Genomic DNA, 72,089 nt, shown 5'->3' on the forward strand with positions numbered 1-72,089 from the left:
AATATCCGTATACTACCCTTCGAATTAAGGATTATAACGTAAAATTTCATATGCAATTTATAGTCATAAAACGAAAATAACAAGGAAACGATAAAGATTAGAAATCAACCTCGGGTCCTTCAAATGCGGCGTAAAGAACAGAAATCTAAGCAGATTTCCTCCTAATCGTTGCACCCAAGACTTTGTCCGAGATATGCCCTTGTGCTAGAACAGTGTTCTCCGATTGCCTTGCAATATAGGGAGAACTGATGTGAGTTTGCTTGAGATGTGAGATCTCGGTTTCTACAGAGAAGAATGCTCTTCGAAACCCTAAATTTTTAGCAAGAATGAATTAGGTTAGACAAGAGGAGAAAGCTCTCCTTTTGTCTTGGTGATTCTCGGCCAAACCGAGTGAGAGGAGCCCGTATGGGCTTTTCATTTTCTCTTCACTTAAACTCGCGGTCCGGTCCATCACTCGCTAAGTGTATATGACGGGTTTGTATTATAAACTGTTATCGGTTATCGGAAATTAAGGCATCAGCTAATAATACGGGTTATTGAATTATTAATACGTGTCCACGAAAAAAGTATTGTATAATTATTTTTAATATACATTTAATTAAATATAAATCACGTATATTTAATTTTACGAATTAAATGGTTAATTCGCCTTAGCCCATGATATTTAATCCGTATTAAATATAATATCTCAACATCACATATTTGACTAATTACTAGTCAAATAACTCGGACTAATTGGTTAGTCAATTTTGGCATCTACATGACAAGTATTTTCATCTTGTCACATCTCTCGAACGTATCCTATAGGTGTGACTTTTAGGGACCAGTTGATCACCGCCATCCGTATGACAATAACGTCAAACTTATCTAGCAAGCCAACCGTTATTGATAAACGTGGATCAAGTGATAATAATACCAAAATATGCCCTTTGATCCTTTTAGAGGTTTATAAGTCCTTGCACTAATCGTTAAGGACGCCAACCCCAACAAGCTCCCACTTGTCCGTACAAGTGTATGTGCAATGACGTTATCCGCACTAATTGGAGGACACAAGCTCCAACAAACTCCCACTTGTCCGAACAAGTGTAGGTGCGATAACCGATTCTCATATTCATTTAAAATCTCTCCCACTCAATGTAAAACAATTTGCAGATCTGGATCCACAAAGGTCGTATTTTACAATCGATCCGTATCTAGAGTGGTTTCCCCGACTAGAGAGTAACTTAACCGATAAAACGAATCCGTATCCGAGCATGGCCATGCATTTCGATTCTGACTCCTCGAGTGGCCCCGAGAAATATCGAGTACGATAAAGGCTGAATATTTCCTTCAACTCGACTCCTTCCGATCTAAGCACAAAGCATGAAATGACCGAGAAAAAATCTACTTGGCCCCTGTTACGGATGACCGTGAGAAAGAAACCAAAGTCACCCAAAATCTGCCGTAGTCTCAAGAGACAGTCGATAGTCTAAGAATCGACTCTTAGGATCACCATGGAAGTCTTATCCACGACCGGGCAACGAATGTTATAAAACATTTAGGACTCCACGTCGATGTCACAATTGTGTCCTACGAAATATCCGTATAAATCGCCTCGTGATTGGTCGGTCAACCTGTTGACTTATGGTTCGTTGAACCCACCATCAACCAACGTCACAGAATAATTGCCGAGTTTATCGGCTCATGTGGGCAATTAAGGACTAACAAGATATGATGTTTGTTCAGATCACTTTGTGGTGTTCAAAATTGTCGTACAATTCCACATGAAAAACAAAATATATATATAAAATATCAAAACGATGATGTCGTATAGAGTACAAAGGAGAATGAATCTGATCCATAAAAGAGTACTACAACTCAGGAACACGTTTGATTCCCATGGAATTTACGTGCCCTTCATGCTTATCTTGTCGTAATGCTTTAGTGAGAGGATCTGCTATGTTATCATCTGTAGCAATCTTTTCTATCACTACTGTCTTTTGCTCCACGTAATCCCGGATTAGATGAGCTTTCCGTTGTACATGTCTAGACTTGTTGCTAGACTTTGGCTCCTTAGCTTGGAAGATGGCACCACTATTGTCGCAATAGATGGTGATCGGGTCATTCGAACTAGGCACTACAGAGAGCCCATGTAAGAATTGACGCATCCATATCGCTTCCTTTGTTGCTTCGGACGCGGCATAGTACTCGGACTCGATCGTAGAATCTCTTTGTAACAGTTTGTTTGAACTCTTCCGGTGACTGCAGCGCCATTAAGAGTAAAAACGAATCCTGACTGAGATTTCGAGTCATCACGATCCGTTTGGAAGCTAGCATCTGCGTAACCGGTTGCGCATAGCTTTTGTTCGCCTCCATAAGTCAAAGCCCAATCTTTAGTCCTCCGTAGGTACTTAAGAATGTTCTTGACAGCCAACCAATGTGGTTCACCTGGTTGCTGTTGGAATCGACTTGTCATACTCAATGCATATGCCACGTCCGGACGTGTGCATATCATGGCATACATGATTGATCCTATAGCCGAAGCATAAGGAATCCGTGTCATGCGCTCTTTCTCTTCCGGTGTCTCTGGTGCCTGAGACTTGCTCAAATGCACCCCTGGGGACATGGGAAGGAACCCCTTCTTGGAGTTAGTCATGCTGAATCTCTCTAGGACTTTGTCTATGTAAGACTCCTGACTGAGAGATAACATCCGTCGTGATCTATCTCGATAGATACGGATGCCTAGAATTCTCTGTGCCTCTCCCAGATCTTTCATCTGGAAATGGTTCTTCAACCATACTTTCACCAAAGTTAAGAGAGGTATGTCATTCCTAATCAGGAGTATGTCGTCAACATACAATATTAGGAAGACAATCTTGCTCCCACTCGACTTGATATATAAACATGGTTCCTCGACTGATCGAGTAAATCCATTTTCTTTTATCACTTGGTCGAAACGATGATTCCAACTCCTTGATGCTTGCTTAAGTCCATAAATGGAACGCTTAAGCTTGCACACTTTCTTAGGATGTACTGGATCGATGAAACCTTCGGGTTGTACCATGTACAACTCTTCCTCCAAAAAGCCGTTTAAGAAGGCGGTTTTCACATCCATTTGCCAAATTTCATAGTCATGAAAAGCGGCGATCGCTAAGATAATCCGAATGGAACGCAAAGATAACTACGGGTGCAAAAATCTCATCGTAGTGCAAACCTGGCACTTGGGTGAAACCTTTAGCAACTAGTCGTGCTTTGTAGATATCTTGTTGACCTTCCACGGAATGCTTTATCTTGTAAAGCCATTTGCATTGAAGGGGACGAACCTTAGTAGGTAAGTCAACAAGATCCCACACGTTGTTCTCATACATGGAGTCCATCTCGGATTGCATGGCCTCAAGCCATAGCTTTGAGTCGAATCTGGTCATGGCACCTTTATAGGTTGCGGGTTCACTACTCGTTAAGAGTAGAACGTCATCTATGTCATGTTCCTCGACCATACCGATGTATCTGTCCCGAGGAATAGAGACTCTTCCCGACCTCCTAGGTTCCTCGGGAATATTCACCGCAGCCGGGATTGAAGGAATTGGTTCCTCCAATGGTTGCTCGGTGTTTGGTTCTGGAATCTCCGACAGTTCGAAGGTTCTATCACTCTTTGCATTCTCGAGAAATTCCTTCTCTAAGAATGTCGCACTAGCCGCAACAAAAACTCGTTGTTCGGTTGGCGAATAGAAGTAATGACCACGCGTTCCTTTAGGATAACCTATAAAGTATGTCTTGACCGATCGCGGGCCGAGCTTATCCTCGTGTCTCCACTTGACATAAGCCTCGCAGCCCCAAACCCGTATAAAGGACAAGTTAGGGACCGTTCCCTTCCATAGTTCATATGGAGTCTTGTCAACAGCTTTAGACGGACTTCGGTTAAGTATTAGAGCGGCTGACATAAGAGCATAACCCCACAATGAATCAGGTAAAACCGTGTGACTCATCATGGATCGAACCATATCAAGTAGTGTTCGATTTCTCCGTTCGGACACACCGTTCATTTGAGGTGTTCCGGTGGAGTTAGCGTAGGGCAATCCACAGTCCTTTAGGTGTTGATCAAACTCGTGAGAAAGATACTCGCCACCACGATCCCAACGCAGTGTTATTATCTTTCTACCCAACAGGTTCTGTACCCTATTTTGGTATTCCTTGAATTTCTCAAAGGATTCACTTTTGTGCTTCATTAAGTAGACATAGCCATATCTACTCAAATCGTCCGTGAAAGTGATGAAATACCTATAGCCTTCTCGTGCGGTGATTGACATAGGACCACATACATCCGTGTGTATGAGCCCTAATAGGTCGGCAGCGCGCATTCCAACACCTTTGAAGGAAATCCGAGTCATCTTACCGATGAGACATGATTCACACGTGCCAAATGATTGAAAATCAAAGGCCGAGATAGCTCCATGTTTGATAAGTTTTTTACGCGTTTCTCATTAATGTGTCTCATACGGCGAGTGCCATAGATATGTTTGATCTTTGTCACCAACCTTTAACCTTTTATTCATTACGTGTAATATTTCGAGGTCCGATCTAAAACATAAATTCCGTTCATGGAAAGCGCCTTGCCATAAATCATATTGTGTAATGAGAAAATGCAAGAATTATTCTCTATTACAAATGAAAAACCAAGTTTATCAAAGCGAGAAACAGAAATAATGTTTTTAGAAAGACTGGGTACATAATAGCAATCATATAATGATAACTCAAATCCGCTAGGAAGCTGGATCACATATGTCCCCTTGGAGATGGCAGCTACTCTTGCTCCATTCCCAACACGCAGGTCCACCTCACCCTTTACGAGGGGTTCGATGTTTCGGAGCCCCTGCACATGATTACACAGATGAGAACCACAACCAGTATCAAGTACCCAAGTTCCGTAACTTGCGTGGTTAATCTCAATCATATGAATAAAAGAAGAAGAAGACATACCAACGGGTTTAACACGACCGCCTTTAAGTCCTCATGATAAACAGGACATGTGCGTCTCCAATGCCCAGTCTTGTGGCAATGATGGCATTCCATGTTTTCACTCTTGCTCTTTGTCATGCCACGATGAGTTACTCGACTCACCAGGACCACTCTTACCCGAACCCGACTTCTTGAACTTCGCCTTACCTCTTTGTTAGGTTTGCCGGAGATTTGCCCTTACCTTTCCCTTTGTTTGACACAACGAGAATATCTTGTTTCGAGCCCCCTTTGCACTTCATGTCCTTCTCGGTGCGTACGAGGAGGGAGTGCGATTCATGGGGAGTTTTCTTCAAATCATTCATATAGTAATTCGCTCGAAATTGCGAATAACCATCGTGGAGTGAGTGAAGAATACGGTCGATAACAATATTCTCGCTGATGTTACAATTAAAGGTCTCCGACTTTTCGACATTCTCAATCATCTTTGAGAATGTGTGGGCTAACCGGTTGGCCCTTCGGAGTCTCGCATCAAAGAAGCGAGTGGTATGCTCATAGGTCACGATTCTCGGTGCTTTCGAGAATTCCTTAGTGAGCGTGGTGAAAATCTTGTTTGCACCTTGGGCTATGAAGCGTTTCGGCAAATTGGGTTCCATTGCAAAAATAAGTACGTTCTTTACCGCACCCGCTTCTAAAGCGAAATCGTTATACTTGTTGATTTCGTTAATTCCCGGCCGTGGGACCTGGGTTTAACGGCATGGGCTCAGCGAGATATCCGAGCTTTCCGTCGCGGCGGCAGCATTCCGTAATCCGCCTCCCGGTCCATGAAGTTGGATCCGTCATTCTTGATCGAGTGGTGATTCATCCGACTCATGAAGATCCTAAGCCAGGACTCACGGTCTAATGTGGCACTTGGCATTGGGTTATCACTTGAACCAGCCATTTGTTGTTTAGCGATTTAAAACGTGATCTACACTTTGAAAAAGAAAGAAAAACAAAACGAAATAAGCAACTCATCGAGGTGATTTAAGTCTATTTTAAAATTCATTTTAAACATGTAGACTCTCGCACTTGCATAATTGATCTCCCTCAAGAATGATACAAGTGATCCCAAGACTCAATTTCAGTAAATTGATAAGCCAACTGTTTAGCTAATTCTTCCGGAAGAACTCTTGGTCGATAGATTTCCGTAAATCCTATCTATAGTCCACCATAGTCACAGGATCGTACGAGTGACCACAGTGTTGAGATAAAATAGGTCAATCGGTTCCAACTTACCCGACGTAGAAGGGGTCATAGTATGCCTACCGACGAAGAGGGGACTCATTGGAGTTTGACCTATAAAGACCGTTCTCAATTTTGGTTTATACGAGGAAGATCCCATCAACAAAATTATAATTCATTTTAAGTGAACGAATAACTAGCGTCTGTTGTGAATGAATTTATTTGGATGATGGCTTAAAACGTGTGACATGAGAATGTCAATGAAAACTAACTCGTGACCTCTATATGTGTCAGTTTTCATGCAATAGTTAGGTGGTTTGGTTTTTAGGCGGAAAATGATGCATTTAATCGTTGCGGAAAAATAAATAAGGGAATGCAATACGTAAATAAAAATTTCCTAGTGTGGCCTATCCTAGTATAAGAACATAATACAACTTTGGAATCCACCGTTGGACCCGAAAAGCTTGTCTTGATGTTCCATCTTGATCCAAGTAGCGGGAGTGAGCATCCGGTCTCCATCTTTAGTCTTCTCAAAAATTACAATTTAAAATTACAAATATAAACCTATTTACATTCTAATTAAAACTGTAATTACAAGTGAAAAAAAAAAACAAAACGGAGATACAAGATCTCAAAATACAACCAAGACCGTGTTCCATCATTACGGTAACACGTTCTACTAAGGCCACACTAAGTTACAATCGCTTGTAAAATTAAATACGTAATTAAAAGGCATTCACGGCATTCATAAATTAACGATAAATAAAAATGCATCAACTAAAAACAAATTCATTCGTGACATAATTCCGTAATTATGTTAAATTTATCCAAACCACCTTTTAATGATTAAAATTCGTGTGATAAAACCGCTTCTATCATTTAATTTTAATCTATTATAATCCGTTACTTTAAATATAATTTAAAATAACTTAATGGTACGTGTGTGAACCGTTTCACAATCATAGCGAGTGTACTATATCCGGATAAAGTACATATTGAAGCCAAAAGAAAATTTAAATCAAAAGAAACAAATTTTCAATCTTTGTTAAAGACGAAATCCCTCGATCCAGGGACATAAGTGCTCGATCGAGGAACTAAAGGCTCGATCGATCAACGCAAGTCGATCGAGGGGTATGCTAATCGGGAGTACTCGATCGACTAACTGGAGGTCGATCGAGTACCTTTATCAACAAATCTGCTTTCGATCGAGTACGAGGACAACTCGATCGAGCAAGTAGGGTTTAGAAAGGGGTCGATCGAGTACAACGGGGACTCGATCGAGCAAAAGGTTTTTGAGATGGGGTCGATCGAGTACAACAGGGACTCGATCGATCAAAAACAAGACAAACAAAGACTCGATCGAGTAGAAATACGCTCGATCGAATGCAAAAGATTTGAAAACTTCAAAACCCTCGTGAAAACAAATTTCTAGACAAGATCAATTGTAATTTTGATCAAAAACGCATCAAAACAAATTTAACAATTGACAAAAACTTGACATGTTGCTATAATCTCTGTATAAAATAACAACATGTAAAAACAACATGAAATTTGAAGCAAAACAGCCGTGTAAAACATGGCACGGTTTGGTTTTCGAGACAAAACAACAACAAGAGCAACCGTGTAAACAAGACACGGTTCCCAAAGCAACCAAAAAACGCAGCAAATTAAAAAATTTCTGCCGAGTAAAAAATTGGCTGCCGAGACAAATTTTTAACCAAAAAATCATCGTTTCAACAATCGTTTGATGAAAAACACATATAAAAATTTACGTGGCCTCGCTCTGATACCACTTGTGGGTTAATATCCGTATACTACCCTTCGAATTAAGGATTATAACGTAAAATTTCATATGCAATTTATAGTCATAAAACGAAAATAACAAGGAAACGATAAAGATTAGAAATCAACCTCGGGTCCTTCAAATGCGGCGTAAAGAACAGAAATCTAAGCAGATTTCCTCCTAATCGTTGCACCCAAGACTTTGTCCGAGATATGCCCTTGTGCTAGAACAGTGTTCTCCGATTGCCTTGCAATATAGGGAGAAGCGATGTGAGTTTGCTTGAGATGTGAGATCTCGGTTTCTACAGAGAAGAATGCTCTTTGAAACCCTAAATTTTTGGCAAGAATGAATTAGGTTAGACAAGAGGAGAAAGCTCTCCTTTTGTCTTGGTGATTCTCGGCCAAACCGAGTGAGAGGAGCCCGTATGGGCTTTTCATTTTCTCTTCACTTAAACTCGCGGTCCGGTCCATCACTCGCTAAGTGTATATGACGGGTTTGTATTATAAATCGTTATCGGTTATCGGAAATTAAGGCATCGCTAATAATACGGGTTAGTTGAATTATTAATACGTGTCAAATGAACAGTATTGTATAATTATTTTTAATATACATTTAATTAAATATAAATCACGTATATTTAATTTTACGAATTAACTGGTTAATTCGCCTTAGCCCATGATATTTAATCCGTATTAAATATAATATCTCAACATCACATATTTGACTAATTACTAGTCAAATAACTCGGACTAACTGGTTAGTCAATTTTTTGCATCTACATGACAAGTATTTTCATCTTGTCACATCTCTCGAACGTATCCTATAGGTGTGACTTTTAGGGACCAGTTGATCACCGCCATCTGTATGACAATAACGTCAAACTTATCTAGCAAGCCAACCGTTATTGATAAACGTGGATCAACTGATAATAATACCAAAGTATGCCCTTTGATCCTTTTAGAGGTTTATAAGTCCTTGCACTAACTGTTAAGGACACCAACCCCAACAGTCACCACGTGTCAGAATCGTAGTCTTCCGTTGTTTTGTCATAACACTTTTTACTTTAGTTGGATTTTGGTTTTGAGACATTGTATTTTACATTTCTGTTGGTTTTGATGTACACGCATTTAAACTTAATTACTTAAATACGTTTCTTGATGGTCACTTTTGATTACTATGCCTCGGGTAACCGAGATAGTAGCATTCTCATGTGCTAGGTGGTCTTGGTAAGGCACCTTGGTGTATGGGGTATTACACTACCATTTTAGTTTGATCTCTTATGTAGAGACTAAATATATTTTTTGTCTCAAATTAGTCGCTAAATTATATATTTAGCAACCGAGTTTTGATCAGTTGCTAAATTAATAGATAAATCATCATTCTCTTATAGTGTAAGATAGGAAGGTCACTCGTTATACAAATAGATAAAGAAATACAAGTAACTTTTTTTTAGTCAGTTAAGGCTGTAGTAGTTCTTATTTAAAGATAGTTATGAACATAATATTTTATCAAATTCATTCTCTTGCAATAAATTAATAAGCTCACTATAGAGTGCGTTAAATTGAAAGGTATACGGAGTAAACCTTAGAAGTTAGTTAATAAATTAAAATGGATGAATGACTGAATGAGTATGATAAAGACAAAATATATACTCCCTCCATTATTTTATATATGTCATTCTCACATTTCGAGACAGTCACTTCTCTCTTCAATATCTCTCAAAACATATGGGTTAATAATATGAAATGTATACTCTTATGAAAGCAAATTTCATGACGAATCTAACGATATGATTTTTATAATTTTTTCAAGAGTATTTTTTCATAAAAATCAAAGTCAAAGGCTTACCTCGTAAAATAAAAAACGTCATATATAAAATAATGGAGGGAGTATTAATTAAGTGGATTTCATGTGATGGTTTTTTTTTTTTCAACTCATTTCTTAATTATGTGATCAGGGATTAGGGTTTGATCTTTATGAGGTGGTGATTGGTAGGTAGATGGAGGAAGTTTAAAGGGAGCAAATAAAATGAGTACCAAATTGAGTAAAAAATTTGATCAATATTTTAAGCTACTTTGTATTTCGACTATAAACCACTCTAATATTGAGTTATGACACATATGCTCTGTTCTTTTATACTTAATTTTGTTGAATTTAACTTATTTTAATTTATAGGAACTTAACTTTTCTGAATTGAAACTTATTATAGGAGTTTAACCGAACTTAACTTTGCTTAACATTTCTGAACATAATTTTGAAGAACTTAACAAAACTTCTAGGAGCTTAACCTTTCTAAACTTAATTTTGATGAACTGAACGTACTTTAACTTTGTTGAACTTAACTTATAGGAGTTTAACTTTTTTTTTCAACTTAATTTATAGGAGCTTAACTTTTCTAAGCTTAACTTATATGGACTTAACTTTTTTTATCTGAACTTATTTGAGCTTAACTTAATTCAAACTAAATTATGATACCTTACCAACCAGCGAAAGGTTCGACGAAAGTCATTTTTTTCTTATCAACTTGGAGTATAACCTCTTCTTGGACCAATTCAAAACTCTCAGGCTTGTAATCAGGATTCTTATTTAGATTGCTCCTCGAACAGAGGAATAGAAAAGGGAACTACTATTCTTATGAACTTTCATCGTTATTTGAGTACTCATCTCACTTTCTTTTCACCCGGCCAATTATTTTTACCTTTTCTTCTATAGTTGATTTTAAAATATTTTTTGGATAATAATTTTTTCTTGGCCAATAATTAAAAAATTTAATACGGAGTAACATTGTTTATTATTTTATTTCATTTACTGGTTTAAACCTCATGCAATACCTGCACCGTGCACGATATATATTATATTTTTTTTGTTATAAAACTACTTATATAAAATTGCTACATCATTAATTGTTCACATTTCTAATCATTTTATTTTGTTTTGATTAAAGAAAGTTAGAACTGAAAATTAATTAGGAGAAAAGAATAATGAGTTGAAATGTATCTTAATGAAAATAATTTTATACCATAAAGCTAATAATTTCAAATAAATATTTTCAATTTTTTGTCATTAAACTAATAAAAACAATTTACATATTTTTTTTATATACGGAGTATGAGTCAAGTCGTTATCTAATATGGAGTAATAACACCAATAAAAGATTTATTTACAGTTTTATATCAATTTTATTTTATTTTAATTAAAATATTATAGTTTCGAGTTTAGTGAAAATAATATAATTTGATGACAAGATTTATTTTATTGAAAAGATAATAATTTAATAAAATAAATTGTAATTATTAGTTTCCTTATTTAGTAAATGGACTTAATTATCATCAATTTCCTTATTTTAGAATATGTATTAAGGAGGAAAAATGTTTGAGATCAGGTTTCTTTTAGTATATAAAATGGGATGTTTTGTATGAAACAAATATTTTATGTTCATATCATTAAAATAAAGGATATTGTATTCAGTAAATTTTATTTATAAAAACATAATGATGAAGATGCATGGGTTTAGGGCTGTAAATGATCCGAGCCGGCTCGACAAGCCCTCGGAATCGGCTCGGTCAAAGCTCGGCTCGAGCTCGGTCAAAACGAGCTCGAACTCGAACTCGAGCCGAGCTTGGCTAAATACGAGCCGAGCCCGAGCTCAGCAAGGCTCGGCTCGGAAGCTCGTTTAGGCTCGTTTATAGTTTTTTTTGTACAATATTTATATTTGTAATATTAATTTTATTATAAATTATATGTTATTTAGTAATGTATAATTATATTATATTATAATAATTTTTAGAATTTTATAATCTTATTTATTATTTAAAAATATTTATATTTAGTTAGATTAAAAAAAGTTAGAAAGTGAAAATAATATAAAGACAAAACAAGCTCGATTCGAACTCGAGCCGATCTCGAGCTTTTTCCGAGCCGAGCTCGAGCTTCAATTTTTTAAGCTCGACGAGTTTCGAGCCGAGTTCGAGCTCGAGCTAAAAAATTTGAGCCGAGCCCGAGCCCACCCGAGCTCGAGCTCAAATCGGCTCGTTTACACTAGAGACCTAGCAAATTAAACAGATCGGGTCGTGTCGTGTTCGTGTCCATATCAACTATAAACGGGTCACAACTACCCCAACCCTAACCCGACCCAATTACATAAACGGGTCATTTGTCTCAACCCTAACCCAACTCATTTAATTTTTCTATAACCCAACCCGACCTGTTTAACTCATTTATCTTTAAGCAGGTCATTTTTAACCCGTTTATCTTTTAGCAGGTCATTTTTAACCCACTTAATCCGTTTAACCCAATAAACTAATAAAATAAACTAAGCTTTATAGCGCTATTATCCAAAAATGATGAATGAAAATGCTTATATTTAAGTTATTTGGTTGGGTTATTGATTCAACCCAAATATATTATGCCACTTTTAAATAAATGGGTTAGTCGTGTCGTTTTCGTGTCAAAAGAGCTTAACCCTAATCCGACCCATTTAAGTTTTGTGTCGTGTCCGTGTCAACCCAATTACTTAAATGGGTCAGAACGTCTTAACCCTAACCCACTAACTTCGTGTCAGGTTTGTGTCTTATTTTCGGGTCGTGTCAATGATTGTCACCTCTAGTTTACACCCATTAGGGGTAGATGAAATTAAATATTGTAAAAGAAGTAAGAGGCAAAAAAAAATTAGAAAATTATCTTCTTCTTAGCTTCAGCCAACTGAGGAAATGTAAAGCGACAATTAACTATCTATGATGTAAAATATGGTAATTTTTGAGTTACTTCGCAGCAACTTTTATATTTTATTTCTTTTTTCCAAAGTAACTTTATTTATCTAAATTGGACCATAATAGACTCTGTTTGGCAAAGAGTAGATTGGCCAATTTCTATTAGATTTAAAGTGATTAGTATATTAGTAGTATACTAGTTTGAATATCCGTGCGTTGCAACGGGGTAATTAACTTATTTATAATGCAAAAAAAAACATAAGGGTTTAATGTTTACATTCTATGTCTAATAATTTGTTTACATATTATTAAAATATTTCTTTCAAAAAAAAAATGATTAATAAATACGTGGGTTAACTCTTATTTATAATCATATAATCACCCCACATTATACTAATCTTTCGATGTGGGACAATTCTACTATTTTTTTTTGGGAAAGGTTAAGTATATACAATTCTACTATTTATAAGTAATATATTCACCAAACTTGGATTATGTTTATGATGTGGGACAATTCTACTATTTATACGTAGTATATCATCAAACCTGCATTGTTTTACAATGTGGGACAAATAACATACTCAAAATTACACCATCTTTTTTGCACTTAGTTCGACATTCAACCAGATCCCGAATACCGAATACGGTTAATTGTTACTCATTATATCTAATATTTATATTTAAGTTTAATAATATGATCAAGTACTCTCAATTAATATTTGTCGTTGTTTTTCTTCATTTTTTTTATCATAATTGAGATACGAAAATTTTCCGTGGTACCCCTTAATTTTGTCAGATTTTTCATGTTACCCCTACTTTTAAGAATCTGCTTATGGTATCCTTGAAGTTCCATTTTTTTTCCCATGGTACCCCCTAATATAAAGGTTGTTAAATAAACGTTAAGTTTGATGGCGTGACAATAAAATAACAATTAATAAATAATACTCCCTTTATTGTTTTATTGGTACGGATATCTCTCTCTTTTAAATGAAAATTTAATTAAATATATCATTATAATATTGGAAATTTCTCATGGTAACCTTGAACTTTGATAGATTACACATGGTACCCCTAATTTAAAGTTTCTACAAATGGTACCCCTGTGTTCACCTTTTTCTTTCCCATATTAGCATTTGACAACTTCCTTCATAATGTCATTGCTCCTATGACTTTTGACGCCTTTTTCTTTTGTTATCTATTACACAAACACTTCATCATCTAATTCTTAAATCCATATTTTATTTAATAAACTAACATTTAATACCTAAATAACAAAACACAAATAGCATGGCATGCTCAATTACTCATCTAGTTACTCATAGGAGTAACGACGTTATGAAAAAAGTAAACACAAAGGATATTATATGTACAAACTTAAAATTAGGGGTATTATGTGTAATCTAACAAAATTCGAAGGTACCATGAAAATTTTCCGTTATAATATTGACCATTTTATCGATCTTTTTCCTACCTAAAAAAATATTACAACTTTAAAAATTTAACATTTAATTCAAGATTATGTTTAAAGTCTCTTATATTAAGTATACTTTGAGAGATTCAATATATTTGGGATGATACCTAAGTTTCAAGGATAAATCATATTTGTAATCACGGGATCACCCTACCTTATGATAATCTTATGATGTGGGACAATTCAACTACTCCGTATTTATATGTAGTATATATTTATCACATCTACATTATTTTTCAATGTGAGACGATTAACATATTTAAAAGTACACCATATTTTTTTGAACCTAATTCGACATCCAACCCGATTTAATAATAAGCAAATACTATATTATCTATTAATATTCATACGTTTATTTTTTTTATTTTTTTATTATAATTAAAATATGTGCAAATAATATGAACCTATACTCTAATGATAGATTTTTTTTAACAAAATTCTAATTATATTATTTAAACGTAGTATATTTACCACACCTACCTTATTTTCAATGTGGGACATACAAAATCTATAGGTAGAAAATATAATGATATAAACTTTTAAGAGCTCTCCAAGACAATACTTAAGAAACTCAAAAGATTTTGGGTTGATGCCTAAGTTCTAAGTATGCCTCCTATTTATAATTATAGAATCACCCACCTTATACTAATCTTTCGATGTGGGACAATTCTACTATTTATATGTAGTCTGTTCACCACACTACTTTTTTTTCAATGTGGGACAAAACATACTAAAAAGTACACAATTTTTCATATTAAGAAGTACACCATCTTTAATATGAGCAAATAATATGAAATCTATATATATATATAAAAGAGAGTTTTTTCGAGCGATTTGAGAGCGTCCACATCATCAAAAATCAATTTAGGAAAGTATAATTTTTGATGTAAAAAATAAAGTAGAAAATCTTTTAATTATTATAATATGTATATTTCCTAAATTATATTCAAGTGATATTTCCAATTTTTATATCAAACTTTTACATTTCATTTGGCAAAAAAATATCGTTAAAAAAATTATGAAAATAATATAATTAGCTTTGTGTTAAAAAATGCTATCATTAGAGTATAAATTTCATATTATTTGCACATATTAAAGATGGTGTACTTCTTAATACGTAAAATTGTGTACTTTTTAGTATGTTTTGTCCCACATTGGAAAATAAGTAGGTGTGGTGAATATACTACATATAAATAGTAGAATTGTCCCACACCGAAAGATTAGTATAAGGTGATGTGATCCTATGATTATAAATAGGATGCATATTTGGAACTTATGCATCCACCCAAAATTTTTTGAGTCTCATAAATATTGTTTTAAAGAGCTCTTAAGATTTTTTATCATTATCTACGATATGATATAAAAAATAAAGTGGAAATCGTTGGGAACTACCCGGGAAAGAGTTAAGAACATGAACAAGAAAATAAAAAAATAACTAAAGGTTTTACTAATGGTAATCTCCTGACACAATACAAAACTAAAGATTTTACTAATGGTTGTCTTCTGAATGCAGTAATAGAGCGTTAAAGAGTTTGTATTACTGTCTCTACAATAATGGTTTATAACCTAAGTTAATGTTTGGAAAATCTTTTAGTTATTATAATATATACTATGTATTTCTTATTTTATATTCAAGTAATGTTTCTAATTTTTATATAAAAACTTTTAAATTTCATTTGATAAAATAATATAGGTAAAAAAATTATGAAAATAATATTATTAGATTCATGGTAAGAAATGCTATCATTAGAGTATATATAGATTTCATATAATTTGCACATATTAAAGATGGTGTATTTCATAGTATGTTATCTCCCACGTTGAAAAATAATATAGGTGTGATAAATATACTACATATAAAAAATAGAATTTTTCCATATCGAAATATAGCATAAGGTGGGCGATTCTATGAGCATCCTTGGAACTTAGGCATCAACCCAAAATTTTTTGAGTCGCTTAAGTATTGTCTTGGAGAGCTCTTAAAAGTAGGTGTGGTAAATATACTATGTTTAAATAATATAATTAGAATTGTGTTAAAAAATATTCTATCATTAGAGTATAGGTTCTTATAATTTGCACATATTTTAATTATGATAAAAAAAAAATAGAAAACAAACGTCCATGGTAGCATGTGTAATCTATCAAAGTTCAAGGTTACCATGAGAAATTTCCAATATTATAATGATATAGTAAATAAAATTTGCATTTAAAAGAGAGATATCCGTACCAATAAAACAATAAAGGGGGTATTATTTTTTAATTGTTATTTTATTGTCACGCCATCAAACTTAACGTCCATTTAACAGCCTTTACATTAGGGGGTACCATGGACAAAAAAATTGAACCTCAAGGGTACTATAGGCAGATTTTTAAAAGTAGGGGTAACATGGAAAATCTAACAAAATTAAGGGGTACCACGGGAAATTTCCGTATCTCAATTATGTTAATTTTTTTTTGAAGAAAAACAACGTACAAATATTAATGGAGAGTACTTGATCATATTATTAAATTTAAATATAACAATTAGATATAATGAGCAGCAATTATCTGTATTCGGTATTCGAGATCTGGTTGGATGTCGAACTAAGTACAAAAAAGATGGAGTAATTCTGAATATGTTATTTGTCCCACATTGAAAATAATGTAGGTTTGGTAAATATATATTACGTATAAATATTAGAATTGTCCCACATCAGAAAAAAAATCCAATTTTTGTGAATATATTACTTATAAATAGTAGAATTGTCCCACATCGAAAGATTAGTATAAGGTGGGGTGATTATATGATTATAAATAAGAGTTAACCCACATATAATGTAAACATTAAACGCTTATAACGTTTTTTTTTTTTGCATTATAAATAAGTTAATTACCCCGTTGCAACGCACGGGCATTCAAACTAGTTTATACTCTAATGATAGCATTTTTTACCATAAAGCTAATTATATTATTTTCATAATTTTTTTAACGATTTTTTTTTTGACAAATGAAATGTAAAAGTTTGATATTAAAATTGGAAATATCACTTGAATATAATTTAGGAAATATACATATTATAATAATTAAAAGATTCTCCACTTTATTTTTTACATCAAAAATTATACTTTCCTAAATTTATTTTTGATGATGTGGACGATTTCTCGATCATTTCGAAAAAACTCTCTTTTATATATATATATATATATATATATATATATATATATATATATATATATATTTTACTAGGTAATCTATTATTTTAGTTTTATGTTTGATGAACTGCATAATGAAAGAGTAGAATGATTCTCGGCCTATTTGGTAGGTAACATATTGAAAACTGTAGAATGAAAAAAAGTTTCAAATTAAAGGGATGGCAATATTGGCTTCTAACAAAAGTATATTTCCAAATAAATTGTAACATATTAGTATGTCCACATTAACAATTTTACTCATTCTTAAAACAATTCGCCAACATTTTAATTTATTGATTATCAAACAAGCATGATGTATGGAGATTTAGAGAAAAAGGTCGCAAAAAAGTTATGAAGACGTCTTTCTTTCATGGACCACGAGTTTAAGTATATTGTTTTTTTCCCCCTAAAACATCAATTCAAGCATAAACAGTGTTTCGTTTCTGGTAGACGATATAACCTAGTTCTAGGAAGATCTAGTTTTTGGTTCGCTACTAAAAAATATTCCTAATTTTAAAAATTTCTTGCAAAGTCACAATATATAAATAACATTTTGAAGTAAATAAATACTAGTAATAAAAACTTTTACTTTAACAAATTATGAGTCATAATTCTTTTCAAAGTACACAAACATCTATCTTAAACAAACATACGTCATATAATTATATCAAACGAAAAGAGAGTTAAGTATATTTGCAACTTTATTACTAGATCTTGTCTTTTACCACATTCCAGTAGTTTATTCGCTTAAACCTTCTTTATCTTACCTATTTGTGGCATTACGCTCTTAATTTAATAATCCCCATAATCTAACCAAACAATGCTTAAACATTAATTGTACTCATAGCTGCGCTTGAATGCTTGATGTCCAAAATAATGACTAATTGTTTGCCACGTGTCAACATGGTGACTCACCTAACTAGCCCTCTTATTATAGGCATTAATAAATCAAAAGAGGAAACCCATTATGCTAGAAGCTTCACTATACCATTAGTCGTACTTGTTAAGGGATTATTTAATTGAAAAGCTTGTTATTTAGGGTAATATATCTACCAAATGTAACCAATCTATTGGGTATTTAACCTTTGTTCTAAGGGAGCACAACAACCCCACTACTTTAATTACAAAATTCCCAATAATTAATTAATGACAACAGTTGGTTAATGTGAGTGATAAGAATTTTTATACTTTAAATAAGTATTATGAAATTTAATTTTTAACTTTTCTAAAATACTGGAGTTGTGTTCTTTCGTTATTATTCTATTACATGTTCACTAGTCTTGCTTTATCCGCTTCTGGATGGGTGTAGAACTGTAGGTGATGATCATTGCCTCCCCGGAAGTTATTGGACCTCTAGTTTAAGATTTGTGCCTTGTTTTTTGTGTTGGGACTAAGCAGAAGTCCGTGATCGGATCTGAATCCCAAGAGTCTGGTGACTAGTGTCAAGTTTAGACTAAAATTGTACATGATCGCGTTCAACTAGAAGGATTGCATTATATTAAAAGACGGGCTTATAAGCGTTCTATCTATTTATTAACTTACTTACATAAGATATTATTTACAAAAGACAATCCCTTGTGCATGGAAATACTTCTAAGTTCTAAACTTATACGACTACACGGAGTACAAAGAAATACTTGTATGGTTTTGGATATATAGATAACCAGAATTCATACAAACTGTGTGCGTATATTATTATACTTCTTCGTATACATTAAGAGATACACACGTCATCAACTGTCACTATCTAATGGTAAATAAGAAAGAGCATGATTCACTATGAATGTAATGAATCAAGTAATTAAGATATCATCCAATTAATCCGTGTTACTTAGACCTCATGTAAGAACACAAATTGTAAATAAAAAAATAGGCTCTATAATCAAGTAAAGTACGGCAGCATAGATTTGTCGCACCTACTTGTCCAGTTCCTATAGGCTAATGTATCACCACATACAGATGTATTTCACTTGAACCTCAAAGTTTACTCTTAACAAATCAAATAACATTGTAAAGTTTTCCACTTTTAATTGTTGAACTACTTTTTTTACCCTTAAAATTTAGGATAGTGATAGGGCGCCACCGGGTGACGTCCAAATTGGGTGTCACCCTCTCACAACCCTTTTTAATTGAAGGGGTCCCCACTCACCCCATGTGAGAGGGTGGCGCCCAAATTGGGTGTCACCGGGTGACGCCCTTTCATTTTCCTAAAATTTATAGGACATTTTTATTTTATAATACTGTTAGGAAACCATTTCAATCAAAAGTTTAAGCTAACGATTGAAGTTTTATATTCTAAATAACACGCACATCACACGAATCCCCATTGAACTTAGAAAGGAGAGGTGGTGAGATTCGAACACGTGACCTCGTGGTCACACTGACTCCGATATCATATCAATAAACCATAGCACGCTCGACGTTTAAGCTAATGGCTGTAGTCTCTTGATCAATTTTATATTGATGTTAATAACTACTTCGAGTCTAACATATATATTGTTCGCCTAGATAAATTTACATTTAAAATCCAGAAAAAATTTTAACACACCATAAAATATGGAGCTTAATTACTATCGCTTAAGGAGTTTCTAGTTATGGTGTTCAGGTAGTGTGGCTTATGGACTTGTAGGAGCTTAAAATCTATCTTTTTAGTAGGAAATTATGTATGGATTTCAAGAGTGAGTAACATCCGGGTATATTAATTGACAAATTTAGAGTGAAGTAAACAGTTTAAAAAATGTCTAAGAATCTAAGGGCATCAACAATAGAGGTTTGTCAACAAAGATTTGTGTACTTTTTAGAGATTTGTTGACAAACCTCTCTATTGTTGGGAATGAGGGTTGAGGTTCATATATGAGAATGGTTACAATTTTGTATACAGATTTGTATTTTTGGTTGTGAATGATAGTGGAACCCATGTAGTATATTTTTATGAGGTTTGTTTACATTTAAAAGGTTTGTCTATTGTTATATTGGGGTTTGTTGCTAGAGAGGTTTGTATGTTGAGTGATGTGGCATTAGACAAACCTCATTTGGGGTTTATCTATTACTAATGCCCTAAGTTCATCTTTCTGTAATATCATATTTCAATCCATTCCATTCCTAATTGGAGAATCAATTATAGGGCCTAAATTAAAACTCACACTACCATCAGAAAAGCAAAAAACAAAGGAAGCACAATATAGTAAGCACAAAAGGTGATGAGATCAGCATAATAAAAGAATATTAAGTTCCACCTAAGCATGTTTTAGTTGAAATGACTAGCAAGAGTAGTAGTATATATACAAGGTTGTAAGTCATAGGTAAGAAGCAAGAAAACTTAAGTGTATTATCTATCTGTCACAAAGTCAGGAGACAACAACAACAACATAAGACTAATAGAGTGAGTGAGTCAAAGTGTAAAGATGGTAGGTTTGATGGGTTGGGTAGTAGGAGAACAAGGGTGGAGGAAGGGTCCTTGGACCCCTGAAGAAGACAAGCTTCTTTCTCAATATGTCACCTTGCATGGTGAAGGAAGATGGAGCTCTGTGTCTCGTTGCGCAGGTACAAATTTCCTCGGAATTATGTACATAGTTTCAGTATTACTATACTCATATGTAAATTTATTTATTGTCGTTATATATTATTGTTATATTATATAAGAGGCCAAGGTTTTAAAACAATTTAATTATGAGTATTATGGTATCGACCTCTGTTTATTGGTACTGGTGATGTAAACGTATTTTTCATTAATAATGTATGTTATGTTATTGCATGCACATGCATGGGTTTTGTTAGCAACTTTTATTAGTTGAACTGAACTAAATTTATCTATCAATCTTACAATTTATATATTTCTGTTAATATTTTCTCAACAAGTTTAAAGTTGCTAGAGTATAATGCTCACTTCCACTATACTCTTCAACTCTATAATGTAGAAATAGAACTAGAAGTTTTAATCTAAAGAAGTCAAAAGTAGAAGGAAAATTTGCTATTTATTTGATGATCAGTGAGTTTATTATTTTTGTTTACGATAATTATTGATCATTGATTTAATTTCTCTTGTTATATTTTTATAGGATTGAATAGGAGTGGTAAGAGTTGTAGGCTAAGGTGGGTGAATTATCTAAGGCCAGGACTAAAAAGAGGTCAAATTACACCTCAAGAAGAAGGCATTATCATTGAGTTGCATGCCCTTTGGGGTAACAAGTAAGTCACTTCTTAAATACAATCAAAATATGGTCATTTTCATTGAGGTCTTGCATTCCATATTAATGAATATATATTTTACAATGTAAAGATGGTCAACAATTGCGAGATACCTACCAGGAAGAACTGATAACGAGATCAAAAACTATTGGCGAACCCATTTCAAGAAGAAGGAAAGATCAACTCGGAAATCATCAGAAAGACGAAGAACCCAAAACGCGAAAATAAAACCAAAACAACAACAACATGATAATGAAGAAGTAGGATCACAAATCAATCAAGTCATGATTCCTACAACTCAAGGCAATAACAATGATAAGCAAGAGCTAACATTCATGGATCATCCAATAAGCTCCACCATGGTTGATCAAAATTTAGCAATTTCGGCAGCGCCGCCAACATTATCATCTTGGATGGATGATAATTTATTTTGGGGTGGTGTATGGAATTATGGAGATCAACTAGCACCACAACAAGAACAAATATGTAGCAAGATGGCACTATCATTCCAAAACCAAGCTACTACTAATAATAACATAATTAGTGCTAATAATAATAATGGATTCTCTTGGGGAGAGGATTTAAACAATATATATAGTGATCATCACGGTTTCATTTTCTAGAAAACAACTATTTTTGCATTGGGACATTGCAATTAACTATTTGATCGATGTATGTTTTGGTGTAAGCTACGTACAATTTGAATAATATTATAATTAGTTTAGTTTAATTAGCTAGCTAGGGTTGATGATGTGTGTTTTGTATGCTTTGTTTTTTAGTGTATCCAAATTAGCACGTATATGATCTTTATTGGTTAACATTGATTAATAGGCCAAGAGTGTGCTTTGTGCTACATAATGTATGCAGGGAATGGCTCCTGTTATTATTTGTAATGCTAAGCAAATATTAATATAAATTTCAACATTATCGTCTCATCATCAAATCTTTTACACACTTCACAGAATTGTTATTGATTACTATATGTTTTCTTTCTTATTTTGTTTCTTTCTTTGTAATTAGCCATTGAATGTCTAAGCTACCTTCCTTAGCATGATCGTTTGCTTATCATTTCATATACGGAGTACCAAAGATGTCTTAACCTAGTGGTTAAGAAGGAGATATTGAGGACAATAGGTCCCAGGTTCGAATCCCCCCACACCCGATATTGTACTGCCCATGTCCCATGTGGATCCTATGACATCAAAAAAAAAAAAAAAAAAAAAAAAAAAATCATAAACGGAGTATGTATATATATACTCATTATTTTCTGAGGAGTATTGTGATCAAGTGTATTAGTGCTGCCATCAAATCACTTCCCGGCCGGTTTTGGTCATGCGAGGAAATCACAAGATCGGATTTTATGTTGATGAGATTTAGACCTAAATCACGACTCGTTAGTACCACTTATGATCATGACTTACTCCATAGCTAGTTTAACTAGCGGATACATCTGCATAAAAAGGGTAAAGATATATAAAGTGTTATATGTTCGTGTGTTGCTTCAATTGAAATTGTTTTAAAATGGAACTTAATGCGTAAAGTTGTGTCATAAATAAAGTTTTATAAACTTATTGAAAATAAATTCATCACATACATCATCTAGTATTCAACTCGATCAATAAAAACGTATTGCAACATATATAGAAAACTACATTGATGTATGATGTATATTTCACTCACATTATAGGACATTATACATATACATACGTATAATACAATATTTTATGTGACTATATTATGTTGATACTAACCTGTGAATTATCAGGAATAGATGTCAACTAGTTTAGTTGGTAAAATCATGAGAGGTGGTGCTCATGACCTGGGTTAGTTCGGTGTACTACATCAAACGTAATAATGCCAAACAGCTAACAAAATAAGAAAGCTAGTCGTATTAATTAACCAATGCAAAGGGATGATGGTGATTTCCCAAAGGCGACAAAACATCAAGAATATATATAATATGATATTAATAATACAAAGTATAAAGTTATTGAGGATTTTGAAGATCAAGAAGATCGATCTTAGCAGGAGGTTTAAGCTAATGAGAGGTAATTAGGTGTAATTCAAAGAGGAAAGGGGGACCATTTTTCCATAACCAAATGTGCTTAAGTGCTTAACTAAGCATATACTACTTTTAATTTCTTATACGTTTCTTCATAATTAATTTAATATAATATACTATCATTTCTTCATTACCATAAACTAAACTATATGGTCTAATAGGCCAGATATTTTGGAAGCCTGTGTAAATAGTGTACTGTCTTTCTAAAAGATTCAAACGACAAACCAGAGTTCCATTCTCCAAAAATACCCATATAGAACCTCATATGATGCGTGCATGTGTGAAAGCGGTTTTAACATAAATTTATTATGGTAGTATCGGCCGCGTTATCCAGACATATATTACTAGATCACCTGATATCTGATAGGCTCCCGGCCTCTGTTACTTAGACTCGTTTAACTAGGCTACTGTTTTTTTTATGAAGAAATCCGATTATTTTGGCTTAAAATGGGACATGCAAGTGTTATATGATGTTGAAGAATCAAGTATCAGACACGGATATGCAAAGGAAATACAAGAGTCGGACTAACATAACTCTCGTCCCGGTTAGGGAAAGAGAGTTTATTTCAGGTGGGCCAAAATAAAAGGATGTATCTAGAGTTTTATGACATCCAAAACCGAAAGCTAATATTGTTGGGCTAAAGAATCATGAGTACCTAGCTAATTCCATAGGAGCTAAATCTAGGGCACTGCTAATATTAGAAGTGGTTACTGTGTTGCAATAATTCAAATTATGAAAAAAAGAATATGGCCCATGCAGGTCTCGAACCTGCGACCTTGGCGTTATTAGCACCACGCTCTAACCAACTGAGCTAATGGGCCACGCTTCATAATAAATCACCTTAAGTTTAATATACCTTACTGCTATTGTGAGGCTTATCTGGAAGCATTATGGATAAGGCTGGTTAGTAACAAAATCAAAGATAACATAAGCCAAATAAAATCGAAAGAAAAAAAAGAGAAAAAAAAAGGAAGAAGAAGAAGAAGAAGTTGAGGAAAATGGAGAACATAACAGCAAGTGAAATAGCAGGATTTGCGGTTGGAACCCTGCTTTTATGTGCCACTATTGCTGCACCTAGGGTCGATGCCTTTATCTCCTCTGCCCAAAGAAGGTATTTTCACGTTAACTTCTACTATCCAATTTTCTGATTTTTACATCATTTGGTTTAGTTCGGATTTGAGCGGGTTAAGATAACCATCTAATAGAAAGTCTTAATTAAAACTGTTTTATGCTATTGAATTTTGAGCCTAGATCATGAGTATCACATTTCGATGATTTTGTCAGTTAAGCTTTTGAATTGGTCACAAAATTAAGCAAATTAGGTGCATGCTTTTATGTCAAATTTTAATATTTTGCCTCCAATTTGGTGGGATAATTGTTGTGATTGCAGGTCATTAGGAATGTGCAACCGATGTGGGGGCGTGAAGCTAGTGGCTTGCCCAAAATGTAAAGGGTCAGGCTCCGTCAAGTCGGGTGTGTTATTTGGAATCAATAATCCGATTGATGACCTATTTCCGGGGCGGTTCGAGTCAGATGATGAAAAACCCATTTCGTGTGGAAATTGTGGAGCTAAGGGTCATTTCCCCTGCCCTCAATGCTCCTCAGCTGCTTCATCTAGTAGTACAACACAATAACGGTTGTTCAAATTGTTGATGTAACGTTAGCTAGTTTAGTTGATAAAGAGCACTCCAAATGTTGTTTCCCAACAAGTTATTTTGTCATACACGGGGTGGGAATGAAATTGCGACGAATTCATCGTGAATGGAAATAATGTGACTTCAGTTTGATAAAAATGGCGCTCCATTGGTTTAGTTCCTTTCATTATTGTTTTTGTACTACGTATTTTTTCTGTTTCTATATATACACCATTTGGAAGTGCTATCTAATTTTCTTCTTCCGTAACGCACCTTATACATAATGTTTTTAAATAAATATATCTATAGATGGCTTTCAAAAAAATAATCTATAGCACCTCAAAAAAAAAAAAATTATATCTATAGATTAAAAAGGGAATAAACACTACAACATTGGTCAATGATGTTATTGGAGCTGTTAAGGATTTCCTTACTAGTGGAAAAATGTTGAAGCAAATAAATACTACTACGTTGACCCTCATTCCCAAAGTTAAAAATCCTACCTCTGTCCTTGAATATAGACCTATTGCTTGCTGCAATACCTTATATAAATGCATTGTCAAAATTATTTGTGCTAGATTAAGTGAGGTTTTGCCTACTATTGTTAATAGGAGTCAAGGAGGGTTCATAAGGGGAAGGAATATTGTTGAGAATGTACTCATTTGTCAGGACCTTATCAGACTGTATAATAGGAAAGCTGCATCCCCTAGGTGTCTTATCAAAATTGATCTTAGAAAAGCTTAATGTCACTGTAAAGTGGGATTTTTTACATCAAATGCTCATGGCCTTGAAATTCCCTCCTGTTTTCATTCATTTCATAATAACTTGTGTTTCAACTCCTTCTTATACCCTTAATGTCAATGGAAACTTGTTTGGTTTTTTTCAGGGTAAAAGAGGCTTAAGACAGGGAGACCCTTTGTCCCCTTTACTTTTTACTCTTTGTATGGAGTATTTATCCAAAATTCTCTCTGTTGTGGCACATCAAGCTTCTTTCAGATTTCATCCTATGTGTGGTAGCCTGAAGCTTAATCACCTCTTATTTGCGGATGACCTCCTTTTGTTTTGCAAAGGAACAGCTCCTTCTATAATGTGGTTACTTAGGGGGTTCTCTACTTTCTCCTCTGCTTCTGGATTGTGCTTGAATCGAGATAAGACTAATATTTATTTTAATGGGGTTAAGAGAGATCTTATTGATGAGATTGTTGCTATTTCTGGTTTCAAAGTTGGCTCTCTACCATTTAAGTATTTGGGTATTCCTATCTCATCTAAGAAGATTTCTAAATATGATGCTCACATTCTCATTGAGAGGATTGTTAGTAGGGTTAGGTCCTTAGGAGCTAGACAGCTCTCTTATGCTGGTAGAATGGTTCTTGTCCAGTCAGTTTTAGCCACTATGCATTCCTATTGGGCATCAATTTTTCTTCTTCCTTCTGATGTCATGAGCAAGGTTGAAGCTATTTGTAGGAACTTTCTTTGGGGAGGAAAGGATGCTTACCTCAGAGCTCCTAATATAGCCTGGGCTAAATATTGTACTCCAAAAGAGGAAGGTGGTTTGGGCCTTAAAAATGCTAAGATTTGGAATAGAGCTGTTCTTGAAAAATATACTAGTTGGTTGGCTACTAAGAAGGACCACCTTTGGGTAAAATGGGTTAATCATGTCTATATGAAAGGGTGTGCGTGGACTGACTATTCTGCTCCTTTAGACTGCAGTTGGACTTGGAAGAAGATTGTTCAGGTTAAGGATATCTTCAAGGCTGGTTACCATAACAACAGTTGGATCAACAATGCCTCTGGTTACTATATTGCTGCTGGTTACAATTGGTTAAGAACTTCACATCCTAAGGTCCCTTGGCGTTTTATTTGTTGGAACTCCCTAAATGCTCCTAGAACTACTTTTATCTTTTGGGCTTCCCTCCATAAAAAGCTTCTTACTCGTGATAGACTGGTCCATATTGGTATATGCAGTGACATCACTTGCTGTTTATGTGCTACTGTCCCTGAAACTCATGAGCATATTTTCCAAGACTGTGACTTTACCAGGAGATGTATGACACTGCTGCAGTAGAAGATCCAGGCTTCTTTCCCTACAGATGATATTATCAGATGGTTTTCTGCTGGGAGGTGTAAGAGCTCTTTACAAAAATTATTTGCAGGAGCCTGTTATGTTGGTACCATTTATGCAATTTGGATGGCTAGGAACCGTGCTAGGATTCATCAATCAGTTATTCATCCCAAAGCTCTGGTTCATCAAGTATGGAAAGAGGTGCTCGAGAGATGGAAGAGAAGAAATAGAACTCCCTTGAGACCACTGGATACTCAATGGGTGACCAACATGACGATGTAACTTTCATTATGTTTCTCCTTGGTCTTTGAGTTGAGCTTGTACTTGGAACATTGTATACCTATTTTTTTATTAATATATACTTACCCTTCACAAAAAAATAAATAAAATAAATAAACACTACAACATACAAGGACCCAAACTATCACATAATATATATATAGTTTTAAGGATCCGAAATTTCATTTCATGACTTTGAAGAGCATCCGCATATGGCTAACCTCACTAATGCACTAACCTTCCCATAATTTGAGGCTCCGCCATTTTTAGAGGAGCTTCCTAACAAAAAGTAAGGGTAAATTGTGTTCCATTTGGGGAGGTTCCCAAAATTTTATGTGTAAATGGGGAACCTCATTATTGCATAAATGTAGTTATAAATTGGGGAGAGTAGATGTGAAAATTAGCGAAAAATGAGGTGGGTGAATAAGAAAAGAGAGATAAAATATGGGGAACCCCATTGTTGCGGATGCTCTTACCCCAAATATTATTTTTGACCAAAATAACCTTTCCATGAGCTTTATTTTTAAGGAATGAACATATATTTTAATTTTAATTTGGACTCAAAATAGGCAATTAAAACAAGATAAATATCATCCCACTTGAGAAATAAGATTTTTTCCCCCTTATGCGTCATGCTTTTAAACAAGAATTTCTAAAAAAAAAAAGAATTCCACTACTTGTTAAGTTTAAGACGCATACCATGTATAAAACATAATTGTAAATCGCTTTTATTACTTTCGTGAGAAAAAGAATTTGAGACAATTTATAAATTGGAATCATTGTCTTTGTGTTGTAAAATTTTTTTTCCTGTAAAATACATTTAAGTACATTATTTAGTTCTCTTGATAGATTTTTCGTTTCAATTTTTTTTTCCTCAAAGCAAAATACAATGACGTGAAAATGAACAATTAATGACATATCACTATTATATAAGTAATTTATTAAAAATAAAAAAAACTTTATATACCGTGTATTTATTGCACGGAGTCTAAACTCTAAACTAGTATGTTAAATATTTGATTTGACAAATAAAAAAAAAACAAAAACATAATTGGATTTGTTCATTAAAAATTAGTCTAAATACATTGTTTTATTAGTCTAAACTCAATTTGATCGAAATTAAGTGATCATTCAATTGGGTTGTACGTAAATAAAGTTTTCCACTACACCGCTATGTATTACTCATGAATGGTCTCTCGTCGATCCTAAGGGTCATCTCACGCATCCCAAGATTCCTTTATCGGTCTCTAATTATTCGAGTATTACAATATATCTCTGTCATAAGGGAGATTAATTACTTATTTTAAGTTCAAATTAAAATATATGTTCATCCTTTAAAAATAAAGTTCGTGGAAAGGTTATTATAGTCAAAAACAATGATTGGGGTTCTTAGAGCCACAAAATAAAACTTCGGATCCTTAAACTATATTATGTGATATTTCAGATCCTTATTATAGTGTCTATAAAAAATAATTAAAAGGTTACCCTAAAATGACAAATAAACACCACCTAGACAAAGCCATGTAGGATCCAAAAAGCCACCAAAATTTAATGTGACGTGGCATATTTAAATGCGATGTTGCATATTTTTAATGTGACATAGCGAACTAATGTGACATGAATTATCAATTTATTATTACATGACATTAACTTAAATCATTTATCTATAAATTAATTTAATTCACTTTTATCTATTATATTAAAGGATATTATCATTATCTTAAATTAATTTTGTATATTAAATATATTGTCTTTCAAAATTTATATAACCCTTATAAATTTACATCAAATTTCATAATTTATAATTAATATTGATATTTTATTTGAAATTTTTGTAATAAAACATGTTAATAAATTTCATAATTTATAATTAAAAGTGAAATTTTAATTGAAAATTTTGTAATAAAACATGTTAAGGAATTAATTAAACCTCTTCATATTACTAAACACTCACCATTATTAACATTTTCCTATTTAATTCATTATTTTTAAAATTTTTGTAATAAAACCTATTAATAAATTAATTAAACCTTTTCATATTACTGAACACCCACCATTATTAAAATTTTCCTATTTATTTTTTTTTTAATTAAACATGGTAATACATTGATTAAAACTCTTCATAATACTTAACATACACCAAATTAATTAAAAGTTTTTCCTATTTAATTAATTTTTGTAATATAATATGTTAATAATTTTATTAAAACTCCTTATATTACTCAACACCCATAATTTTCATTAATATTTTGTCCTATTTAATTCATCTCTTGAGATCCTCGGCAATCAATTATCTAATTTAATAATACCACAAAATAAATTAAAAATTATATTAAAATATGGGAATTTATGGTTGTGTAATGACTATAAAACCTACAATACCTATAATAGTTTCTACTCACTTTATTTATTTAAAATGTGCCCACTTGTCATGAGTTTCTAAGTTGTGGATTGTTGGTTTTGATTGTATTGAGTATTATTGTTGAGTATTGTTGTTGTTATTGTTGTTGTTGTTGTTGTTGTTGTTGTTGTTGTTGTTGTTGTTGTTGTTGTTGTTGGTGGTGGTGGTGGTGGTGGTGGTGGTTGTTTTATGAATCGTTTGCTTTTATATTCGAATTCATGTTTTCCAGTTGGTTTAATTTAAGTGACTTACACGTGACAATATTTTGATTCCTTTGTCAAGTTTTTACCAGGTTGATATTTTATCTTTTGGTCAATGTATTTTTTATATAATTTTAAAGCACCATGAAACGTATGTGAATGTAAATAAGGCAAACCATCACGTGGGTAATCTTAAAAGGGAAGAAATACAAAATGCACGAAACTGAGGTAAAATTAAAGGTAAAAAAACGTAAGGTAGAGACTAATAAGTAATGGATGATTGTTGATGTCAAAATAGAAGTATTATAATATTTCTTTTAATTTGTTATTAAACGTATATTGTGGTGTAATTTTACTATTATACTTTCCCGATCAACCTATTTGAATTTGTATTTTTGTATTCACGAGTATAATCATCTCTAACATATACTTTTCGTTTTCATTTTATATGAACTATTATCAAGGCATGTAATAAAAGGAAGTGAAAGTGAACCTTCGTGTAAATATTAAATAGTATGATTTCTAAATTCTACTTTATATGTTTTTAAGTTTATGTGTTTTTTTTTTCCAAAACAGGAATAATACATAAAACTTACTCTCATAATTTCCTTAAAAAAAAAATACTCTCGTAATTAATGGTAAATAAATAAGTACAAATAATTGAATGAAAATTCTTTAAAATTTCACAATTTACTTTTTGAACCATCATGACAATAATTAATCATTTTAATTATGTCATTTCCTCTATCAATTTAAATTTTCTCCAACTCTCACCTTTTGATAGTTTTTCTATGAAACTTACTTTATTTTTTTAAGTGGTTTATGCTTTTTTAACAATTATAAGATGATCGTTGATCTCAAAATGGAGATCTTATAATATTTCTTTAAATTTGTTATTAAGCGTATATTGATGTGTAATTTTAGTATTATGCTTTCCCGATCAACCTATTTGAATTTGTATTTTTGTATTCATGAGTATAATCATCTCTAACATATATTTTCTTTTTCATTTCATATGAACTATTATCAAGGCTTGTACTAAAAGGAAGCATACTAAAAGGAAATGAAAGTGAACCTTCAGATAAATATGAAATAGTATGGTTTCTAAATTCTAATCCGTATATTTTTAAGTTTATTTGCTTTTTTTTCCAAAACCGGAATAGATTATTTTATTGTCTTTAATACTATTTTTATTTTTATATAGGATCGTGGACATAAGTATAACAAGAGAAGAATCAAATTCTTGAAATAGTAATAAGAAACTTAAAAAAAATTTATGAACCTTTTGGAATTCGGATTTAGGGAATATAGTTTTTTAGATTACTGAGCAATTGAAATAAAAATTTAGTTCGTAATACATGGAGTAGATACCGACCATACCGTTGAATCGTATCTAATATTTTTCTAATGATATAATAAACGTTTTTCGGATGTAAATAATATTTGAAGCATGCACTTGGTGATAAGACTTCAAAGATATTTCCATGGGAGGGTTGATGGAGAGGTCTGGAAATAATTTGAAAATGACTATACTGAGGTATTGAGTTTACAACCTTATAAGGCGTCATTGAAGATTTTTCCATACAGAATTTATTATATACGGATGGTTTCAACTTTTAATATTTAAAAAACTCACTTTATTATATTGCGGAGTAAAACACACGTATATATAATGAGTCGTCTTTGTCGTTGCTCCGTTGTCAAGTTTCTCAAAATTAGTAGCTACCACATTGTCACTTGCAGGATTTAATTTAAAAAAATAAACTAAAGTTGTCAAAGAAATAAGATATCAACTAACTAATTTCTATGTATTTCAAGACTGTATATTTTTAAATGGATCTACAACTAATTGCTTGAACAAATATTAACAATATGATAAAAATATCAAAACTAAAACAGATAAACCCGTGAATTTCACGGGTCACAAACCTAGTTTACTTATTAAAAAGGAAAAACAGCTTTATATCCGTTGACATGGACAGATTTTCACAATTGTTAGTCCACTTGGAGCTCACCTTGATTCTTCCAAGCTTAGATATTGGGCCACTAACAATTACTCTAAATCTTTAATTATCATCCGGGTAAGCAGGTAAAGCCCTTCCGTATTAGGCTTACCTCAACGGCCCCAAAATTTTATTAAATGGCTATACATCATAAACGAATTAGCGTAAATCGTGGATAATATTAACGAACTCTACATTCGGGCCTCCATCCTCTATCCTTTTAATTACTTCGTAAACCAAAACAAAAAAGAATGAAATCCAACACAAAATCAAAAATCGCTTTCAAAACATTGATTTTTTTTCCGTCACTATAACAAATCAAAGCATTCTAACATTGAATTCCTCCCCCAACAACAAATCGACGATGTAAATGATCAAATTTTGCACTTCTTTCATTAACTTCACTAATTATTCGTAGATTGGGCTATTAGATTTAGCTTCTGAGATGGATTAGAGTACGAATCAAAACCGCATACCGCTCCCAGAATCACGCCCAAACCTAGGTCGAAAATGGGTGCTCCACGTCCGGACCTAAGATAGAATGTGTAGCCCTCAAGTCTTAGCCCAAGCTCGGACGTGGAACACCCATTGTAATACCACAGTTTTATGGTCCTTAGTTATTCGGTAGAGTAAGTGGAACTCGACCAAGTTGGTCGTCGTGTGTCTTCTGGTCTGGCTACTGCCCAGGAGCACTCGGCTGAGTGGTGAGATACTCGGCCGAGTACCCACCGAGTACCCGATCTGACGGGTTTATTCCGCGGTTTTGGTTAATGTGATTAAAGGTTATAAATTTCGTGTTATCAGTTTACAAATCACTTTTACAAAACCTAATGACGCATATCACCTCTCTAATCACCTTAATCACTCCCAAGGCTATTTGTTGGATCTTGAGTCTTTATCCGTCTTCTCTATATCGATTCCGTTGGTAAGTCACTAGTACCTTGTTTATCAGTTATGTTGACTTTTAGGGTTTTGTCCTAATTGGTTAGGTTGAGAAAAAAGGTTGTTTGGTATGATTGTGATATAGAGTATGGTTATGATTATTACTAGGTGACGAGTTCGTAGAGGAACAATTCTAACATCTTCTATTGTTTGTTGATCGCAGATTCACTAATAAGGTAGGGTTTTCCCTACTCAGTTGCCTGATTAATTGGATATAAGATGATGATGGTTGATTTATTGGTATGATTGCTATTATTATTGTTGTGATTGTGATATACTGGATGATTTGGTTTGGTTGTTTAGTTTGTTGTGGTTCTCGAGGCGCGTCCTCGGCTGAGTGGAGTCATCATCGAGAATGGCTTTACGCCTTTAATTCGTCCCTTGTGGTTCCCGTCACAAGGGGGATGTGCACATTAATGGACTTGGGTTGTTCGCTCTTGTAGTTGAGCAGAGCTTAGGTGGTAAGGCTGCGGTCCAAACTGGCGGTATGGATTACCTGTTACGATGGGTAATCTGACAGGGCTACACACTTTAGTGTGTAGTCGATGATGGAGATTATTCGTTGGAGGAATGTGTAATGAGTTGCTTTGTTGCATTCCTTATTTGGTTAATCAGTTGACTGACCCCGTTGTTGTTTTGCAAAACTGTCGTGATCCATTCGGGAATGGTGAGCAGTTAATTAACAGGTATGCAGTGGATAGCTCATGGGTCATGGCTGGGATGGAGTCATCACTTAGCTTTAGCATGTCTAGTTTCCGCTGAGTTTTGATATAGTTGTTGATCACATTCTTTTGACAGTTTTGTAGACCTTTTGGATTTTGGTTTCAGTTATACACACTTTAAATTTATAAAACTTAATTATGTTTCTTTATGGTCAGTTTTGATATACTGTACCTCGGGCAACCGAGATGGTAACACCTTGATATGCTAGGGTAGTCCTTGGTAAGGCACCTTTGTATATGGGGGTCTTACAAAGGGATATTAGAGCGACAATTTTGGAACCTAAAACCAATGAACAAATGAACATAGGGTGTCTAATTAAAATGAACCTGGGTAGGAGTTGTTTGGAGCTACCGCAAAGGCTTGGGAGACGTCCTAAAGTCGCATGTCGGCCCTTACAACTTTAAACCGGTCACTACGAGGTGTCTTGGGAAGTCGTTACATGTGTTATCTATGTCCCTTGTGAGAATGTTGGATGGAATGAAAGTATATGATTGCATGAACATAAAGTACTGTGAATGATATAAGCATGATGAATGTTATTATATGCCTTTTGCATGTTTAGTAATATATGATTAAGGAAGATGATATGTATACATGATTTTTAGTGACGGGTTATAGCGTATTTTTGGCATGATTCGGCCGAGCTGGGCGGGTACTCGACCGAGTAGCCAGGCACTTGACCGAGTGTGGGTATGTGAGTTTTGGACAATAGCTACTGGTTATGACCACTCGGTCGAGTAAGTGGGGCACTGTGGACATGGGCCCACCTGCGATGCCCTGCCGATCTGTGGACGTGGCAGCGGTCTTTTGAAAGTCACGCTCAGTGGCGTAAAAATGCTTTCGACCGGATCGTTTTAGATTGGTCGGTTTCGTCTCGGCAAGGGTTTCGAAACGATGCAAGAGATGTTCGGAGTCGCCACCAAGCATTTGTGGGATGCTTGGAACCCGTTCGAATCCACTTTATACCTAGGTCAACCAAGGCAAAAAGCGGTGTTTGACATTGTAACACCCGCAAATTTCCCATTTTGACATTTAAAATTTATTAAACCATTTGGCTACTCTATTTTATATTTTTGAATTATTCAATTTAATTAATTTTATTTCAGACACGATTTTTATAAAAGTAATATATAAAAGCTCATTTATATAAAATACGTATTATTAAATTATATTCTTAAGGCATAATTTATATAATAATATATATATATATATATATATATATATATATATATATATATATATATATATATATATATATATATATATAGAAATTGAATCTCGTGAGGCACCCTTCTTAGGGTGTGGTAATTTGAACTCATTCTATACCATTGGATCTAAATATTATAGACTCATAAGATGATGCCACGTGTCCCCTATTTAATTCCAACAAGACACGCACATTTCATTGAATACCCATTCATTTCGAACAACCAACGCACACTCTTTCTCTCTCTTCAAATCATCTTCGTCCTCCATTATCACTGAGCTCCCCGTCCGCCATTATCACTGAGCTTTTCCTACCGCCATTATGTTTAGCTTTCGACCTCCGTTATCAGTGAGCTGAGGTTTTGTACTGCATTATCATCACAAATTAGGTATTTTCGATCTACTAATTTAAGTTTCGATTCATCTTCCTTTCATTCTGTATTTTTAAGTTTAATTTCCAAATTTATTTAGTTCGTCAAATTATTGTTGTTATTATGCAGGTTTTTGATTGCTTTGTGAGCATAATCGAACACAGTAGGAACGCATAAAATCAATTGCAGTCGATTTCTCCGCATTTTCGTATGTTCCTTTCTATTTCTTTACTAGATTTTGATTTTTTTGCTTATTTAGTTAAATTTTAGGTTATAAACTTCATTAATTAGGTTAAATAAGGAGTTTTGCTCTTGTTTCACTATTTTCCTTCATTCGATTTTCATCGATTTTTTAATTATTCTTTGAATTGAAGTTTCATTGTTATTGTTCATTGTTAGTTATTGCCGATTTCATGTTTACCTGCTTAATGTTTAGGTTATAAACTTCATTAATTAGTTAAATTTTAGGTTATAAACTTCTTTGGATTGAAGTTTCATTTTTATTGTTCATTTTTCACTTGGACTTAATGTTTGTCATCTGTTTGTTAAGATTCGTTTACCTGCTTTTGTGAAACCTAGAACTTATTTTGTGAATCTAGAAGGTAAATTTGTGAAACCAGTAGCTTATTGTTATATTATCTTCAAACTTGGCCTTAATTTTTGTCATCTGTTTGTTAAGATTTGGGTTACCTGCTTTTGTGAAACCTAGAACTTATTTTGTGAATCTAGGAGGTAAATTTGTGAAACCAGTAGCTTATTGTTATATTATCTTCAAACTTGGCCTTAATTTTTGTCATCTGTTTGTTAAGATTTGGTTTACCTGCTTTTGTGAAACCTAGAACTTATTTTGTGAATCTAGGAGGTAAATTTGTGAAACCAGTAGCTTATTGTTATATTATCTTCAAACTTCATCTTACTTTTGTTGTTGTTGCTTGAGTTCTCATTGAATAAGGTCTGCGATTATTCAAAGGTTTGCATAATTACAAAGTTTTGTATAAATTACACTAGCTACTTTGTCTTCTGTTGTTCTTGCTTGAGTGTTCATTGAATAATGTCTGAGATTACAAAGAAGCAGAGAAACAAATTAAGAAGAAAAGGTCTGATATTCAGTAAACAATGTCTGAGATTTAATTTTGTGAGGAATTTTGTGAGGAATATGAAACAAGTGAAATACAATCCTTTTTATTTTCCCGGTTTTTGTGCTTCCTATATTTAATTTTGTGAGGAATTTGTGCTTCCTAGGTCTGAGAATCTCGTTCACCTTTTGTTCATTTTCCCAGCTTGTTAGTCCAACTACCTAGGATTTTGTGTTTTGTATTTTCACATTTCTTTTGTTTATCTAATATTTGTATTTCACTTGTTTCATAGACAAGTATGACACCTTGGTGCAATGGTTGTGTTGTTAATGTTCTTGACGAAGATCAAAAGTCATTTCGCGCACTTTATGTCACTGAAAAACAAACAGCTATGGATTTCTCTTTTTCGCCGTTAAAGGAAGTTATAGTGCCTGGCCGTCACTATCAAGCATGTCATTCTGTTTTCAATAATGAAGGTCTTATGGAAAAAATCTTCTCAAAAATTAATGATCGGGAAGATAAAGCAAATATGGCGCTCGTTTGTCGAAATTGGGCTCAACTATTTCTGATACACAAAAGTGCACCAGGGGTCACCTTCTCATATTGGCTTTCTGTAGACATAAATGATATGAATGGTGTTCGGACTATTCGTAGGGGTCCTAGCATAGTCTTTCAAACATGCAAATGTTTCATGACGGACAATAAGATTGCCAAATTCTTAGTGCATTATATGCAAGCAAAAATTCCATCTCAGAGTACTCATCTCAATGCTCTTGATGATGCTGCACGCAGTGCAGTTAATGAGTCATTGCTTGTTTTAAGAGCTACGCCGAGTGAATAACGAGATATAGCTATTGGCATTTTTGACTTACTTACTACTCACTCTTGATATATCTTTTCTTGACTTACCCTCGATGATGATGTATATATAGCCTAGAGTTGTCCCTTGTTTGTAATGTACTATCTGTGTAACTAGGGCTTTGCACTTTAAGGTTTTAACTTTGCCCTTTTGTTATTTTGTATAATTTCGTAGTAGTGTCAACCTTCTGTATAATTACGTACGTCTTAGTTTAACATTTTGGATAACATAAATTATCATGTAATGTTGTACTTTTGTTTTAAATATTTGCATGGATCACTTTTCTATGTATTATGCAATGTTCTTTACTTCTGACTTTCTATTTAATTTTGTATTTGTTTTCTTACATATTCTTACATGCACTTATAATGACCAACTTATTTTGTGACCTTATTTTGTGAATTGTGGATTTTCTTTTGTGAATCTTGCAACTTATTATGTGAATCCTGGAAATTATTTTGTGAATCCTGGAACTTATTTTGTGAACTTATTTTTGTGAAGGCCTGAATAAGGACGTAGATTCTTGAATAAGGTCCGAGATTCACAAAACAAGGTCCGTGAATTCACCAAATAAAGTTATGAGCAAAATAGATGATTTAACTACTAATAATGACCAAGTTTCACAAAACAAGCCCTTAGATTCACTGAACAAGGTCTGAGATTCACAAAACAAGGTATGTGAATTCACCAATTAAAGGTATGAGCAATATAGATTATTTTAACCACTTATAATGACCAAGTTTCACAAAACAAGCCCTTAGATTCACTGAACAATGTCCGAGATTCACAAAAACAAGGTCCGAGAATATAAACCTTCGACCAAGTTTCTTTATTTTGTGAACTTATTTCCTTTTGCTTTGTGAATAATAGGTTTTACCGAGTTGTAGGAATCAAGCCAAGCCAGGATGAAGCGACGTTCTGAGGACGTACTGAAGCTACTGCACCACTCTATTGAAGCACCTACTGAAGCTACCGAACCAGTCCCTAAGCCACCTAAAAAAAAGACAAAAATTTACAAAGAGAGACTGCCTGTGTTGAGGACTCGGATGTCTCCTTCTGGGCTTTACCACTTTCTCAACAATAAGGAGAATCCACCATCAGATAAGCAGATTGAAGCTATACAAGAAATGGGATTTGGTTCTCTATTGCGACTTAAAACAGAGATGTTGTTCCGGGTCGGTTGGCGTCTTGGCTAGTTTCTAATTATGACCCTTTGTACGGGATCGTTGTGTGATGGGAAACTCCTTGTTTTAGAGGAAGATATCCATCTGTGCATGGGATTGCCAATGGGTCCAAACATTGTCGAAGAAGCAAAAATTGGAGATAAGTCCCCTTCTTATGTGTCTCTTTTGGAGGATTTCAAAAGTCAATACAATTGTAGTTCCATTGAGCTCAAACACATTATGGAAAAGCTCTCTACACAAAAAGATGGTGGAGATGATTTCAAACGCACTTTCATCATTTATATCTTCAATGCTTTTCTAGGCGGTGTTGTAGGCAATCGGGCTAGTTTGAGACTTCTTAAAAGTTTGGCAAACACTGAGTTGATCTCCAGATTCATCTGGTGCAATTTCATTAAACGCAAATTGGCTGGCCAAGTTGAGTCTTGGCAAAAGAAGGAGTGGCAGACCGAAAATGTGAAAGAAAATTGGTTTGGTGGACCTATTATGGTCTTGGTTTTCATTTATGTTGACCGATTTGTCTTCAAAGCACGCCTTGTTTCTCGGCAGTTTCCAACGCTCTCAACTTGGACTAAAGAAGCTATAACCAAGAGAGTTAGCGAGGCTGAATGACAAAAATTCGGACAAGAAAATTTTTGGCGGGGGTTCTATTGAGCCTCCAATGTTATTCAACCACCATATTCCACAGTTGTGTCCTCCTCCTCCAAAGATTGAGCTTGGTCAGTCTTCCAAGTCAACAATTCAAGATAAAGCATCTGTCGACGTTTGAAAAATTACGCTACCTGGGAATGAAGGCCTTTGGTGAGTTTGTCAATAAACTTGCGTTTTCCGCAAAGCGGTGGCTCAAGCTTTTTCGGATTTCAAATCACTTGTTAGTCAAGCTCCCTCAAACCGCCTTCAACAACAACGGTGAAGAAACTAGTTGCATTTGTAGAGACGGCATAGCGAGAAGGTTTTAAGTTATCTCAACAAGAGGATGATCTTTGAAAATGTCAACGATGTGAAGAATGAGGAAAAGGTGTCGGACATTGTGGATGAGAACATCGCTGAGAAAGTGGTTGACGATATTCATAAGAATGTGGAGAAAGGTGGGGAGAATGTGGAGAAAGCTGGGGAGAATGTGGATAATTTGTATGGGTGGTCTGAGGCTGATTTGTTGGCGGGCTTGGATGCTTTGGGTGAAGCTTTGCAACCAATTGTGCGACATCATTCACCACCACCAAATGCAGAATTCCCATCCTTTAGGCTTCTAGCAGATGATGACCATTTGTTGTCTCAACTCGAGCTGAGGCGACACATATTTCTTTGTGTCATCCCTCCTTGTGGATGTCATCCCTCCTTTCACTGAGCCCACTCCTTTGGTAGGGAACACATCTTCTCACGCTGCTCTGGATGATGTTCTTCCTGATAAGGACGTCACCGAGCCTACAATTATTGAGATAACAGCTACTCCTCCTACTCCTCCTACTACTTTGGTACTGAAGACAACTCGTGATGTTATTTGCCTACCAGATACTCTACTTGTTTCAACAATTGATAAAACATCTGTCAGTAAACGATCTGTCAGTAATGTCTATATTCGTCGATCGCCACGTCATTTGGCAAAGTCGATTGCCCGTGTTCCTTGCAAAACCCCAGCTACTGCTGCAATCCCATGTCCCTTATCTCCCTTACCAATTGAAGAGGATGTTCCGGGTCGTGGTAAGAGGAGGGTTGTAGTTCCAGCTGAAGTTATCCGATCGCCCTATTTGCAAAGGAATCTTAATGTTTTTAAGGAATTGAATCAAGCTGAGAAACAAGTATTAGATTTTATACTTGGCGAATCATATGATGAAACGGAGCTTCTTTTCCAAAGTGAATGTCAGACTTTGACTAGGTGCCGGTTGAAGAGAGTGTGCTGAAGTCGATCGGATATCATCTCATGTCATAGATGTGTATTGTGAGATCTTAAATAGTAATGAGATGTTCAAATCCCGGACTTCCCCTTCTTGTTTATTTGTGCCGTATAGAAATGAAAGTGTTAGTCTTATTACCCTGTACTTTATCCAATTCTCGAGTGTATTTTACATGATGTTCACTTCTAATCGTTACTCATCGATCTTTTTTTTTGTTCCAGTGTCTCTCCAATGTTGATGTTTTGCAGTTCAACTAGTAAGTCTTTTATTTTTGTGCTTATATTTCAACTTAAGTTCATTTTTTACTTTTTTATTCACTGCATTTTTGTCTTTTTAATTGAGTTAACTTTTTGTCCCTTTTCAGGTTTTCGCTCCAATAGTCTCCGCCTCCTGCGCACCTTTCTTGATTTGTATCGACCTCAGAACTAAAAGTAGCAAAGTGCAAATCATCCATCCTATGAAAGGCAGATATGTTGATTATTCTGTTTTTCGCAACCTTTGGTACGTCTATTGTTTCCATTTTGCTTAGGGAAATGTGTGTTATTGTGATTCTACTAGGAAATGACTTTGTTAATGTATGACTTTATTTTGTGAAGCCTACACTTATGTTTCACAAAAACAAGCCCTAAGATTCACTGAACAAGGTATGAGATTCACAAGATAAGTTGTGAGATTCACAAAATTAAGCCCAAAATAGATGTTTTTAAACTACGCCCAAGTTTCACATAACAAGCCCTAAGATTCACTGAACAAGGCCTGAGATTCACAAGATAAGGCCTGAGATTCACAAAATTATGAGCAAAGTAGATGATTTTATTTTAAACCACGACCAAATTTTCACAGAACAAGCCCTAAGATTCTTGAACAAGGCCTAAGATTCACAAGATAAGGTCTCGAGATTCATAAAATTAAGAGCAAAATAGATGATTTTAAACCACGACCAAATTTTCACAGAACAAGCCCTAAGATTCACTGTACAAGGTCTGAGATTCACAAGATAAGGTGTGAGATTCATAAAATTAAGAGCAAAATAGAAGATTTTAAACCACGACCAAGTTTCACAGAACAAGCCCTAAGATTCACAGAACAAGCCCTAAGATTCTTTGAACAAGGTCGAGTAGCTAAGAAAGACTGATTTCTCTTTTGTACATACAGAAAGAAAAGCTCATCCGGCTTCTTAAACCAAAGGCGCCAAAGATCGAGAAGTATTCTGTGGACGCCCGAAGTGTTTATCCCAAAATCAAACTTACGTTCTGATGAAATAGATAATGGCATCTATTTATTGAACATATTGGAGAATTACAAAGGAAACAAAAGTGATTGTCCAATAACCATATATACTGTAAGATTACTTTTTCAACTCTATTTGTACATTGATAAATATAAATTTTTATAAGTAGGCAACACATTATTATTCCCCTTTTTGCATTTATAGGAAGTTCAGGTGAAGCGTTTTGCACTGAGGGTGTGCTATCAGATTATTACATGTGGTAAGAACGTATTAAGAGATAGAGTGAAAAAAGATGCACTAGAATGGAGTCGTGTACCGCTGTAAGAACCTTCTTCTTTTAATATTATCATATTTTCTTGCAAAACCTTTAGTACTTTAGTTGATTAAATGATGTTTATATGCTCATATTGTGGCAGTGGCTCTCGACCACTTCCTTACAGTGACCAGCAATTGTTGGATTATGTATGCAGATCAAAATCGGCACAAACTAAATTGTAATGATTTTGCTTTGATTTGATTTTACGATATAAAAGTTATATGATTTTTATTTGATTTTACAATATAAAAGTTATATTGTGAGAGATATTGACTAATTGCATTTCCTCATTATTTAAGTGACGCTATGGTGTCCACTCCATGGATGGAAGTCACAAGGGAGGCTTTGAGACCCTTGGACCACGTGGCTTTGTTATGGATCGGTAAGAATCATTTTCCTTTCCTTTTTCTTTTCATGTTTCATTTTACTTTTTTTGTGAATCCTAGAACTTGTTTTGTTAATCCTAGACCTTATTTTGTGAATGATGGACCTTGTTTTGTGAATATTGGAGCTTATTTTGTGAACTTATTTTTGTGAATCCTGGAACTTGTTTTGTGAATCTTGGACCTTATTTTGTGAATCCTGGACCTTATTTTGTGAATCCTTTGCATATGTTTTGTTAAATTTGTTTTGTAGGTGATTGATATGTTTGGAGTGAAGTCCACACTCGGTAAATTAGATCTCCTCTACTTGCCAACCACAGTATATGTGAGCTTCAAATCCTTTAGATGTTGATATTTCAAGTATTGGCTCCTCCTTGGTTTATTAAAATGGTCCTACTTTTGTCACATGCAGACCGTTCATGAAGAACGCAACCTGACTATTTGGGGTCAATACATGAAGTCCGATTACATTCCATTTGATGGGAGTAATATCCAAAAGGTGAAAGATCCCTCTTCTACTATTTATGTTCTTTTTTATTTATTTTCGTTCATGTGTATTGTTAATTTGGTTTGTCTATTGCAGGTTTTTATCCCTATGTTTAACAAAAAGTGTCGTCATTGGTGGGCTTGCGTTTGTGATTTAAAGCAAAAAAAAAATTTTATCCTCGACTCGAGCACCGATATACATGCGGATCCTGATAACGAGACAGCCCACGAGATTGTATGATTTTTTCCCAATAAATTTTGGAGTATTTATCTTTAGTTTTTTTCCGAAAAAATATATCCCTGTCATATTTTTATGTTCTATTGGCTTTTTCATGTTCCAGTTATACCAAGTTTCATCTGTTCTTTGTGGTGGTTCATCTCCATTTGAACCTTTGCGGTTGATGTATATGAACCCAATTGAAAACCTTAAAGTCCCTCAACAAAAAACATGGTATGTAACCATGTAACTTCGTTTTTTATGCTATATTATGAGATATCTTCGTTGATGTACATGAACCCAATCCCATATTTCTTTGAAATGAATGGTTGAATAGTTGATGTTCACTTGAGATGTTTTTTTTACTCATAAATGTTTATTTATTTGTAGTTTTGATTGTGGAGTGTTTGTGCTGAAATGGTTGGATGCGTTGGACAATCAAAGTTTATGGACCAACAGTGAATATTTTGAGGTATAGATTTACGGGTTTTGCCTCCTACCTTGCCATTGCTACATATTAAATATATACTATACCGTATGAAAATCTCTTTTGCAGAAATTGCCTGACTATCGAAAGAAGATAATATTGGAACTTCTTAAATGGGATAAAAATACAAAAACGGTACACTTGCTTGACTTAAAATTAATGCAAAGTCCATTTCGTCATAACTTTGGTGAACATTTGTTAATTGTTACTTGTTTTTCATGGTATAGGTGTTTCATTGATGACATGGACAGTCTTTTGCAAGCAAATGATCATTCTTCGATGGATATGTGTTGATGGCGGCCATCCCTTGCTTGAAAGAGCCTGCTATATCTAAAATTAATTCGGCCATATGACCTTGTTTGTTTGTAATTGTACCATGAATTGTTTAGTCTGTAATCTTGTATTTAGTAGTGAAGAATGTATTTAGTAGTCGAGAATGTAATGCTACAAGAAATTGTGAAACTTGGATTGACCATAAGATGAGACGGGTGTACTTCGTATGACAGTCTTTTATTGAGAGACAAAGATGTTTAATGCAAGCCGCCTTCTCATTTGATTCACATCCTTTCGTATTATGTACAATTACATGTTTCATATCATCAACTAAATTTTGATCAAAATCACAAAAATACTTAATCTTTGGAATCAGTCTATGTTTCATAATTTTCTTTCCAGTTTCACAAGATAAGGTCAGGATTCACAAAATAAGTTTCAGGATTCACAAAACAAGGTCAAGGATTCACAAAACAAGGTCCACGATTCACAAAACAAGATCAAGGATTCACAAAACAAGGTCACAAACTAAGTTCAAGTAGTTAACAAAATAAGGTCCAGGATTCACAAAACAAGATTCAGGATTCACGAATTATGTTCCAGGATTCACAACATTGAGTGAAACAAACATCTTAAGTGAAGATCCACATGGTTTCAATTTCGCAATTTCGCATTTTCACTAACTGCTCTCTCTTCAACTTCCATATTCACCATATTCACTAACTGCTCTCTCTTCAACTTCCATATTCACTAACTGCTCGTCTTCGCCATTATCCGCCATTAGCTTTTCTTCGCTATTATCCGCAAATTAGGTATTTTTCTATCTACTTTCTCAAATTTCGATTCATCCTCCTTTTGTTTCGTATTTTTCACCATAATTTTCAATCAACTTCTTTATTTCGTCAAATTATTGTTTAGGGTTTTTGCCTGTTTTTGTTATTGAGGGTTTAGGGTTTTTGCCAGTTTTTGTTAGTGAGGTTTTAGGTTTTTTTTAGTATATTTCGATTCTTTTGCGTATGGTTTTGTGATTAATTTATCGTTCTTTGGATGCATGTTCTTTGCCAATTTTTAAATGTTTTTGTTACTGTGGGTTTATGGCGCTCGTTTTTGCCAGTTTTTGTTAGCTACATCTCATTTGCATTTCGTGAATCTAGGATCGAGTTTTGTGAATCTAGGACCTAATTGTGTGAATCTGACCCTGTTTTGTGAAATTGGAAGATAATATTGTTATACTTGTTAATAAGTGAATGAAATCACCTTATCTGTTTTCATTATCTTATCCTTATTTATTGCCGCCAGTTTTTCAAAGTAGCTACATCTCATTTGCATTTCGTGAATCTAGGACCTAGTTGTGTGAATCTGGGACCTAATTGTGTGAATCTTAGACCTGTTTTGTGGCTGGAAGATAATATTGTTATACTTGTTAACAAGTGCATGAAATCACCTTCTCTGTTGTCAAACTTACTTAAAATGTTTACATTTCGGTTTTTAGTTACGATGTTATTTTGCCTTACTTGGTGCATAATAGGAAGCCATCAAAAATGAAGCGACTGTTCAACCAGTGGTGATTATCTTGAAGCTACCGAACCAGTCTCGAGCCACCTAAAAAAAAGACAAGAGTTTACAAAGAGAGATTTGCTGTGTTGAGGACTCGGATGTCTCCTTCGGGGCTTTACCACTTTCTCAACAATAAGGAGAATCCACCATCGGATAAGCGATTGAAGCTATAAAAGAAATGGGATTTGGTTCTCTATTGCAACTTAAAACAGATGTTGTTCCGGGTCGGTTGGCGTTGGCTAGTTTCTAATTATGACCACCATGTACGGGATCGTTGTGTGATGGGAAACTCCTTGTTTTAGAGGAAGATATCCATCTGTGCATGGGATTGCCAATGGGTCCAAACATTGTCGAAGAAGCAAAAATTGGAGATAAGTCCCCTTCTTATGTGTCTCTTTTGGAGGATTTCAAAAGTCAATACAAAGGTAGTTCCATTGAGCTCAAACACATTATGGAAAAGCTCTTTACACAAAAAGATGGTGGAGATGATTTCAAACGCACTTTCATCATTTATATCTTCAATGCTCTTTTAGGCGGTGTTGTAGGCAATAGGGCAAGTTTGAGACTTCTTAAAAGTTTGGTAAACACTGAGTTGATCTCCAAATTCAACTGGTGCAATTTTATCAAACATAAATTGGCTGACCAAGTTGAGTCTTGGCAAAGGGAGGAGTGGAAGACCCAAAAGCTGCAAGAAAATTGGTTTGGTGGACCTATTATGGTCTTGGTTTTTATTTATCTAGACCGATTTGTCTACAAAGCACGCCTTGTTACCCGCTAGTTTCAACGCTCTCAACTTGGACTAAAGAAGCTATATCCAAGAGACTTAGCGGGAAGTGAATGACAAAAATTCGGACAATAGAACTTTCGGCAAGGGTTCTATTGAGCCTCCACTGGTCATCACTCAGCATAAGGCACATGCACTTTTGCCTACTATTGAGTTTTGGGAGTCTTCAAAGCCACCGAGCGCACCTTTGCCTGCTATTGAGTTTAGGCAGTCTTCAAAGCGATCAAGTGAACAACAACATTCTGAAGATGAAGAACCTTCTGATCCTCCTACCGAGTTTATTAATAAACTTGCTCTTTCCGCAAAGGTCATGGTTCAAGCTTTCATGGAGTACAAATCTCTTGCTAGCCAAGCTCTGAGCAAACTACCTTCCTCAACGGTTTCTAAACTAGTTGCATTTGTAGAGATGGTATTGCGAGATGGTTTTAGGGCATCTCAAGAAGACAATAATGAGGAGGGTAATGTACAGGAGAGTGTGGAGGGTAATAGTGGGGATAATCTAGCTGAATTGTTGGAGGCATTGGACGTGATGGGTGAAGCTTTGCAACCAATACAGTCACGTCGTTCATCACCGAAACATTGCCAAATCATACGATTTCGTGAACCTTCAACATCTTGTATTCAAGCTGATGAACAACCTGATCATCTTTTATCTTCTGTCATACTATCGTTATTCGATGATTTCCCTCCCGTCGGTGATGATGCCTCCCCGTCAATGATGAACAACCGACCATTCTGAGCCCACAGTGGTAGCGGATGATCATCATAATCAAGAATGGTGCGTTGAGTACAATTGGAGGAGAACAAGTGAAAGAGATATGCAAACAAGTTCCAGTGCTATTGATGATTTCCCTTCTGTCAATGAGCCCACTCACCCCACTGTTACTGTTCTAGCTACTCTTGCAACTTCTACTACTCCTGTGGTAGTGAAAAATGATGAACAACCTGACCATCTTTTATCTCCCTCTCTTAATACTGCTACTGATGATTTCCATCCCGTCGGTGATGATGCTTCTCTTGTCAATGATGAACAACCCGACCGTTCGAGCCCACAGCGGTAGTGGATGATCATCATAATCAAGAACGGTTAGTTGAGTACACAAGGAGGAGAACAACTCCTGCAACTTCTACTCCTCCTCCTGTAGTAGGGAACAATGATCCTCCTTCTACACCAATTGTTTCCGGCCTCGATAAACCATCTTCCAGTAAGGAGTTGAGGGCGTGCAATCAAGAGAACCTATCCGGAGAAATAGTACAAAATGATGCACTCGAATGGCCTCAATACACCGACGGTGAATTGATGCATTTTGTTCGAAAGAAAGGACGAGAAAAATATACGAGTAATGTCATATTTTTGCTTTTATTTTCTGATTTTTTTTTATTGTAATAAATATACCTACTAATTGAATTTTATCAATAATGAAGTGAAGTTATGGTGTCCACTCCGTGGATGGTTGTCACAAGAGAAGCTTTGCATAGTCTTGGACCGAAAGGTCTTGTTATGGATGAGGTAAGTAACCCCTGAGTATTATTTTCCTTTTCCTTCCCATGTTTTCATTTTGTTCACGTCACTCGATGTGTATGTTTTCTAACAAATTTAATTTTGTAGGTCATTGATATATTTGGAATTAAGTGCACATTCAGTAGAAGAAATTTAATCTACTTGCCAACAACAATATTTGTCAGTCTCAAATCCTTTATATGTTGATATTCAAGTATTTTGCGTTCTTTAAGTTGCTTTGTTTCTAAAATTGCCTTCTTGTGACTTGTAGAGTCTTGATCCGTAAAAGAACCACGAAATTTGGGGTACACACATAAAGGACAGTTATACTCCACCTGCTGGTAGCCATATCGACAAGGTCAGATATTTGTGAATCCTGGACCTTATTTCGTGAATCCTGGAACTTGTTTTGTGAACTTATTTGTGAATCCTGGAACATAATTCGTGAATCCTGGATCTTGTTTTGTGAATCCTGGACCTTATTTTGTTAACTACTTGAGCTTAGTTTGTGACCCTGTTTTGTGAACTTATTTGTGAATCCTGGAACATAATTCGTGAATCCTGGATCTTGTTTTGTGAATCCTGGAGCTTATTTTGTTAACTACTTGAACTTAGTTTGTGACCCTGTTTTGTGAATCCTTGACCTTTTTGTTTTGTGAATCCTTGACCTTTGTTTTGTGAATCCTGGACCTTATTTCGTGAATCCTGGAACTTGTTTTTGTGAATCCTGGACCTTATTTTGTGAACTCCTTGACCTTAGTTTTGTGACATTGTTTTGTGAATCCTTGACCTTATTTTGTGAATCCTGGACCTTATCTTGTGAATCCTAGACCTTATTTTGTGAACTTATTTGTGAATCCTGCACCTTATTTTGTGAACTTATTTGTGAATCCTGGAACATAATTCGTGAATCCTGGATCTTGTTTTGTGAATCCTGGACCTTATTTTGTTAACTACTTGAGCTTAGTTTGTGACCCTGTTTTGTGAACTTATTTGTGAATCCTGGAACATAATTCGTGAATCCTGGATCTTGTTTTGTGAATCCTGGACCTTATTTTGTGAATCTTATTTGTGAATCCTGGAACATAATTCGTGAATCCTTGACCTTGTTTTGTGAATCCTCGACCTTGTTTTGTGAATCCTGGACCTTGTTTTGTGAATCCTGGAGTTTATTTTGTGAACCCCTTGAACTTAGTTTGTGACTTTGTTTTGTGAATCCTCGACCTTGTTTTGTGAATCGTTGGACATTTACTATCTCAGGTTTTTATCCCTTTGTATAGTAACACAGAGCCGCAGCATTGGTGGGCTTGTATCTGTGATATAAAGCATGGAAAAAATTTCATCCTTGACTCATGCGTGGCTGTTAATGTGGATCCTGACAACAAGCATGCCAATGAGATTGTATGTTTTTTTTTCCCAAATTATTGTTATTGCCTTTTCTTTTAAAAGTATATTCCAAAATATATTTTGATTTTGTTATTGCCTTTTCTTTTTCAGGTACATCATGTTTCAGCTATATTGCCAGGGTTATATAACTCTTTGGAGTTCATGCACACGAACGAATATGTCAATCTCAAAGTCCCTCAACAAACAACAAGGTATGTAAGCATGTATATTTTTCCTTTTGTTAACAGATCAATAGTTATTATTTTGAGCCATTTCTTTTTTTTTTTTTTGTCTAGTTATGATTGTGGAATTTATCTCTTTGAAGTGGTTGAGTGCCTTGGATGATGATAGTTTATGGACCAAAAGGGAATATTTTCAGGTAAGTTCATTAGTATACGTAAATAAGGCTTATCTTGTGAACGCCAGACATTGTGTATTGAATCTCAGAGCTTTTTTGGTGAAACATGGTTATTATCAGCAAGGTCTGAGATTCACTGAACAAGCTTTGAGAATCACAAAACAAGGTTTGATATTCTCCAAATAAAGATAGGTTCGTTGTCTATATACTTCATTAATATATGTTTCTCTTGGCAGAATTTGTCACAATATCGAAAATCGATCGTATTGGACCTACTTAGATGGGATAAAAATACTACAAAGGTACACTTCATTGTCTTAAAAATGATGTGAAGTTCATTTCTTCATAACTTTGGCAAATTTTTCGTAAATAAGTCGATTTGTACTTGTTTTTGGTTGTATAGGTGTTTAATTAAGGAAGACAATTGTCCGTGAAGTCATAATATGCAAAAGTGGGTCGAGGCTCCTGTAAAGATTGTTGCCTACATCAACTCTTGTAAAGATATTTTTGATAGTTAATTTGACATTGACATTGACATTGACATTGAGTTGAGCAAAAATGGTTCGAGGCAAGATATTTCAACTCTTGTAAAGATATTTGATAGTTGTAAAGATTGTTGCCTTCATCAACTCTTGTAAAGATATTTTGATAGTTGTAAAGTAGATGATTTTAAACCACGATTTAAGTTTGACATTGACATTGTCAATGAGTTGAGCAAAAGGTATGAGATTCACACGATAAGGCCTGAGATTCACAAAATTAAGAGCAAAATAGATTATTTTAAACCACGAACAAGTTTCACAGAACAAGCCCTAAGATTCACTGAACTTGGTCTGAGATTCACAATATAAGTTCTGAGATTCACAAAATAAGGTCTGAGATTCACAAATTTAACAAACAAAAAGATAGATGATTTTAAACCACGACCAAGTTTCACGAACAAGCCCTAAGATTCACCGAACAAGGTCCGAGATTCACAATATAAGGTCTCGAGATCAAGTGTCACAGAACAAGCCCCTCGATTCACCGAACTTGGTCCGAGATTCACAATATAAGTTCGAGATTCACAAATTTAACAAAGACAAAATAGTTGATTTTAAACCACGACCAAGTTTCGAACAAGCCCTAAGATTCACCGAACAAGGTCCGAGATTCACAATATAAGGTCCGAGACCAAGTGTCACGAGAACAAGGCCTCGATTCACCGAACAACATCCGAGATTCACAATATAAGGTCCGAGATTCACAATATAAGGTCCAAGATTCACAATATAAAAACGCTTGATGCTAATATAAAACGACGACCAAGTTTCACAGGCCCTAAGATTAACTGAACAAGGTGAACAAGGTCTGAAATGATAAAAACGCTTGATGCTAGATTCAGAACCAAGTTTCACAATTTTACGTTCCAGTTTCATAAAATAAGGATTCACAACGTTGACAAAAATAAAACAAGCTTAAAACTTGTCTTCTTCAATCATCTTCCTCTTCTTCCTCATTACATCATTCTTCATTCTCAACCTCTTCCTCTTCTTCCTCTTCTTCCGATGTGTCTCCCTATGTGAAGAATCAAACCTTTATTAGATACTTTTTTTTGAGAAAAGTTGCGTTTTCAAGCAACACTAAAATGGAAAGACAAGAGTAGAATTATACATACTTGATTCTCAGGAGGATGCTCTGCAAACTCATTTGGACAATTTCTTTTATCATGGTGTGACATGCGTTTACACTTAGCACACAACCTTTTTGGTTTTTTTGCCTTCATAATTGCCTTATTTTTCTTTGCTCACCATCCTTTTACCACTACCTTTGTTTCTAGAGACTTTAGGTGGTAAGATCTTGATTTCTTTTGGAGCCTTGCAGTTGAGAAGGGCCTCCAATTCTTGTTCTTTGGTTAAAGGCTTTGGGTTTGGCTCCAACTTCTCTCGGAATTCTTTTATTAGCTTGGCAAAGTCTCTCATATCTGACTCTTTTTCTTTTCTTTTAAGCATACCAACAGTTGCGTAAATCTCGAGACCACACACGAGACATCTCAAACTTACTATTACTAGTAAGATCATTGTTTTCAGAGATTTCCATTCAAATCATAAACCGGGTTTCGAGTGCATTCTTACTCCACCTACGCAAAATGTATTTCTCAGAAATTTCCTTAAACTTTCCCGAGCAAATCCAAATGATGTGGTTGCATAAGATACCTTTCCTTTCAAACAATTTACATGCACAATGAACATCCATTGTTCTCCGATTGTACTCAACTGCATATCTCTTTCGCTTGTTCGCGTCCTCAACAATTGAAACTTCAAAGTTAGTTACTGGATCTGGTGGGGTGTATCCACAAACACTACACGCATTTACCGAAAATTTAACCTCCTTTTGGAAATAAAAGAACACTTCATGTGTATAGACCTTCACTGCATGGGCCTCCCAGTTTGACCCGAATAGGGTTTCGGGCATGAGTTGTGGCTCGTGCTTCGAGAAGCTTTAGATTGTGCCTTTGTTGGTCCATGGCACTCTCAAATCTCATCCAAAATTCTACAAGAGTCCCATATTTATTTTCAAATCTCTTGAAGAAGCTATTCGAACTCTCTGATCTTTGTGTGGTTTTTAAAATGTTGCCCATCGGGACATTCCTGAAATAAGCGGGTATCCATTGATCTCGTTCTGCGAACTTGTCAGTCAACCATTTATTATCTTCTAACGAAAACTCGCTAATGACTTTAGCCCAATTCTCTTCAAATTCCTCAGGCTCCAAGTCCTCGCTCCAGACAACATTGTTCAGACGACTTAAGAAATCGGTCTCTTTGCAAATTGTGCTCCCAACCTTGTCATTACTTTCTTCATAATGTGCCACATGCAAAAGCGATGTCTTGCTTTTTTGAACACGGTTGCAAGTCACAAAATCCACATTATCTGTTGTCGAGATCTTTTGTCACAAATCAAGCTCTAACATTCACAAAACAAGGTCTCGGATTCACAAGATAAGAGAAATAACAATATAGGCAATTTCAAAACAAGGTCTCACAAAACAAGTTTAAGAATATTAGCTTTGTGTGTCATATAACAAGCCCAAAGATTCAGTGAACAAAGTCTGAGATTCACAAGATAAGGTCTGAGATTCAGAAAATTAAGAGCAAAATAGATTATTTTAAACCAAGACCAAGTTTCACATAACAAGCACCGAGATTCATGAACAAGGTCCGAGATTCACAACATAACGTCCGAGATTCACAAAATTAAGAGGAAAATAGATGATTTTAAACCACGACCAAGTTTCACATAACAAGCCTTAAGATTCACTTGAACAAGGTCGACATTTCACAAGATAAGGTATGAGATTCACAAAATTATGAGACTGATAGATGATTTTAAACCACGACCAAGTTTCACATAACAAGCCCAAAGATTCACCGAACAAGGTCCGAGATTCACAAAATTAAGAGTAAAATAGATGATTTAAAACCACAACCAAGTTTCACATAACAAGCCCAAAGATTCACTGAACAAGGTCGGAGATTCACAACACAAGGTCCGAGATTCACAAGTTAAGGTCCGAGATTCACAAAACAAGGTCCGAGATTCACCAAATAAATAACTTGATTCACAAAAGTAAGATATTCCAAAACACACTGGAGGCGCAATTATTATTAGGCATCTTGGTCACCGATGATGTAATTGGGTTCTTTGCCACCCATTGCTTTCAGGGCTATTTGAAATGCCCAAATAAACGAGTCATCGTCTTCATGATCTAAAAGCACGCATCCAAATGTTATTGATTTTTTTGTGATTGTCAATGCCAGTGAAAGGTGCAAATTTCATGTTATATTTGTTGGTTCCATAGGTTGGATCGAATGAAATAGCATCACCAAACAATGTGTAACATCTGATGGATTCCGCATTTGTCCAAAAAATTCTTGTCAAGGCACTATCAAAGATCTGTTTCATATGAAAATACCAACCCTTTTGTTTCTCGGAGGGTTTCTAAACGAGAGATGAACATATGTCCATCCTTGCCACTAAGTAGACACTTTACTTCCCTTTGGAAATTCTTGAACTGCGTAAGGGTAGCTCCAACATTTTCGAAACCCTCAGCTTGTTCCTTGCATAATTTGTATGTTAAACTAGCCCCGACATTCAATCTCGAATTTTGTATAATCAATTGCTTATGATATTCGTTCTGTTGATTTATATTAAGAGCAAGTTTCTCAAATTCCCTATTTTTGACAAAGGCCGTCCTTTGGGTGATTGTGACCCTCACGGAATTGTTCAATTTTGTACATCTTTTCATGGTACATGAATTTTATCATTGCTTCACAACCCCACCTTTTAATTTTAGTTATTCTTGTACCACTTTGCTTATTGGAACTCTCGGACTTCACCGCACCGCAACTCCACCCTTTTTCGTCTTTGGTTTTAGCAGGTTTTTGTTTTTCTATTTGCACTTATTGCACTGACTTTTGTTTTGTCACCGGTTTCAACAGTTGTTGTTTTTGCATCAGCTTTGGGAGGACGATTTTTCTTGTTATTAAAACCTTGACGATGACAAACCATGCATTTTGTTCGAATAGTCCCATCTTTAAACCTCTTAGTTGAAGACTTCCTTGCTTCAAACCCACAAGCAATAGCATAAATTTTATAGAATAACATTGCTGACTCTAAGTCCACAAATGTTTTGCCAAGCACGGGTGTAAACTTCTCTTCAATCCTAGTTATCCATTGCTCAGTGCCACCCGGTGTGTAAGTTACCAAAGTAGTAGGTGTGGAAATAGTTGGCATTGTAGGGGTTGTTAACACAACAGTAGAACCCTCACCATCCTGACAAGAACCAACATTAGAGCAAGGAACCTCACCACAACCGACACGAGGCGTCACACTACACTGTGAGTTGTTGTTGACATTTGAATCAATACCTAAGAAGATAAAATGTTCACAAAGTCACATCTCACATTCACAAAACAAGGTTTAAGATTCACTAAATAAGGTCTGTGATTCACAAATAAAGTCTGAGGATATTATCTAAACAAGGAAGAAAGCAGAATAGGTCATTCCTCTAAAGGGTTCACAAAAGGAGCTCTAGGATTCACAAATACAATGACTGAGATTCACAAGTTTACTTTTTGGTTTGATTATTAGTTCGATTTTTAACTTTCACAAAATAACCTTCTAGTTTCACAAACTAGGGTCTCTGATTCACACAATAAGAAATAAATAAATTGCATTAGTAACGTTTAACAACAGAGATTCACAAAGTAAGGCCCAAGATTCACTAAATAAAGGCTGAGATTCACCAAATAAAGTCCGAGATTCACTAAATAAAGTATCAGATTATTAGTTCAAATAATTTAAAATTTTTTGGTGAAGATTATGAATTCACTTTTAAGAAAAGGTCAGGTTGTATGTATGAGGATATTTTGTTGATTTGTTAATAACACTTCCATTCCCAAGAAAAGGAAATTGAACAATCAAAAAATTTAATATATGGGTAATGTGAACAGCATTGTTGTGGTTGTGCCAAATACCAGGCCTATAAATATCTAATTTCTGAAACATAATAGTAAATACGAATAACCTATCTTCTCTCTTCTGTAAAACATTTCAAAAATCCGTATTGCACACAATGTCTCATTTATTTGTATTTCCCTATACTTGTGTTTTGGCGAATGTTCCAGGTTATATGAATAAAAAAGGGAAGTATGTTTGTCCTGACCTCTCTAAATTGGCAGATTGTTTACTGAGCCAAGGTTATGAGATAGAGTCTTTGGTCCCTGTTATGTGCAGGCAAACTTGTCATTTTATGGGATTAGTACTAATTCAATTTGGCACAAATGACAATGGCTGCAAACAGGCTTTTAAGTTGCAGGAGAAGTTCGAGCAATTTGGGCGTACTAGATCTGAATGGCTGGCTACCTATTCCCGAGTTCAGGGGCCCTTTCTATGGGTAGCATCAAGGCTTGATTCAAAATATTTTAACTACACTCCAGTATGTAGAAGAGTCCCATATTCATCTAAACACGCAGGAAGATCTCTCGCTGATGCAGATGAACGGTGCACCTATAGCTATATCAATATTGCTCTATGTGCATTGCCTCGAACAAATAGGGGTGATTGATAAACTAAACAAATATCATATCTTGTTTAATTTTTGAGCTTTTCAGTTTATTTTATTTTTGAATGTTGTTGTTTAGTTAATTCAAAAGCCATGAACCTGCGGATTGTTATGTGATGACAAATTACAAGATTTTTAAGTTTTCTGAATATTATGTTTTAATTAATTTTTCTAAGATTCACTGAGTAAGGTCTGAGATTCACAAAATAAGGTGTAAGATTCACTAAACTAGGTCTGAGATTCACAAAATAAGTAAAAGAGTAGAAAAGGTGATTCTAACCACTTATGATAAGTTTCACAAAACAAGCTCTAAGTTTCACTAAACTAGGTCTGAGATTCACAAAATAAGGTCTGAGATTCACCAAACAACAAAATCCACTCAATTGATAACTGTTACACTAACAATTCAACCAACTCTTACAGTCACACAATTAGGTTCTAAGATTCACAGAGATACAATATCAATCCATATATTGCATAATAATCGAGCAGAAATTTTGACAAATGCAAATTGAATGATAGAACATGAGATTTTTACAAATTACATAAAAAACGATATACCTGATTCAATAACACAATTATCATCAGTCATTGTGATATCTACAATCTCCATAGCAATTAGAGCTGCAAAATCGTCAAAAACAATTTAGTAAGTAATACGAAATCCAGGAACAATCTCCATAGCATAGCAATTGAGAAAAAGGAAATCGCTCAAAATATTGGTCAAATTCGAACGTTTTATTTACAAAATCGTTCAATTTGATCAAATTCGAACCTGATATCATCAATTTATGAGTGAATTGACAGAATTGTATGAATATACTCAATTTTGATGAAAATTATGAAATTACCTGTAAATTATTCGATTTTTCTTCTGAAATTAATTGAATCAACGTTGTTGAATGTTGTTTTGATGAAATTCACGAACAATCGATGAACAAATTGATGAGCTCGCTTGCTGAAGAATTTCCGTTGAAGACGAGTTTGCTTGATGAAGAAAATTTTCAGAAAAAAAATTTTGTTTGTTATATTTTTAGAGAGATATTTCGTGATTGGGCTATTATATTTAGTGAGAGAAAGTATTTTGGGCTAAATGAAAAGATTTGGAGTGACCCCTAAATTTTCAGCCCAATGAATAATAGGAAGTTAGTCCATATAATGAAGGATTAATGAAGGAATTTGGTGAGGCCGGCCGCCTCGCCATAATTAACGGCCTCACCGGATTCGGCCTCTCTCTCTCTCTATATATATATATATATATATATATATATATATATATATATATATATATATATATATATATATATATATATATATATATATATATATATATATATATATATATATATATATATATATATATATTTTTGGTCGGACAATAATTGCGACAATAATAATAATAATGCCCGTCTTAATTTCCGTCTAACATAGACCATCACATTTCAATTGGGAATCTTGACTAAACTCAGACCAACCAAATATCGACAACACATACCACCTACTCACCCCACACCCCACACTCTACTTTTATATTATTATTATTATTATTATTATTATATATTTTATTATAATTCTATTATTATTATATATTATTATGATTATATATTATTGTTGTTGTTTACCGTGTCCCCAACACCCCCTTCCCCCCCCCCCCCCCCCCCAATTTCTTCTTCTCCTTCTTTTCGAGAAAACAAAACAACAACAACAACATTATAACAGAGCTCCGTCCTCCATTTCCGCCACTGTCAACCCGAGATCCCTCCTCCGTTTCTCAACCAAATTTCATAATTTTTGTACCATTATCTTCTTCTTTCCTTCCTCCTTCTTTCTAGCTAAGAAATTTTTAGTTTTGATCGAGTTTTCGAAAATGTCGTCTTAGGACAAATCGGTTTTATGACTCAAATAACCCGTTTTGTTACTCCTAGTGGCAAGCTTGAAGACCCGGAGAGAAGCTCGTGCTATTTTGGACGTTTTCACTTGGAAATTCGAGGAGCTAAGATAACGGGGATAGGTTACACGACAAAAATGTCGAAATTCCGTCTTATGGGTCGTTTTATATGCTCTTGTTTGTTAAAGTTGGATTCTTTGTGTTTCCTTTTCTCATTTGTATGTTAACTTCCGTCCCAGAATCATGTTTAATATGGGCTGGTTTTATGCGGTTGTTTCCACATGATTTTCGAGCATTGTTAGGACGAGTGTAATGGTTGTTATTCGTGTTCTAGCTGAGTTTTGTTTCCGTCTTAAACTTGTCTTCCATGCCATCTAAATTTTGAATCGATTTGAACTGTTTTATGCTTCGTTTGGGTGTCGTTTTTGGGATTCGTGATAGACTGGTATCGCACTGAAGTTTGGACTGTTTTAATGCTATTTTTGGAGCCGTGAAAGGCGGGTGCGCTGGTACTGAATTGTGGAACGATTTTGTGTAAGTATTCAGGACTGATGTTGGGACGGTTTTACCGTGCATATGAGGACTGTTTTGGTACCATTTGTGGTGCAGTTTATTGTGGCCATTCGGGACAGCTTGGCAGTCGAAATGGAGGGTCGTACGGGCTGTGGTGTTGTCTTAATTCTAAAGTTTTATACCTCTCGATTTACTCGAAGAATGTTTATTCTTTTAGCGTAAGAGTTCACTTTGCTGGTGTGGAAAGGTCTAAATCTTTATAAATGTTTTGTTGCCAAATTTATAGATTTCTATTAAAGTACTACGAATGAAAAGGTTGGTTGAAAGTAATTGGCAAAAATATCGTATAAAACTCTTGTGACTGTACTCACGCAAGGTGTTGAACCATGTTTGTATAGCTTGAATTTGGTGCCGTATATGCATACATTCATGTTGGATTAACTTATTTGAATTGTCGTCTCGTGCTTTATATAACGTAATTCGTTAAATATCGTTCATTTGTCACATTTATTCATTTGGACTCGTCACATTTATTTATTTGGGCTTCTTGTGTTACATTGGTTGGACTTCATATGATTGGTTTGTGGGCTTCACATGATTTACTTGTTGGATTTAATAGGTCTTGTTTATTGGGCTTGACATGATTCAATTGTTGGGCTTAACATGTTTCTTCCATTGGGTTTCTCATATTTTATTTATTGGGCTTAAGAGTGAGCCATTTATGTCGGTTCCATTTTATTCCATAATTTTCACATAACGTAAATTATTCATTACCGTTTGTTATATTTTATTTAATCGGTGTGTTAAATTATAAAATGAGATATTTGTTAATATAATGCAAGTATGAAAGAATCTTTATAAATAAATTACTGGTGAAGAGTTGTATTCTTATGATAATGCCTTTATACTATACCTTTTTGCTTAACTTATCTTTACGCCTCTCTCGTTGGCCATTCTACCGAGAGTTGGTTACCATACTCTTTCGACACCTCTCTCGTTGGTCATTCTGCCAAGATTTGGATATCTTAATTTATTTATACCTCTCTCGTTGGCCGTTTTGCCGAGATTTGGATATCTTAATTTATTTACACCTCTCTCGTTGGCCGTTCTGCCGAGAGTTGGATATCTTATTTTATTTCCGACGCTCTCGTTGGCCGTCCTGTCGAGAGTTAGTGAGTCTATGGGTAGCTAGTAAAGGTCTTGCATAGTCAGATAGTTGCATATGACATACTTCTGTAATCAATTACATTTCATTTCCTTACCTTCTTATTTAATTGAGTATGTCCATAAATTGACTAGTTATTATCCTATTGTGTTTTCTCTTATTAATCCGTTATATATATAATCTCGTGTTCTCTCATGTTTCAAGTATCTTACATGGCTTACCTGTTTTAGTTCTTGTTTTGTCCATTTTGACAATTTGTGGCTGGGAGAACCTTGAGTTACTCCCCACTGACTGTGGCGTTCATGTTTACATGAATGATAGGTACTAGTTGGTGCATTTATGGGGTGAAGACATGTGTGAGCTAGCGAGCACTTTGGTCTTGTAGTCGGTTTATTAGGATCGCTTAGACTCACCTTTTATTGTATTGTCATTCGAGGGATATATTTTCCCCCCACCTTGACTATCACGTTTGTATAATTAAATCTTTATTTTCCGCATTCTTTGTTTGTGTTTTAGATTTTAATGAACCCGCGCTTTAAATTTTAAAAGTTTCAAAAATTTCCTAATTTCCTCTTGAATTTATAAGTTATATTTTTCGCTTTATTGCGGGGGTTCACAGACATAGGTACTAAAGATAAGGAGTCGTCCCTCTTTAGCATCCTATCTCTAGAATGACTCTCGTACGCCTTGGATAAGGTCGTCCACTATCCAAAGTTTCTGAGTAAGAGGTGAAGGTACGTATTGGGAAGCCCTTTAATCGGACACCCAATCCCGCCCGCGGTAGCGGCCTCTAATGATCGGCTTGGTTGGTTAAATGCAAAAGTTGATAAAACGGGTAAAGGAATGAATGCGCATCCACAAGTTTGAACCTAACATGTGAGCTTTCTATGTCGGTTGTTTATCTAAATATCAAGTAATTGATGTCAAGTTGGATTTAATGTTAGTTTGCATGCAAGACAAAAATTAAACATCCATTTAGCGAGTTAGGTTTATGGTGCATAACGTGATCCATTTGTCTTAGAAAGGTGTTTTGCAAATACAATGTAAAAAGGACAGGCTTGCCATCTGATCCGTCCTGTATTCGGGTTAACCAAAGTCGGGATTGTCCTAGACAAGTGCTGGAAAGGAAGCAGGGTCTGTATCAGGCAGCCTATTGAGGCGCGAGCCATCAGGCGATGCAAGTAGACCTGTTCTGGTTTGAAAACTGGAAAATAGTTGGCCTGTTTAGGCGCGGGGCAGCAGACGATCCAAGGGGATGTCTTCTGCCTGTTGAAAACATTTTGTAAAATGGTTTGTAAAGAGGATGTTTGAAAAGGTCGTTTAGACCGCTTTTGTGTTAATGTAAGGAACGGGACTTGAATAATCATCATTGTATTGACAATATTCGACGTTGGGTTCGGTTTTGCAAGCTTGACATGAATAGTTTTGAAAAATGATTATGAACTAATTGTATTAAGTTCATTTGTTTGTAATTATTCAATGTTTATCATCGTTCTCGGGTTAAAGCGACATGGTATGTGGAACCAAGGATGACTTTGCATTTATGACTAATATGCTGGTTTTGAAATGTAAATAAATGAAATAAAAGGTTTTAAAATACATTTTAAAATGTAATTAACCAAATATTATCACCGAAATACGGATTAAACCGTCATGGTATAAGGAACCAAGGGTGAAAATGTTTTATGGTTAAAAAGATTTATCATAAAAATGATTTGAAATGGTAAAAACCGGTTGAAAAATGAAAAGAATGAACTCAAACGTTTCTGACTGAACACCTCATTGAAGCGCGAGGCACCTAGTGGTGATTAGGGCCTTCTGTTTTCAGTCAAAACTCGATTTTGGCTCATTCGATCCGTATTTTGGACCATGTTATGCAAGTTTTAGCATGTTAAGGTCATAAAACAGATAAAGAGACATGAAAGAAGAGGATTATTAATCTGTCATACTTACATGCTAGGTTTGAGGCGAGAAATCAACGAAAGTGTAACAACTTGTTAGGTCGGAAAACTCGGTTGAAAACCGTTTTAGCAATGTAAAGAGTGTTTTGTTAAGTTTAGTGATGGTGTAGTTGGTCGAGATGGTCGGTCGAGTGATTTAATGCACGATGACGGTACCAAACAATGTCTATGGTTTGTATTTTCGATCGGTAGGTCAAAAATATGTGTCGGTTTGTGATTTAAGAAGTCGTGTCGAGAATTTTAAGGGAGAGATAAGAGGGCGGACACTCGCGTACCTTCAAATGGTGGCATTTGAGGGCTATTTATAGAGAAATGGGTGGTTGTGTGCGTTTTGTGCGACGTGGCCGCATGGGTTACTCAAAGAGTCGCGAGCCATTTCGCGAGTCTTCGAGCTGTCTTGTCACTATCACGCAATTGAAATCATGATTTGTTCTATCCTAGGTTTTGGATGGCATGATTTGTACTTAACCATTCAAGTATATCGGGTATACTTAACATGGAAGCTTTGTGATTTTTGTTTTTTTTTGTGTTTGACTCGGTTTGACTCGTTGTTGAAGTCGGGATTTGAATTTTTGAGTCGGTTTTTGGTTCGGTGTCGGTTTTGACTCTAGTTAGTGTCATTGTGACCCCGTGGTCGTGCATAAAACACTCCAGGCACTTTTGAAAAGTTTTGAAATGTTTTGTTTTCGTAATCGTTTTGAGTTTTCCGACGTATAGTTATACAAAACTGTCGATTAAGCATATTGTAGTCCGATAATCATCGGGTCTTTGTTGGAGACTCGACAGATACTGGGTATCTACAGAGCCCCCACTTTGACTGAGGCTTAGACAGGGCGAAAGTCAAAGTATAGCCCCTAGGTCATTCAAAGATTACAACCTAGATACCGAAGCGACATCGAGGCGGCTCGAAAGGGTTCGGGCCAAGGACCTGCTGTCGGGAAGGGCGACGCCAAGGCGATTTAGGGATACGGGTCAAGGACCTGTCGTCGAGAATAATTTAGAGTCTGTCGACTGTCTGTGTGGGTTGTTTAAAGTCCGTTAGACTACGTACGAAGGCTCGCCAGCCATAAGAAGGAGTCATACATGAGGCATCTTCGGGATATGTCCTTGAGTTGTTTCTTGTTTGCGGGCAAAGGCTCGCCAGCCGTGTTGCGGATATGATGGGGCTCACCAGCCACGTTGAGGTTACATTGTGAGGCTTTCCAGCCGTGTTGAATGTGCGTTATGAGGCTCGTCAGCCGTGTTGAAGGTGGCGTGTTTTAAGGCTCGCCAGCCATGTTGAAGGTGCGTTGTGAGGCTCGCGAGCCATGTTGAAGATGCGTTGTGAGGCTCGCCAGCCATGTTGAAGGTGGTGCATTTTGAGGCTCGCCAGCTATGTTGAAGATGGTGCGTTTTGAGGCTCGCCAGCCATAGTGAAGGTGCGTTGTGAGGCTTGCCAGCCATGTTGAAGGTGGTACGTTTTGAGGACCGCCAGCCATGTTGATGGTGCCTTGTGAGGCTCACTAGCTATGTTAAAGGTACGTTGTGAGGCTCGCCAGCCATGTTTAGAATGATCGAGAGTAGGAAATAGCCGTGTGGGACGGGCCTATTTCGAGAGGTCGTTGAGTTTAGCGGGCTTCGTGGGGAGGCCTCCGATATCCTGCTGAGGAATTTCGATGTCCATATTGGATGTTTGTGGCGCCGGAAAGAGACAAACTTGTAAGCCTGGCTCCTACGGACGGCGGTGATTTCGAATCTCGAAGAGAGGTGACGGTTTTTATTGCCGTTTGTTGGAATTTTGTAGAAAGGGGCAGACGTGTATTCTGCCATTTGATGTATGTTTGGGGGACAACGGTTTTGATTCCGTCTTCCCGTGATTTGAAATTTGTAAGGAGTAGTGGATTTGAATTTCACTTTTCCGTTCGAAGGTGTGATGGCTTTTAATGCCGTTTGTTTGAATTTTGTGAAAAATAACGAACTTTGAGTTTCGTTATTGTGTGTTTTTTTTGTTTTGAGGAAGGGATGGTTTTTAATTCCGTCTTTTGAAATTTGAAATTTGTGAAAATAGCAGATTTGAATTTCCCTATTTTGTTTTTGTGATTCGAAAATGACGGTTTTAATTTCGTCGTTGGAAATTTGTGGAAATAGCGAATTTAAATTTCACTATTTGTTTTTGTTTGAAGAAATGACGGTTTTTAATTCCGTCATTGAATATTTTGTGAAAATAGCGAATTTGAATTTCCCTATTTGCTTTTGTTTGAAGAAATGACGGTTTTTAATTCCGTCATTGAAAATTTTGTGAAAATATTGTGGAAACTGGGCCAAAGCCCAAAATTTCGCTGAAAGAGCATGGAGCACCTCAAAGAGGCGCGAGCCTTCCTGCGAGGCAATGAGGCTCTCCTTTTTCCTGTAAAAAGACGCGAGGTGGCCAAGCACCCCATTTTACTTCGTCTTCAACCTCCAAAAAATCACCATTTTCGGTTGTGTTTTCTTGTTTGATTTCGTGCCATTGTCTTCATGTCATCTCAAGGTATGTAAATCCTCTCGAATCCATTTGAATTTGTTTGTCTTTTTGTTGATTGAATTAGGGCGAAACCATAACCCTTCGAAAATCGATTTGGGCGTTTTTGTTTAGCCCATTTTCGAGTGAAATTGATGATTGCATTAGGTTAGAAACCTGTTTAGGAACATAGGGTGCTTTTAGTTTGCATTTTGGTCCCCGTTCCCGCTCCCTAGGAGCAAAAACGTGAATGAGACAAAAGATCGTCTCATTTCACAATGTTGCGTTTGTTTGCCTGAGTTGTGTGCCCCACTAGGTTGCATTGTAGTCGGGAAACACCATCTTTGCCATATTGAACCTTTGTTAGGCGTTGTGGGCAAAATTTGAATTTTTGCTTTTGTGAGACGGTCTTATACTGACGAAATAAGCGTCTGTTTGGGCTCAAACTGAGCCTGTTTGTCTTGAAATGGCACTTAGCGGTAGTTTAGGTCACTTTGAGACGTGGTTAAATCACGTTGTTTTATAGTAATCGTATTTTGAATTTTTGACCCGTTTGTGCCCGAATTGACGTAAAATTGCCTTTTTCGGGCTGTGAAAAGTTCCCAGTTGTGTCGGGAATTTTTGTTGTTTGTTGTTTATTTCAGCGGACCTTGTGTGGTCCTTGAATTGTTGGATGGTTTTTGTAATTTTTGTCGTTGTTTTGACTCGTCTTTTGCTTGAAAAGAAGGGCGAGTCGTTTTTTTTTAATTTCGTGAAGCGTCTTGTTGGATGAGTTTGGGCGGGTTTGCCCTTGTTTTGTTTTTTGTATTTGCAGGTGGTCTGTTTTTTATTTTGGATTTTGTCCATTTTGTGCCGTCGTAATGCCGAAATTTCGGCTGACATTTTTGTTTTGTCCTGATTGCAGGTGAGTGTTCTGGGGCTTCTGGGCCCACTGGGTCCGTCGCTGAAGCTTTAGAGGAGGAGGATGATCCTGGAGGACGAGAGACGGCTGTTGTCTTATCCTTGTCGAGTTGTGTTTCTCCCTGGCGGCCTTTGTCCAGCCTTTGATCACGTTTTAATCATTGGCTGTTGTCTGCAGAAATGTGGACGTCTAATGGTTGGGGGTTAACGCCAGTGCGTCGTTCTACGTAACCGTTTTTCGTCTGCGTTGAATTCTGATGATTGGGTTTCAACATCGGGGTGGCACCCTATGTTATGGCTCCTTTTCATCGCTGAATTCCGACGATTGGGGATTAACGTCGAGGCGATACACTGAGTCACAATTCCTGATTGTCATGCCGTCCGAAGTCTGCCAGGCATTTTTTCCTTTTTTTTGCTACGGAGTAGGAATGAGGTATTACCGTCAAGGCAACCACCTCTGCTTCCGCGGTTACTCCTTTCTTTTCCATGTTGTTCCCTTTCTTTTCTGATTAGCAGGATAGGGAGTGCTTAGTTCGGTATGTGGCGGATAGCCCCCAGTTCATTGTTTTAGGCCAGTGTCTGCATGATAAATACTTGTACCGGATCTTGTTTGTATGGTCAGTCGTTTGTATCAAACGTGTGTCGATGTATTTTGCGTGAGGCAGTTTGTATATATGTGTTTTTGGTGTGTAGTTTATTTTTGTTTGGCTTTTTTTGTGTTGTGTTTCGGAGAAGCACGGTCAGTGGTTGATTCCTCTTTTGCTTCGGCATTTGTTCCTGCATCATTAGTGTAGAAAACAGGCAACAGGTAGCACGTACGCATACACGTAAACACGCAAAAGCATTTGATGGAAACAAAAATAACTCCGATGACTCGAAGTTAAAAATGAAATCAAAAAGAAATTTTGAAATTTCCGCGAGCAGTTGTCGCGTTTGGATTTTTCAAAAGGAATTGATTTGAAATTTCGAGAAATTAACTCGTGTTTGAATTAAATTGCACCGAATTTTGCTGAAAATTGATTTGTAACTCGAAAAACTAAAACTCAAACCGTCACGGATGAATTTCAAAAGAGATATTTGCGAGTGTGTTTGATTTGATATTTGTGAGATCAAGACTCGGATTTGCAAGAGTTTGAATTTTTGAAGAAAATTGACATCGTGTTAACAATTTTCGATTTTTTGTGGAAAAATGCGAAAAGGCAAAAAAAACTTCGGAATTTTCGACTGACATGGAAACGATCCGTCGCGGACCGGGGCGACTAGCCCTTCCCCCCTAAAAATGGAAGAGAAAAACCGTATGTTTAAAGTTGCGTCATAGAAACCGTGTCGGATTTCGTAAAACGCGAAAATAAGGAAATGTGAGTGTGAGAAAACACAAAAATTTCCGGATAAGCTCGAAGAGGTGCGAGCCTTGAGGCGAGAAATTCTAGATGTCAGGAAGAAACACAACTTGATAGGGACAAATCAAGGTGCGGAACCTGAGAACTAGCCAAAAGAGGCGCGAGGCCATGGGCGATGCAAATGAGCTTCCCCCTTTTTCGGAAAAAAAGCGCTGATTGTTTTGTATAAATAGAGACGTTTGTGCTTCATTGTTTCATCATCCGAAACACGAAAAACATCTCTACGAAAACCTTTCTTCTTCTTCCACAAAAATAATTCATGGATACTTTCGAAAATAGGTTGCGACATTGGTGCCGGGATTTATCGCCTCCCGAGAAGTATCAACTCGTTGTAATGGGAGTTGGTCAATTGTTGGTGCTTCGTCAAGTCAAGGTGCAATCTTCGTTCCTTGAAGCATGCTCTCGGTTTTGGAATTCGAAACATCATGTTTTCGTTTTCCCGAAAGGTGAAATTTGCCCTCTTGCCCAAGAAGTGGGCGCAATTGGAAGATGACCGGGTTGTACTCCGGTGCTTCCTCCGACTCGGTTGTGTTACAAAGAGAAGTTCCGTTCAATGTTGGGCTTGTCAACGAGCCAAGTGAACTTTCTCCTTGCTCCCCATGGTGTGGATATGTTGGCTCTCATCAACATCTTCGCAAACCGGTTGGATGTCAATGTCTCGGAGGTGGCTAGGAGAAGGGCTCTTGCCTTTTGTCTAGTGCATGCAAACCTCCTTGTCGATGCCTTGAAGAAGGAGGGGTCAAAGTGGTATGGAAATATGACCCTTGTGCATATAGTTGAGCAAATGGAGCAAGGTTGGGATCCATCATGGTTGGTGCTTGGCGAGATCATCCAAGCTTTGGATAAGAAGGGCTCTTGTGGAGAATCTCCCTTGTTTGGATCTCCAAGGATCCGCCAAGTGTGGCTCTTAGAGAGGCTAAGGTATGTAGAACCTCCGACCGATTCTTCTTCTTACTCCTTCCGTCACCTTACTATGAGGAAGAAGTTGTACCCGGATAGTTTTGCTTCCATCGAGGCCTATTGGACCTCGAAATTGGTGGAGAAGGGTGGTCCTCATATCCGTTGGGTGGTGCCATGGTGGCACTTCAGGTCCTTCATGGGGTTGCCCACTTCGGCCACTTGTTCTTGTTCTTTGACGGTGGTGGGCTAAAAGGTTGCTTCCTTCATCTATCCTGAAAGGCTCATGAGGCAAATGGGGCGTCAACAAAAGTTGCCCGCTCAAGATACTCCTGTCCAAGAGAGTGATTTCCGAAACTCCGAGCTTGTGGAGGTCTTCAAAAGATGGTGGGCCACCTAGCCGACTTGGGAGGTGCAAAACCCCGTTGCCACGACATGGGTGACTCCCGCTTATATCAAGTGGTCAAGAGCTCAAACCTTGGAAGAAAGGTCCAAGTTTTGTAAGGACGAGGTCGTCGACTTGAAGTATAGAGAGGTTGGCAAGGCCAACCGTGCCTTCTTTGACGATTTTGCCGATGATGTTAGCCCAGATGTAGTGAGGCCACCGAAGAGGAGAAGCTTGGGTCCTAAAGATATGGCGGGCCGTGTATGGGCTCGGCTTGGGCCGAGTGTGGGGTCTTGCAAGAGACCGGATGCTGTCGCCGTTGTAGATCCGTTGAGGATCCGTTACGAAGAGGAAGTCCATGCTAGGCGGGTCAACAAGAAGAACAAGGGGAAGATGTACCCCGATGGAAAAGGTAAGGGTAGAATGGAAGAGTGAAGACCTCCATTACCCATTTTACTATGTTGTAATAGTGTCGTGACTTTTTATTATGTTGTACTAGCTATGTATTGTGTATTTTTGTGCTGGTTTTACTATGTGAGAAGTCTTAGTCGACATTCTAGCTTTGACAAGTAGTAGACTTGCGTAGCTTTATTTGTTGTCAAGGTTGTAATCCTTCTCATTATTAATTAAATAAGAGGATCGCTTGGGTTAAAAGAAACTGTGAACACTTACTGTTTCTTCTATCCATCTTGCAAAGGTAATTCGGTTTGAATTATCCTAAGCATTGCACCTGTGAAAGGGGATTTTTGTGGGAAGGGAGAAAGGCTTCTTTTTTGTATTTGTGTGGAAAAGGGAACATTTTTCCTTTTCTTTTGTTTTGAAGTTGATATGGGTGATGTTTTTTTTTTGTGTGGGGATGGTTGTATCCTTCTTGTGTAAGAAAGGACTGCCTACGTATCCACCTGAAGAGGTGAAATCAAACCATGATCGTAGTTCGAAAGTTTTGTTAATTTTATTTGGGTGTTGTGGTTGTATCCTTCTTGTGTAAGAAAGGAGTGCCTACGTATCCACCTGAAGAGGTGAAATCAAATCATGCTCGTAGTTCAGGTGTTTTTGTGTGAGTCCAAATGGATGTTGCATTTGACAGATCAAAGTCGTTTGAAACATGGCAAGGTGTCATAACTTAGACTCGATAAAACATGCAATTTCAAATCAGAACGCGTTGAGGAACTTGACTTGAAAGGGACATTTTGGTCACTAGTTGTGAAACTAGGGAAAGGTTTGTGGTTAGTAGGGTTCAAGGGTAGTATTTCTAGAGTTGGCCTAGGTTGATCGGGTTTGTGAAATCCTCCCCGTCTAGGTCACTCAGTCTCACTGCGCCCCCGAAAGTATTTTCTTGACCAGGTATGGCCCGACCCAATTGGATTTTAATTTCCCCCTCGGATCGACGGTTAGTGGTGCTCGAACCGACTTGAGGATCATGTCGCCTTCTTTGATGTTTTTGGGTTTGACCTTTTTGTTGAATGCCCGTTGTATACGTCGTTGGTATAGTTGGACGTTGTGCAAGGCGTTGCACCGCCGTTCGTCTAGAAGCGTGAGTTGTTCGAACCTTTGACGGGTCCATTCCGCCTCAGGAACTTGACTTTCCATTAGGATGCGTAGAGATGGGACCTCCAACTCTACTGGTTTAACTGCCTCCATACCGTATGCTAGATAGAAGGATGTGGATCTTGTTGGTGTTGGAATAGAGGTTCGGTATCCCAGAGTGCGAATGGGAGTTTGCTCGGCCAATCGCGGTAATTGTCTTGCCTCTTTTTGATAATGGTGACAAGAGTTTTGTTTGCTGCCTCTAATGCTCCGTTGGTTTGGGTACGATAGAGGGATGATCGATGCCGCTTGATTTTGTATTTGTTTGTTTCCGCACGAAAGTGGGAGCCTTGGTCGCTGATGATTTCATGGGGTACCCCATATCTACAGATGATATTGTCCTGGATGAACTTAGCCACTTGTTTGGCGGTCAAGACTACATAAGACCGCGTTTCCACCGATTTGGTGAAGTAGTCGATGGCGACGAGGACGAAGCAATGCCCTTTGGTGCCTATCGATTTAACTTTTCCGATGATGTTGATGGCCCAGGTCGAGAAAGGCCAGGGTGATGTCATGGTGTATACAAGGGATGGTGGTATGTGTTATATGTTGGCGAAAATTTGGCAATTGTGGCAATGTTTGATGTAGTTTCTGCAATCGACTTCCATGGTGGTCCAGTAGTAGCCTAACCGCATGATTTTTCGGGTTAGCATCATTGCGCTCATGTGAGGGCCGCATTCTCTATCGTGGACCTCTCCCATGAATTTTTTGGCTTTGTGGTGATCAATGCAAAGGAGAAGAATCCCTTGGGGTGTTCTTTTGTATAGTTGTTCTTGGTTTATCACGAATTGTGATGCACATAAACAGATGGCTCTTTGTCCTCTTGTATCAGAGTTAGGAGGAAATTCGTTCTTGGTTTTGTAGTTGAGGATGGCTTGGTACCAAGGTTTGACCTGGTTTTTCTCGTCGTTGTTGATGGCGCATATATGAGCTGGCTCGCTCCTTCTCTCGACACATAAGGGCATAGATGTCATGTCGTCGGGTATTTTGACGAGTGCGGCAAGTTTTGCTAAGGCATCAGCAAATTGATTTTCCTCCCGTGGCAAGTGGAAGTAGTCGACTTGGTCGAAGAATTCAGCCTCTTGATTGATTTTTGCTCGGTAGGGTGCTAAGCTGTCGCTTCGGATTTTCCATGACCCAGACACCTGTTTTATGATGGGTAAGGAATCGCCGTGGACCCTCAATTTGTTGATGCCAAGTGTTATGGCTGCTTGTAGGCCGATGAGGCATGCTTCGTATTTGGCGGCATTGTCGGTGACGGCGAAGTCTAGTTTGACTGAGATCGGAAGATGTTCCCCTTCTGGTGATATTAGAAGGATTCCTACCCGAAGCCTCTCAGGTTTGATGCACTGTCGAAGTATAGGTTCCATGCGTCAGTATCGGCGCAAAGGATGTCTTCGTCAGGAAGTGACCATATGTCGGTCGTTGTATCCTCGTTGACGGAATTTTCTGCTAGGAAATCGGCGAATGCCCTTCCCTTGATAACCTTGACAGGTACGAATTTGAGGTCCAATTCGGATAACATGAGTGTCCATCTAGATAGCTTTCCGTTTAGTACGGGTCCATCTTGGAGTAGATGTGAACCGTGTAGTTGAGCATGTAATGTCGTAGCTTCTTTGTTGACCAGACTAGGGCAAGGCATGTCTTTTCCAGTTGGGTGTATCTTGTTTCGTATTAGATGAGCTTTTTGCTGATATAGTAGATGGCTCGTTCTTTGCCGTCGACTGTTTGTGCTAGCATTTCTCCCATGGCTATGTCGGTGACAGTCAGGTATAGGGATAAGGGAATTCCTTGTTGAGGTGGCATGAGGACATGAGGTTTAGATAGGATTTCCTTTATCCTGTCGGAGGGCTTTTGACAGTCGTCGTCCCAATCGGTGTGATCGGAGGTGCGAAGCTTCTTGAAGATAGGTTCACAAACCATGGTGAGCTTGGCTATGAAGCGGCTGATGTATTGGACCTGACCAAGAAAACCTCGAATCTCCTTCTCGTTCTTAGGCCGAGGCATTTGTTGAAGAGGTTTGATTTTGGTACGATCAATTTCAATGCCCCTTTTACCGACGACGTGTCCCAGGAATTTTCCGAAGGTGACCCCGAATGTACACTTCTGGGGATTTAGTCTCATGTTGTATTTTCGAAGGCGAGCGAAGAATTTCCAAAGGGCGCTGATGTGGCCGTCCCGCTCTTTTGATTTGACGATCATGTCATCGACATTACCTCCACTTCCTTGTGCATCATGTCATGTAGGAGAGTGGTGGCGGTTCTTTGGTAGGTTGCTTTGGCGTTGATTAGACCGAAAGGCATGACAGTGTAGCAATATGTACCCCACTGTGTAGTGAATGCAGTCTTGTGCATGTCTTCCTCGGCCATTTTGGTCTGGTTGTACGCAGCATACCCGTCCATGAATGATAATAGGGTGTGCTCAGCGGTGTTATCCACCAGGATGTCAACATGTGGCAGAGGAAAGTTGTCTTTTGGACTTGCTTTGTATAGGTCTCTGAAGTCGACATAAACACGAATTCTCCCGTCTTTCTTGGGTACAAGGACTATGTTGGCCACCCAGTCAGAGTATTCAGACACTTTGATGAATCCGGCTTTGAACTGTTTGTCCACCTCTTCCTTGATTTTCAGGGCCCATTCAGGGCGCATACGGCGCAACTTTTGTTTCACGGGCTTAGCTCCGGGTTTGATGGGTATCCTGTGTTCTGCAATCTCCATGTCGATCCCAGGCATATCCTTGTAGGACCATGCTAATATGTCGTTGTATTCGTGTAGGAGGTCGATGAACTGTTGTCTTTCCGAGGGGTCAAGGGTGGTCCATATTCTATGTTCTTGAAATAGGTTCGGTCTCCTCAATGATGAGGGTCCTATCTTCTCGTTTTTCAAGTTCTTTGGCTAGGTGAGAAGGGTAGTCACTCAAGTCAAATTCCTCATATTCGTTCAGAATTGTATTGCAGTTAAATTGAGACGAGTCATAAGCAAACTTAGCGTTCATTAAGTCAACTTGAGCGAAAAGCTCATAAAGGATAGACATCTCATGGGTAGTCAGAGGCGACACAGTAAAAGCGGTGGCCCCTGGAACAAGCTGCAGGTTGCTACCCTTCGCGGGAGTAGGGATGACCCTAGTTGACTCAGCCTCTGAGGTAGCCACAAGTTTGTGATAAAACAGTGGAAAGGGGACCTTGACCGGGACATCGGGAGTGCTAGGAGCTAGGACAGTCTCTGACTCAGACTCAGACTCAGAATCCTCTTCACTTCCTTCTTTGAACATAGGGCCTTCTCCAGTTGTGATCTTGAGAATGCAGCCTTGGCGATCGGTCCACTTGACAGTCTTCCTCCATCCTTGTGTAGCTTTCTCTGGGTCAGTATCAGAGATTAAGGCGGTGGGATCGAACTGGCTATCTTTTAAAGCAATGTTGATGATGTCCTCGTAACCGAGGTGCTTGATGTTTTTTTCTCCT

At 36.3% G+C, this 72,089-nt stretch overlaps 2 protein-coding genes, 1 long non-coding RNA gene and 1 other non-coding gene across 4 annotated transcripts; 3 read left to right on the top strand and 1 right to left on the bottom strand.

Moving 5' to 3' along the window:
- The first annotated feature begins 20,693 nt into the window (after window positions 1-20,693).
- Window positions 20,694-22,220, top strand: LOC141641531 (uncharacterized). The gene is made up of 3 exons (XM_074450190.1): window positions 20,694-20,832; window positions 21,348-21,477; window positions 21,569-22,220. The coding sequence occupies exons 1-3, from the start codon at window positions 20,694-20,696 to the stop codon at window positions 22,098-22,100; spliced, it is 801 nt and encodes a 266-aa protein (XP_074306291.1). The 3' UTR covers window positions 22,101-22,220.
- A 2,067-nt stretch (window positions 22,221-24,287) lies between these two features.
- TRNAI-AAU (transfer RNA isoleucine (anticodon AAU)) lies at window positions 24,288-24,361 on the bottom strand. Its single transcript has one exon. It is a non-coding gene; the product is annotated as a tRNA-Ile (tRNA).
- Window positions 24,362-24,450: 89 nt separating this feature from the next.
- LOC141643207 (uncharacterized) lies at window positions 24,451-25,333 on the top strand. The gene is made up of 2 exons (XM_074452253.1): window positions 24,451-24,651; window positions 24,931-25,333. Exons 1-2 carry the CDS (start codon window positions 24,539-24,541, stop codon window positions 25,172-25,174), a joined length of 357 nt encoding a protein of 118 aa, XP_074308354.1. The 5' UTR covers window positions 24,451-24,538; the 3' UTR covers window positions 25,175-25,333.
- A 9,853-nt stretch (window positions 25,334-35,186) lies between these two features.
- On the top strand, window positions 35,187-37,265 carry LOC141630877 (uncharacterized). The gene is made up of 3 exons (XR_012537559.1): window positions 35,187-35,379; window positions 35,491-35,569; window positions 36,730-37,265. It is a non-coding gene; the product is annotated as an uncharacterized LOC141630877 (long non-coding RNA).
- Window positions 37,266-72,089: the final 34,824 nt, after the last annotated feature.

The sequence above is a fragment of the Silene latifolia genome, chromosome 2, assembly GCF_048544455.1.
Source record: "Silene latifolia isolate original U9 population chromosome 2, ASM4854445v1, whole genome shotgun sequence".
In the NCBI taxonomy this organism is placed as follows: Eukaryota; Viridiplantae; Streptophyta; class Magnoliopsida; order Caryophyllales; family Caryophyllaceae; genus Silene; species Silene latifolia.

Bases quoted from the DNA above. Each gene is read 5' to 3' on its own strand.
- LOC141641531 (XM_074450190.1), top strand. From the start codon at position 20,694: ATGGTAGGTTTGATGGGTTGGGTAGTAGGAGAACAAGGGTGGAGGAAG. The intron at 20,833-21,347 runs GTACAAATTTCC...ATATTTTTATAG, and splicing joins CTCTGTGTCTCGTTGCGCAG to GATTGAATAGGAGTGGTAAG. The intron at 21,478-21,568 runs GTAAGTCACTTC...TACAATGTAAAG, and splicing joins CATGCCCTTTGGGGTAACAA to ATGGTCAACAATTGCGAGAT.
- LOC141643207 (XM_074452253.1), top strand. From the start codon at position 24,539: ATGGAGAACATAACAGCAAGTGAAATAGCAGGATTTGCGGTTGGAACC. The intron at 24,652-24,930 runs GTATTTTCACGT...TTGTGATTGCAG, and splicing joins ATCTCCTCTGCCCAAAGAAG to GTCATTAGGAATGTGCAACC.